The sequence below is a fragment of the Pagrus pagrus genome (genome assembly GCF_965226575.1).
Source record: "Pagrus pagrus genome assembly, chromosome: 1".
NCBI lineage: Eukaryota > Metazoa > Chordata > Actinopteri > Spariformes > Sparidae > Pagrus > Pagrus pagrus.
The window spans coordinates 8,430,336-8,495,456 of NC_140185.1; the positions used below are offsets into that span (position 1 = coordinate 8,430,336).

Here is a 65,121-nt window from a genome sequence, read left to right on the forward strand (position 1 = left end):
TGATAACCTATACCGGAAATGTAGTTTTAATTGTTTTTTAAAATAAACTAAAGTTGGAAGTGTTGAGTTGAACAAACATGTATTAAACACACAGTTGATTAAAACCATAAAATTATGATAATTATGTTTGTTAAACATGTGTTCATGCTATTTTACTACAAAAAATGTGTCAACTAAAACATTTGTATTTTTTCAAATAGCCCCATTAAAAGCCTAATCGTAGATATACTTCTTAAGGACGTGCCTAAATACTTTGATTTCGCCTATTTTATAGTCATTTCTACATTTTCCTGGACTTTTCTTGGGTTTTATTTGTTGCACGCGCTCGCCGACAGAGCTTTTATTGTGAAAGTCCTCTTCTAACAGCGGCTCTGATGTGTCTGCTTTCATATCTGATGCTCGCACGGGGAGGAGGAAGTCCCGTCTGGGGATCAACACATTACGGTCGATGTTCTGAGCTGCTGCTGGCGGATTTTTTTCTATCTCCTATGTTCATTAGCCATGAGGTGAATGAGACACTCGCGTCGGAGGTTTCCAACAGCGGGAAAAGGTAAAAAAATGAACTCACTTTTTCCTTTTCTAGGGAGCAGCAGAGCGTGACGAAGTTTAGCTAAGTTTACCTGTGGGGGTCTGTGAGGTGGGGCTGGTCAGGTGAGCCTCCTTCCTGCCCGGAAACATTTCCCCTGGCGGACAGATGAGAGGTCTGAACAGCTCACGTTTGAACTTCAGGTCAGGCCTACTTACTTTTAACTCCGTGGGAATATCTCATCATACATGTTGTCTACGTGTGTGTGTGGAAGGACGCTGGGTCAACTCCGACCAAAACATTTGGCAATACTTTGTTTGTAATCCACAGATTTACATACTGTGTGCAGCACGATTAAAAAAAAAAGTTCCCATGTCGAGTTAAGCAAACAACCAGAAGTTGTTCCAGTAAAAATGCTGTCGAGTCTTGTTCACCCATCAGTCATCTGCTTATACAGTCTGTGGTCCTGTCGCAAGACACACTCCTGGACACAGAAGTTGCCACTGTTGCCAAAGTTTTGTGTCATGTTTAAACAGTTGTTGTGTGGTGGCCACTGTTTGCTATGTGCCGAATGAAAGGGCAGCCCCCCATCTCCACCCAGTGATGGGTTTGAGAGACAATAATATGATTAAACATTTCATATAAACGAGATGATATTATTTGGCATTATTATTATTATTAGGAGATTGGTGTGACTTTTTCTTAGATAGCAGTCAGTCACTTTTAGGCAATCTCTTTGCAGAGGGTGGAGAGTGCTACTGTTCTGTTTTGTTTTTTATGACTTCATGCATGACTTTGGAGAAGTTGCGTTTATTATATTAAATTATATATTATTATTATTATTATTATTATTATTATTATTATTATTATAGACTGATATTGATAACTTGAGTTAATAGCTTACTTTCACGAACTCTGGATGCCAATTTATACCTCTTGAGCTCATACTTGGAGCCTGAGATGAACATCATATTGTTGGCTTGGGGTTTGTTTATGTGGTCGCAGCATGCAAAAAGCTTGTAACCACTTGAACGGTCTGCTAAAGTTAGAGATCCACTGCCACTGCAGTTTTCGTTCATGCATGATATATTTTAGCTGTTTGTTGTGTGTTTACCATAGTAAGCTTTAGTCTGGCCCCATATCAAACTGTGAAGTAGTTTCAGGAAATAGCCTCATGTCTTGTTCAGACAGGACTGTTAGGCAGTTGCACAACTTGGCCCGACGACTGTGAAAAAGCATAAAAGCTACATCAAGTCACAGTGACTGTTGCCATTTTAATAGCTTATAAAACATACATTAATATTAGAAAATAACTGTGCAGTTGGTATTTAAAAAATGAGCACATGTTGACTTATGATGTACAGTTAATGATTATCTGGTATCTGCTGTCAGAGTAAGAATTACTGCAGACTTAATTTCTGATTTTTTAACAAGTGTGTTTTCATTTCATCTTCATCATTCAGAGCTCTGCAGTTTAGATGCCCCGACCTGCAAAAGGGCTTTTATGTTTAACAACGGATTAACCCAGTATCATTTTAAAACGCTATCATCCCTTATTTGTATTCTATCAGGCATTATGTAAAATCAGTGTCTTTTATTTGGCTCAAACAGTGTTGACCCCATTTTGGACTGACAGTAGAAAAACTGTATATGCATATGCACTTTCCGACAGTCATCAGTACATGCATCAGCCTGCTCCAGTGCCTAGTAAACAAACAAACAGAATTTGCATAATTTATGGTTACAGCAGTTGACTATTAGCATGTTATGTTACTACTGTTACATACTCTGACTGTATTGTGACACAACTTGACCTCACTCATATTGTTACAGCTCCCCTCACACAAAATCTATGGAAAGTGGAGAAATATCATGAGAAGGAAATTTATTATCATTTATTAGCCAGTTAGGAAACAGGTGTACTTTATACACATCCTCCCAGTCATTAAAGCCTACTCATGTGTGTCAACACAATCCTGCATGTGTTTTTTCCTGTTAGTCATCGTAGAGCATTGTATAATAGTAAAATCATGAGATATCAAGGTTCAGTCATTGCCATTTTACAACACAGACTTGAACAATTAATTGTTGGCCTGGGAGATATGGCCTTTAAGTTATATTGCAGTATTCATGGCTATATCGGGATACACAGTATATAACTGAATGTTTTTGAAATCTCCTCAGAAACACTTAATAAACGCTAGGACTGGATGAACCCATATATATATATATATATATATATATATATATATATATATATATATATATATATATAAATTTCATATGTCACTCAAAATGTACATTGTCATAATAAATCTGCAATAGCAAGTTGCAATTCAGAGCATTTTTAGTCTTGGTAATTTTGTGTTTTCCTGGTATTGTTCTTCATCTGTTATTTGACCTCTGCACTTTTGGTTGCTTGTTTTTATCGTGATCTAGAAGGAGACAAATCCTGTTTTTCTTGGCCATCTCACTGAATTTGTCTTTACGTAAGAGAGCCAGATAAATGACTAAAAATGTGATGCAAGTGATAGTTTACTGGACAAGGTTGTCTGCAGTGCCTCCTTGAACTCTGGCTTTGTGCCTTCAGCCTTCATGTGTCCACAGATTGGGCTGGCACCAGGGATGAACTGTAAAAGGGACTTAATTTGCATTTTAAACATGCACAGACACATATATATATTTTTAAAACCAAGCTTTAATGAAAGTGTGTTTCTTCCCATTAAGAAATTGGAACGTGACCATACCTGGCCAGCTGTGCAGTCAGTTCAGTTAAATTACATTTGTTTAGTCCAGGTTAAGTCTGGCTGACCTCACTAGCTCGACTGGCAGTTGAAATTAATGTCATGGCCCACTCAGCTGTGTGGCCACATGGTTGTATATCTCAGTTACATGATTACACCAGTGCCCTGTATATGAGCAATGGACCACTTTTAATTTTTTGGGAGTAATTTACACCTCACTTTTTTTATAGTCAAATCAATGGTGCTGTGTCCTGCCTAGTTACACTTCAGTAGTACTGTGCACATGGTTATTGTGATCATCATTTTGAGCTCCCATGATGCTCTCTGTAAATCCCTTTCACTGGTGTTGTGGATCATAAGTGGACTTTTAAGGTAATTGCGACTATTCAGAGCTAATTATTGAGGTTGAAGGCTGCGAAGTGCAGTAAGAAAAAGCTCAGGTCCATTGAAGCACTGCAGTTTGTTCTCAGTCAGAGGCTGTTTGAGAATAACTCTGTCATGTAGATGTTGGGTAAAACTGACTATGCACAAAATTATTTGGCTAAAACAGCTGTCAAATTCTTCCAAAATATAAAACATTTTTCTCCATGTAGCTTCATTTCAGGACTTTTTTCATGGTCTTTCAGGAGTCATAGACATATATAGTATGTGTTACTACTTATTTCCTTTGATATTTGACCTAATTTCTTTTGGTTTCTATTCCTATAAAGTTGTTCACTCTAGAATTGAAGTTAATTGTAAGATGCTTGGTCATAAGTCTATGCAGTTAAACACCCAACAATGAGCTGCGGTGACGACAAAAGGGATACAGGCTATTAGCCCATGCAGGTGAACTGGTTTGTCTGCCATGACCAGTACCACAGCAATGACAACGACAAAGACATTCCAATTTCCACTTTTCAGACTGATTGAAGCTCACTGCAGTCCTCTTTCTCTGGATAACCAAGTTAAATGTAACACAGTCATGAATTTAGTTTCAATAGAAATGTATTTAAAGGATCTGGAGTAATGAGGTCAGGTGTGTCAAGCTTGATCTTTCTGTAGAGAAACAGTTTGATCTTTAGTTTAGATTGTCTGATCTTGATAGTTTTTTGCCTTTAACGTCAAAATTGAATGATTTCTTTTTACTGTAGTACTATGTACTGTAGTTGCCGGTGGGCAGCTCGTGCACAGTGGGTATTTGGAGCTTTTTTGCTAGCAACAGCTTCCTTTTGCGGCTGAAACAGAAACGATGAGCTGAAAGATGCTTAAACACTCCATAGCTCTGAGAGGAATGGTTTGGATTTGGTGATCACTTTTTGTGGGTTTGTAACGATGAGCAACCGCTTTCACTTAACACTGTCATTCAATCCACTGAGGCCAGTATTTGATTTTAACATTTTGTGACTCCAGTAGTAGTACCAAAAAAGACCCTGGCAGCAAGAATGCACTCGGCTGCAACCCCACCAGCCTTTTATCTATCTCAGGTCCCAGACATTGGTGAGCGTCTGTAGCTTTTAGAATTGTCTGTGTGTACCGCACCCATACCACTCATCAGCCTTTTTCTGCAGCTTTTCGACTGACTAAGCAATGTTGAATTGGCGGCAGTGAGAGAAATCACTGTGATTGGCTGTTTAGCCGAATGAATCAGTGAAAAAAAAGGAATAAGAAAGGAAAAGCCTTATTGAGCCTTTTACTGTAGAATCCATGATTTCAGCAGTTTAATGCAGTTTCTTCTTATTTTCCACCTCCGGCTGTTCCCCAGTGCCATTTGCAACACTTTTATCAGACATATTCTCGTCTCCTGCGTCACTAGTCCTTTGATGTCGGCTGTGTTTGTCTGGCCCTCGGGGGACACTAAAAGATAAATGAGCTGAAAGCAAAACATTGACTTCCCTGATTTTGTTCCACAAACAAAATCACATGTAATCACTGTATTTGAAGGTGCTACAGTCATGACATAGTGGATATAAAGACTAAAGTGAAAGGGAAGTTGAGTGTCTCTAGCTTCTGTAATGAGGCGTGGCCAGGTTTACTTACAAGAAGCATTATAATTAAATCAGTCAGATGTGATTGGAATCACAAAAGCAGGTGTGGTTTAGCAAATACAGTGCAATAGTAGTAGAGAGACACAGAGGTCTGCAGCTGCAGAGGACTGTTGGCCTCCACTGACACCACCCTCACATGTGTTGTTAGTTCAGAAGGAGAAGTATCAAATTAATAAAGTCAGACCTCAAACACATTGTTTGGAAATGTAAAAGTTTTTCCCAGCTGAAATATTAAATACACACAAAATTGTTCTGCTAGCTACCTCCCAGCTCAAGTACATTTTAATACAATGGGTGGAGTTAGCTTTGTTAAACTCAAAATCACATTTGATTTGATGTTTTATGTAACCAGCCCCAAGATGAGTCACCAAAAATAGTTGAATGTTTTGCAGGAAAAGAGACATATTTAGCATTTACAGTACAGTAACCAGTGTACATGACACAAAGACACAGGATTGTGAAATGTGTTTTTCATTTCACTGTGACTTTCACATTTTAGTCATTTTGTAACCATTTCAACACAAATCATGTTGAAACAGGAATGACTGGTAGATCATGATAAAATTGTTTACTTAGAAAAACTATTCCTTTCAGTCAGTCTTCACTTGAATGATAGTCAGACCTGCAGTCAGACCACAGTCAGGCCTTTCAGAGGACATCATCCTTTTCCTCTGCTGTCTCTCTCTCACTTTTTCAGTCATCCACCATCTAATCCTTGTATTTGGGTCAGGCTAGAGAATTATGAATCTGGGCTACAGATATCTTAGTCATTGGTTCACTCATTTTCTCTAAACAAGGTGTAGCGAAAAGAGGTTGTAGACTGACTAATTGCTGGACAAACCACTTCAGCTCACCCATTACTGTTCATACTAATATCCTGTTTGAACATTTGAATTCTTAACATTCTAAAAATATTCTGTTATCAACATGTGAAATTAGGCGTGACTTTTTAAAGTGCCTTGTCTTTAATCTCAAACTGTGTTTTCAATTTCACCCTTTTAACATCTGTTCTGTAAACACCCGCTCTTGTCTCGTTCCGTGGTCTGTCTCCTCCCCCCGACTTCCTCCACTTCCCCTTACCAGCTGATAACAAGGCAGGTCATCAGACATAGTTAATGACAATGCAAGGTCTGAGGCCACTGCTAAGAGGCTTATGGGACTATGAAAATCAGGTTCTACAAATTCAGGTTTTGTCAGAAGCAGCAGCAGCAGCAGCAGCAGCAGCACCTCTGGGCAGGTACTGCTGCTGTTTGAAATGCAGAGATCATTCAGAGAGATGACAGCTTAAAGCATTAGTGACGCATCACAACATGTACCGACTGCTTTGTCTTCTCATGGTTTGTTCATTTCATTTTGAAATTGAGATCTTGTTTTAAATGATAAGAGTGACTGTGCAGTGGATAAGCTAGATTGCATAATAGATGACTCAGCCACAAACACACACACAAACACAGACACACGCACATGCACATACACAGCCTCAGGACAGGCCATTAAGCAGTGGCTGCACTCCATAAATGAGATTAGACCTCAATCACACCATGTATTTACTGATGATTATATTAAGCAAAGCGAGAGGAGGGGAACATAGCTGTACATCATAATGCAGAGGTGCCCAAACTGAAACTTCATCATGGGCCAGAAACAAACACCAATTGTATTGTAGTGGGAAGATGCAAAATGGCACCGGGATAAGAAGTTCTCATAATCTACTGACTTACTGTGCAAAGTATCACTCTACTAGGGATAGACTGATTATCTGCTTGGCCTTTGATAATGATTAATAAAGACGTGATTTTCCTTGACCTTCATTGAAAGAGAGCGGGAGAGAGAGTGAGCGAGGGAAGGAGAGAAAGAAAAACGGAGTAGGGTCGTCACAATACCGGAATTTCTGACTTCAATACAATACCTTGGAAATATCAATATTCGATACCATGTTTGATACCTTGTGGAAAAATGTACACAACATTGAGGGCATAATATTTTAGATTTTTAAAAAAAGATAAATATAACAAGGCTGTCTACTGTGTGTTAAGCACAACAGCACAGAGAGAGCTGCTGTCTGTATCGCTGCTGTGCAAAACGAGTATTGACACAGTTTCAGATATTCAGTTTAAATATTTTTCAACGTGTCTAAACGAGATGGCTGGAAAAATACTTCCCTATTCTGTACATGTCTGTGAAATATTCTACAGATACAGATATTAAAACTGTAGTAAAATGCTGGTATGATGTCCATATGACTGACCATAGATCGTTTTCAGGTCTATTTTAGCTGAGAGCCACGCACATGTTGCTGTATATGCTGTTTACATGGGCGCTGAAATGAAAAGCAAGACATTCCCGCCACGCACACAGAGGAATTGTTTCCCACCCTTAGACAACATTTTTACTGCAAATGTCCACCGGTTCTAAATATCAGTCATCAATCTCCTTGATTACTAATAATGAGTGTTGGTATCGACCCTGAGAAAAACATTGGTTGATCCCTAAAGAGCATTTTTCCCTCACAAAAAAATAATAAAACTGCATGAACAGCAGTTTATATTACAAGTCTTTAAATAATTGTTTCACTGACGAGGCCAAATCGAACCTTCTAGTGGGCCAACTTTGGCCAGCGGGCCCCACTTCGGCCGCCCTTGTATAATGCATAGCAGCTTAATGTCATTTCATACACTGCTTCCTCTGTCCGCACAGGTCAGAGTTGTGGATGGCCAAATAAAGCAACACTGACATTTTAAGTTGAATCTTAAATAGCAGTCTGGCCAGAGTACATACTTTGTATAGATGTAGTATTTTAGCCCTAAATCATATGATACAATGCATAATGAAGAGTAAGTCTCTACTTTTTCCTCCATGTTTTATCATTATACTAGTGTTGCCAGTATAAATTACTATTATGAAGCATAACAAAGGCTTAACTGCATACACAAGTCAGCGTAATGTGCTGCATTAGTGTAAATACCATTTACAACACCTTCAAAGACGATGTGATGTGGTTGAATGATTGCAGGAGCAGGTGGGAGGAGCTTTAAGTTTACATTACTCATCCAAAAGTCATAAAATAACTTCCATACTCTGAGTAATTTCTGAAGAGAAAACGTTGTCATTGTGTCATACACACATTGTCCCATTCATGTTCACCAGGCAGTTTCCACATAACCACAGTACATGTCATAATTTACCCTTTAACCTATAGTACAACACATGCTAAGCTTGGTTCAGGCATTCAGGGTGCCATGACCATCCTCCTTGACATGTAATTTCATTTCCATGTAGTGTGTCTACATATTGACTTATGTTGAATAAGGGTCCAGTACATGGTCTTTTGTTGCTGCTCTCATATTGATTGAATTATCCTCTTTGAGGTAACATACAGTGGGATGAAAAATCAGTTAGCGTCACAGGTGAAAGATGCAGATAATGTTTAGGCATTTGCAGTCTTAGCTAGATCGAAAGATTAGATTGAAAAATGGATTGTGTTTTGTGTTGCTTGTTGAGTATTATATCTGCTGTTTATAGATCCTGCAGCAGATCAACTGAAGAGTCAATTGTGATTAAACAGCTACATCCAAATCATAAATCTGATATAAATAAATACATATTAATAATTATTCGACTTTACTTTTTTATGGTTGATAGAAAGGGACAGTAGTCTACACATATCAATTTATATAACATTTTAAAATGACACAGTAGGTGTACAATAACAGAGTTTCAATACTGTTGTGCATGCTGCCTCACTGTTGCAATTATCTAGACACAATACACAATAATAGTGACACCTGTGCTTTTCCTAGTAAAAATGTCTTCTGAATTCTTATAGATTAGACCTGGTTACATTATCAAAGTTAATACAGTTATTAATTTCAAAATGTTCAGCTGGCTGCCACAGTTTACTGCATTTGCTTTATCACTATAGTTATTCTTTTTTTCTCACAGGTAGTACATAGTGCAGTCGTAACAAGTAAAATAGTTATTTATAATTTTATGTATGCCTTTTAGAACATGAGTTCTTCTTCCCTCTTTTGATTCTATTACAAGAGCTGACAATGTGATATCTGTTTATATGCAATAGTTTCTGACATTACAGCTGACATCACATTTTTAAATATCACACTTTTGAATCATTTGTCATTGAAGCACCTGCTCCTGAGTCGAGAGCAGGTGGAGATATTTTCTGTAAATACACTGAGAGCTGACTCTAGACTAAATGTCACCACTGAGAATGAAGGTGATTGTGGTTGATCACATGTTTTAGGAATGACGTATAAAGCATTAAAGGACAATGATATCGATCTTCTCATCTAACTCTTCACCAAAGTGGCAAGTGTATTTCCCAAAATGTATGACTATTTCTTTGTGGTTTTGTTATGTTAAATCTGAAGCTACAGCTAGCAGAGTGTTAGTTTTCCAACACATCGTCTGAATGGGTCAAAAGTCAGCATCTCCCAAAACAACATGACTGTTGCAGAGTAACAGTGCCACACGTACCGGACCTTCATTGTACAGTCGTAGTTTGGTTAGGTTGAGTCAAGCAAGGTACTTGGTTAGGGGAACAACAACAGAAGAAGGCTGTAGTCTGACTGAGAACTTCCCAACCAGTTGTGAATGTCTGGAATTGTGAGAATGTGACAGTGACATTATTTATTTGCAGCTCACTGTCACTGATAGCTGTGGACAATAACTGAGTCCTCTTTGTGTCTGTTTTTCACTCTAGCTGTCAGTGATGTCCAGATCTTAGACACAGTCTAAACCTCTCCAATCATGGACTCCAAGAAGCCAGGCGTGCTGCGGAATCTCCGCCAGAAGATGCTGCCGCACCTCCTGCGAGGCAAGAAGAGCCCAAGCAAGTCTCCCGTGCATCTCGAACACACCATGGACCATCGAATGAGCTCCTCGGTTCCAGACATAAGGTACATGAGGCAGGAGTATGCTCACGTCTGTGCCAGCCCACCGCTTCAACAGTACAATGCCCCCAGCTACAGCAGCCCCTCTTCACCATTTGTGAAGCCTGCTAGAGGCCTGGGAGGAGGGGGGAGTGGCCTGAAGATGGAAGCTGTAGGTGGAGGATCTGGGAGGAGTGAACACAGACTGAGTGTGCCTGTAGACAGCACAGACTGGGCTTCCTCCCAGGAGTCTTTCAACAGTCTGTATGAGGAGGAGAAGAGCTCCCCGGAGACAATCTACGGTCCTGCTGGGGGCATGGAGCCTGAAGAGCTGGCCCTGCCTGAGATGATCACCGTCTACAGCCCAGAGCCTCCCTCTGGCGGGGTCTCCCAGGACAGCTCACAGGTAACAACACTACATTTGACATGTTGAATCAGCCTGAATAAAGGACACATCAGTCTTCCAAACATAAGCAAAGGGCTTTGTATAACGTAATCAAGGTTGAACTTCTTTATTTTCTGATTATTGGCCTCCTACTTTGGATTACTTTATCCATTTCATATAAAATAATATTGTAGATTCATTAACAGTGAGCACACTGTATTTTGTTTGTAACACAGGTAAAGAGAAAGTGTACTTAGAGAATAGAATTGGTGTCAGGTGTCTGGTGTATTTGCACAGGATGGTCAAAGTTTAACTTGGAGGAGTTGGATGAAGCTGTAATTGGAGGAACTTACAAAATCAATAGTCTACAGAAGCACTTGGCAAACTCTCTGTGTGTTTTTATACCGCCAAGGCATATATTTAATGAGTCACGCTGCCACACTGTGACACTTTAAACAGGGACAAGGATGTGGATTTGAATGTGGGTGCCATGATGGAATGGTCACATTCAGACACCTTAGTCTTAGAGAGTAATGGATCATTTACTATTTTTTGTTTTTATATTTTTTATTGTAGGCTTATTTTACGTCCTTTTAAATGTAACTTGTGCACATACAGTGTTTTATGCTTCAAAGGTCAAAGACACAGTTTTGTCCGAACTAAGAAATATATTTCATATTTGCATAAGAAAAGACATGGCAAAGGTGTAAACATGTTGTGTCACATAATATTTCCTATAGCATTATATCTACTAGTATTATGTTTTAATTTATTAGTGCATTTTTTTAAGTTCTCTCGGTCTGGATAGGATATAGTTATTAGGCTGTTTGTGAGTGAGTAGTAATCAATAAAGATTTGCAAACAGCTGAAACAGCATGTCTAAAAATGGTTCCTTGGGTTTGTAACATGACATCTGGCTCAAATTAATGAACAGCATTGGTAAATTATTGCAATTTTGTCTAAAGATCATGCTGAAATGCCTTGTAGTTTTGTGGGGTTGATGTCTAGCAGGTTGTTTTTGCTTCTTGAGAGTTGACAAAGTATTTACTCAGATGTATTTTCTGGATTCTTTTGCAAGTCAAGTTGCTAATGCACTCCTCATAGTCACTGGGTGGACCCAAACTAATGCAGAGGGCAATTACTCCCACACTGAGACGTAAAACCTCGGTACACCTTTATTTGATCAGATAATCTACTTGAGATTAAGATATCTTTAGCAAGAGAGACCTGAGTACAGCAGAAAGGAAACAGGCAGACATTTTATTATAAAAGGAAAAATGCATACAAAGAACATAGTACATACATAACATAAGAAATAGATTCAAAGACATGCATCAATGGCAGGAAGTGTTTGAGGTGAACTTTCACCAAATATTTAATATGTAAAGCATAGTCTGTGAATACTTTTGCAGTAATGTCTTTAAATAAAAATCACAGACCTCTACATTTCCCATATCATTAGACAAAACTGGACAAAAGGATTGAATGGACTGCCAAAGTCAGGGTCTGTAAACCTTTTGTGATGTAATATTGCCTTTGTATACATACAGAACAAAGTCTAGAGACACATGTGGAACCATAGTCCTGTCTTTTGACAGTCATGTTTGCTCACCAGGGTGAATATTTGACATGAAGCTCATAGTTCAGTAAATACCTTCTTCAATGGATAATACTATGAACAAAGAAAATGATACTCCCATGTAATCTCCACCTACATTACATTCCACTCAGTTGCTGTCAGAGCAGTTGCTTTCTCTTCAGATGAAAGGTGCTGCTGCTGAGTTGCAATGTGTCTTCACTGTACATCAGTTTCCAGCTTTCCTTACATTGATAACATGTAAGGAAGAGGTAGAGGTTTCATTTGAAAGTGTGAGAAAACATTTTTTTTATTCTTTTCCTCTGACATTGTTTTTTCTGTAATCCCTCAAACATTTTTTGCCTGGTGTCATTGTGGATGATGATTTGGGAGGTGGCAAGAGGAGGCATTGACACATTGGTTCTTCAGAGATAAAAATGAAGATGTGCTGATAAACAATGACAGCAAATAGTGAATGTTGTCTTACGATGGTGCACCACACCCTCAATGGTTTTACTGTGATGACATGGCATTTGGCATAGTCAGCTCTCAAGTTATGTCAATAAGCTTCTGAAACTATTTTTAACAAAATCAAAGAAAGTGAAAGTTAAACCGTCATCACTTATCCAGTGAAAACATTCTAAAGACTTTTTATCTTGCATCCTTTTATTAGTTCAGATTTGTTTTTTTTGTCTGTTTTTTCCTTTTGGATACTTTGATTTATGATCAATCTCCTGTTAAAACTGCTGACAATGTCATCAGGTTCAGCTCTAATGTTAACATGCTAACACAATAAGTTAAGATGATGAACACAGTAAACAATCTACCTGCTTAACATCAGCATGTTTGCATTGCCATCATGAGCATATTAGCATGCTGAGGTTATCATGTTCTACCACGGTGGCTCACAGAGCTGCTAGCAAGGCTGTATACTCAATACTTTTATTATAAATATTATATTAGTTAATACTGTGCTTAAATGGTCTATATTCCTAATTAACAGCTTACTACAACCAGTGCTTTTGCACCATAGCAATACTGTAGGCTAGTCAGGTCAAATAAAATTGACCTCACAGTACAGTACACAATGGTCAGTGTATAGTACACATTGTGGAAACCAGGGGGGTTAACAGGGGCACAGCAGTTCCTTTTCTCCCTGTGGCTGCAGAGCAGGTTAATCCGGTCACAGTCGCTTAAACTCTGTGCCTTTTTGAGAATTTAAAAAAACATACGGCACACAACAAACCAGAAAATCGCCCTTGTTGACTTCATTTGTGAAACAGTGTCTTTTGTAAATCCACATTTTATGGCCAAAAAACAGATGCACTTTCTCCCTGTCATGTGACCAGTCCACATTGTACATTAGGATCCAAAAGAAGAAGATTAAGTTGTGTAAAATATTATGGAAAATGCTCAGTCCCTCATGGTTTAAAGTCCACAAGGAGGTTAATGCTAAGAATTGTGGATACTTTGATGTGAACAAAAGGGCAGAAAGAGGGCAGATTTCTCTTTTCCAGAACCAGTGTATGTCCTGTGGTTTAATGCTGTTCAGTCCCCAGGATGCAGGAATTTTTAATAAATGCTCAGAGGATTTGTGCTGGTGGTGGAAATACCAAAGAGAGATCAGTTCCTGAACCTTTAACTGATCAGCAGGCTGAAACGTCCCTCTTTTCATTATGGGACTTTTCTCTTTCTCTTCAGATATTACATGATAGATTTTTAAATGAATTTATGTTTGCCTCCGCAGTATGATAATCATGATTTCAACGGTCACGTGTTAAAAGACGGGGACAACCAAAATGTAAGTGCTGCTATCCAGTTTGGGCAATTAATAATTGGTATGGGGATTCAGTGTTGTGGAACTGATGTCATTTTAATATCATTTTCCATGCTACCATGATGAAAAGGTGGGTGCAGGTGGTGTTGTTGTCTGTGGTTAAAAAGACTGTTTCTGTCAAGTGGCTGTGATCGTGTTTTGTGTTTAAGTGTCATGCAGAAAGCAGCATTGTGTTTTGGCTGACACACACTTGTGTCAAAGTTTAAGTCCAGATTATTGTGTTGTGTTCAGGTCATGATGGGACAGTAGGCAATGTGTGTGGTTCAGCAATCACTGTCTTTTATCCTGGCTTTTTAGGCCAGTCATGGTTGGGGATGCTGAGCGGGGTGATTCCAGGCTGCTGGGGTTTATTTTCTCAAAGATGCTTGTTTTGGAGTAGAGGCTTCATAGTGATTAAGTAATCCATTGCATGGACAGGAAGCATAGACGTCATATAAAGGCAGAAAGCCATTCATAGACTGTGCTTTTTGTATTCAATCAAAAACATCATCGTTGTCAAATGCACCAACGCAACAAAAAAAATGCAACATTAGGAGTAAGGGACATAATAAGTACATTCCAGTATGTGAAGAGCATGGGACTTTACAGTCATATGTCACGATGAAGAGAAAAGCCCCTGACGACTTTCTTTTTTGGGGACTAGATTGTGTTGTGATTGGGACAATGTGGACACAACAAGATGTTGACCAAAATGTGCCTGTGGTGCTGACTCTATAAAGGTCTTCTAATCTTATTTTTTGATCAAAACATTTCAGAACAAAATCTAAATTCTTACAAAAGTTTTAGATTTTTCAATTTATTTTTTTCAGTAAAAATTAGTTTTGTAGAAAAACATGTGTAGGTGGAGGCATAATGTGGTATCTAAAAAAAAAAGTATGCGGAACAATAATAACTTATTAATAAGTGGTAGCTTTATAGTTAAATATGTTTTAGTTAATAGCTATTTTATTATTAACAAACAATTAAATGCTTTATTAAACATTTATTATTAGATAATTATTTCTTTTAAATGTGCAACTGGTATTTATAATACTTTATAAATGGCTAATAATTACTGTGTAGTTTATCTGTAAACATTATTTGTATGGCTATTATAAGTCGCAACGGATGTTTATAAACCTTTACATGGCTTAATTAATGGTTATAAAGCATTTCATTGTCTGTTAACAGTGACACAACTATGAACTGAAGTTTAACTAACTATAAATTTACCGTTTATTAGTGATGGTTATTATAAAGTTTTTCCGATGCAGCTGTAGACTTGCTCACAAAGTCTAGATGTAATCAGATGTGCTATAGCAGTAATACATTAAACAATGATGATGTATTGATGTGTGTGTCCAGAGTGAGATGGGCAACGAGACTCCCGCTGTGGCAGAGAACTCCAGCTTTTCTCTGAGGTCTTTCCTGCTCACCATCAACCTGAAGGAAGGACGCAACCTGGTCATCAGGGACCGCTGTGGTAAGAACCTCATCTTACACTGCTACTACACACACACATGCTGCGTGATACTACAGGACAACAAGGAAGTGTAAAAAGGGATGCATGTCATTTTACATATGAACAGTAGACCATAAAATAATAGTGTGTGCAGTAGATCTCTCTATGTGTATTCATGTACTGTTGTTTTGCATGCAGAACGTGGCAGCTGTACAAAATGGTTAACCGTGAGGTCAAATGATTCCTAAATGGTCAGAACAAGGAAGCTGGGTAGATTCAAGAGCAAATTTGTCCAATGAAGTTTCTAATCACTTTACTTTCCTGTCCTAAAAATCTAAAAATCAGTGTGTGGTGAGAATTTTTAGTTCTTCCCTGCTAGTCACTCAACTTTTTCTGTCCATATGATTTCTCTGCCTGAATGTTTAATGAGCTCTACGGCTAATAATGCATATAGTATATCCAAAGCTGCATTCATGCCATGCTATTTAGATCTGACGGTATGTCCTCTGTAGTATATACTGTGTGCTGGTATATTCCTGTTACTTCTGACACATCGTTTAACAGTTTGTCACCTATGTCATCATTTAACGTGTGCGTGTGCATTTCTGTCCCAGTGAGTAAGTGCTACTATTGCTACTTATTTATTCTTCCACTTGTGTTCGCACCCTCATTTTCATTTGTAATCTTTAATGTGTTGTATGACTTCACACAGAGGTTCCTGGGGTAGTGTCAGATCTTATCTTTTCTTATCTGTTTTTAGTTTTCTGAACTCACCTCAAATTAGCATTTGTGCCCAGACGAGTATGCTCGTGTGTGTTTTAACTTGGACTGTCCTCGGTTTGTGTGTTTAGCCTTGGTTCGACGGCTAGGAGCGTATGTTTGGTTTACACACTGTGTTACTGGTTCCATGGACACCACAGACAGCCAGAGCAGGATTCCTCACAGCATATTAGAACCTGTCTGAGCCACACCCAGCATTCATGACACCAGGCCTTTCATTCTGGGCATGTGCTTGGATTACATACTCTCTCTCATGTGGCTTCATATTTACACAACCAGGCAGTGGGTACAGATAATGCAGGGAAAGAAAGCGGAGGAACAAGAGGCGGGAGGATTTGGTTTCACTGCATTATTGTTGAGGCCATACATCTTTTAAAAAGCAGTGCATAAACAATGCTTAATTTCGTCTGTTGGTTCAGACTATAAACACTGCAGGCGTAGCATATGTTGACAGCTGTTTTATGATTGACAGCAGTGGTTTGTTGTGTAAAAAGGGTTGGAATGTAATGCCTCTATTGTTACAGCAAAAAACAGGACATGGATGCAGAGAAGCTGATGGTCTACAAACTGCGTTGGGTAGCCTGCTGCCCTCAGCTGGTCAACTGACACAATAGATAGAATTCACAAGCTGCACCTCTTTTACCATCGAGTGAAAATGATTTCACATAGCAGCAACAAATATGAGATATTAAAGGGTAAAAACACTTAAACAAGTTAATAGTATTAAAGGAATTCAGTAGTCTTTACAGTCGCCTTCACCTGTTCTATCCACATGTGATAAAGTGGTCATATAACACAACTAAACACACAGAAAGAAATACGTCAGCTGCCGTCACTTTCCACGCTCAAAGCCGAAATGTGATTGGCCTTTAATTCAGGAAGCTGTGGTCTCATCGGCTGCGGAGGAAAAAAAAACCACTTCCTCTGTTCACACACATGAGAGATGACACTATGAACAGACTGGTCCTCACTCTTGCTGGAAACCAGTGAGTTTCCCTAGAAATTAAGAAACAAAGGGTGCATGGCTATTTAGAAACCTAGTTTGGAAATGAGAAGCGCAGTTATTTCATTATTATTCATTACAGTCAGTCACAATGAGTCAACTCTACTTTTGAAAGATGGAGTCAAATGTCAAATGTATATCAAATGTCCTGCCACCGCTTAAAGAGGAATGTTTTTGTGGCTTAAAACAAATTCAAACCTTTTCAAAATATTTTGTCTATCACTTAATTCAAGTCAAATCCTCTCACCTTATTCTCAGGCAAAATTAACACCTGTGTTATGGTTTTATGTTGAATCTGAGTAGCAGAAAGTATCTCTATCAACAGCTGTGTGTACTGGAACCCCCCAGCAGTCTGATCCCTGTGAGGAACATCTGCAAGATGAGTCAGTTACTGATCTAAACTACAATGTTTCATGTTGTATATCATTTTCAGGTACCAGCGACCCTTATGTGAAATTCAAATTGGATGGGAAAACTTTCTACAAAAGCAAAGTGGTTTATAAAGACCTCAACCCCACATGGAATGAGACCTTCTCCTTACCTGTGAAGGATCTGAACCAGAAACTGTACATCAAGGTAACTCACCTGCAAGTTCAATGCGTTATTTGCTGGAAAGTTGATTGTAATTTTATATTTTATATGTCATTATTTTATCTTGGGACAGTATCACTGTTGGGTTAATCATACATAGGAGGAGCACTGCGGTGAAGGCTTTAATGTGTTAGATTTGTAATGTGGTGTGTTTTGGTGATTGCACCTCAGGTGATGCAGCCCCAGAGCCATGCAGGTTGGCAGTGTAATTACAAGTCCAGGCATGAATTAAATGTTTTATTCAACAACTCTCGTACTGTTAATTTGCTACCACAGCACTTCACCTCAACTCAGCTGTTGTTTCAGCCACTTACCCCTCAAGCTGAACATTCATCAGTGAATTAAGTCAACTTTGAAACTTTGTATTGTAATGATTTTATGGAAACCCACAGCTGATCAGTTCCTGCACACCATTCACAGAAACAAATAACTGATAATGGTGGATGAGCTCCACAGACAGTGGACAGTGTGTCCATGATGCCCTCTGTGTCAACTGTGTGTTGGTGTTTGACATGAGACAGGTATACGACCGTGATCTGACGACTGATGACTTCATGGGCTCCACCAGTGTCACCCTGAGTGATCTGGAGATTGACAAGTGAGTGCAGTATGTGTTGGAGGCAGCTTGAATATGCATATATGTAACTTGTATATTTGATTTTTGGGACCAGATATTTGATAGTTCTGAAGCTGGTGGCAATAAATTGTATTGTATCCTCCAAAAGTCTCTTCTTCTTCTTCTTCTTCTTCTTCTTCTTCTTCTTCTTCTTCTTCTTCTTCTTCTTCTTCTTCTTCTTCTTCTTCTTCTTCTTCTTCTTCTTCTTCTTCTTCTTCTTCTTCTTCTTCTTCTTCTTCTTCTTCTTCTTCTTCTTCTTCTTCTTCTTCTTCTTCTTTTAAAGAATTGAGAGCATTATATGTACTGAGTTGGATGGTTTGTGGTTGGAAATTAAACTCGTCAGTGCTCTCTGGTGGACAAACTGTGTAATGGGGACACACTTCATTATTACATCAGACATGTCTGGTATTTCTCTACAGACATTTCTTGTTACTTATTGGCTGATTATCAAGCTCACAGTTTATCACTCATGTACAGCTGTTCAAAATGAGGAGTCGCTAAGAGGAAAGTTTTCTCCATTACATTTACTAAGTTATTTTATGTCATATGCACAGCAACTACAGTAAATCAGTTGCTGAGAATTAAACTAGTCATAATAACAATTAATTTCAGTTTGTTCTAAACCAGTTGTTCCCAGCCCTCTTGGTGTGTTCACTCTTAAAATTAAACTTTATCTTCTTGTGACCCCTTGACATTGTTTGGTGAGCACTTCAATCAAAGATTCAAATTATTTTATTTTCGTCTAAAGGTAAAAAATTATTCAGAATCCCACAAGCAAAAGTCAAAGGTAACCAAAAAAGAACAAAGAAATAATAATTTTGAGAAGCGGATATGTTATTCTGCTTTCCTGTCCTGGTATTCATCTCTCAAACCCTCAGGATACAAACGTCAAATGACAAATCTCTGACCTCAACCTGTTTAATCTTTTAGATTGAAGCTGATATTTGCTTTTCTTTTTTTTTCCAGAGTCAACGAGCTGTCTTTGCCTTTGGACGACCCAAATAGCCTGGAGGATGACATGGGGGTCGTGCTGGTGGACATGAGTTTGTCACGCAGAGACGGAGACAGCAAAAAAGGCCCTGTATGGCAAGCTCCCATATGTGTATATGTACTGCATGTTATTTAAAAGTAGGGATTCTTGTGATGCATGTACAGTATTTATTACACATTTATGTTTTCACCCATTGTTTCTGTCTATGTCCTACTAACCACAGTGTCATTTTGTTTTGCACCTAACATGCATGCTCCTGCTGGCAGCGGTGGCCCCAAAAACGAAAACGAAGTGTTAGGGTAAGGCATGATGGAGGGAACACACTGAATAGACACAAAGTAACATTTACTTTGGTCAGATATCTAGAAGATGTAAACAAGAGAATTCATCAAATCCAGGCTAAAATAACATAGTGAAATATAGAGTCTCCGTTAACATCTAAATGAATGAATCCTTGTTAACATCCCATCATGCTCAGGGAACGACCTCCTTCACCACAGTTCAGAGTAATCAAACAGCTGCAGTGTCTGCTTATAGACCAACATTGTATTAAGATCATTACTTCTACCTGTACTTAGGTTGATCTGAGTCATTTTTGTTTCATTGCACAAGAGGGCAGCACATCACCACATTCTTTTAAAAATAAATTGTGTGTCTTAATTAGGAAAAAACGGCAGCAAGTTTTTGAGGTATACATTTAACAAAGTCCTTCACTGCCGACTCAATACACAACATGATTTGAGTATCTGTGGCCTTATGTTACCTCATAGGATAAGTCTGCTGATAAAGTATATTCCCAATATTGTCAGCAAATCTCATGAAAAGACCAAAACCAACAATGAATTGATTCTACTAATGAGTATTGTTGGTGTATTAAAATATGCTAACGTCCCTGAAATATGCTGATGAAGGTTCTCAGTCATCCAGGTCATGGTAATGTTGTGCTATATCGTAGGAACAAGCTTGAAATACCTAGTTCCTCTGTGCCATAGAGCTCAATTATTATCTTAAAGCTGTAAACTCAATAGACATGGGCACTGTAGTCTATTCTGAACTGGTCCCACATACATGGTCCTGTTGATGCAAATAATTTTGTTGAATATTGTTTTGCCTTTTAAAGTGGGACTTTAAAGTATTTAATGCTAAAAAGGTTTCATTTATGGGATAACAGGAAGCTAAAACATAGTATAAGAATACTCCCCAACAAATATAATATCGGTATTGGCATATATGTTCTCTGCTCCGATATGAAAAATCTCTTCTTCTCACTTTTTAGAGATTATAATGGAAAAAGTTTCTAGGGATAATTTATAATTGTTAAATTCCCAGTGCACTTATCTTGTTCAGTGCACTGCTGTACTGTTTAGATGATAACGTTTAAACTGTAAAGTATCCTGCCTTCCTTATTTATCTTTGTCATGACTGTTTAATAACCACATTTGAGGAACCGTTGCAAAACGTCGGTATATTGGCTGAAATTGATATCAGAATCTTTTACTTCCTAATATTAATATCAGGATCAGCCCCAAGTATACAGTCTTGGTCAGGTGTTAATAGTAATATCTATCTAAAGTATTCTAGCAGTAGCCAGAATAAGCTACTGGTCATACCAGCCCTTTAAGGTTGCAGTAGCAAAACCCTCGAGTACAAGGCTGTGTTTCATTGCTACGAATGTATAAGTAGAAGACTGTGTTATTTCTTATTACAAAAGTCATAAAATGGTTCTTTACAATTAAACTATTTGTAATCCCCCTCTTTTTTGTTATTAATGGGAACCAATGGGCCACAGAGTAGGGACTTTGAGAAGTAGAGGGTCAAAATAACTCACTTTTGGATTAATTTGTGGAGGGGTTTATTCAGTCGATTTGTTGGCAATAACAAAAACAAAAAACAAACACTATTCCAGTTTTATCTATTAAATGAGTCTGATCATTGTGTTCTGACCTCACTGAGGAAATATTTTCATACACAGATCAGCTGCTAAATGCATGCTTTTTTTTTTTTGCTTATTATGTCATTTTCTGTACACTCTCTCCTCTGTAGTGCATGAGCATGAGTTGGGCAACTCTTTCTGAGATGCTTGAACCACCACATCTGGCATCTTTGCTCACTCCTATGATTAATCAAAAAAACCCTTTCGTATTCGTCTACATGTTAATGGATGGAGTTCCACACGATTCTGTGGTTGGAGGTTGTTTGCATTACTGAGCGGGTGTACCTTTTATAAAGGGGCTGCTGAGTGCACCTTCCCCTGTTGCTTCAGATACTTACTGTTCTCTGCCCAGTGCTTTCACTGCAGCCTGTTAATTAAAACTGGATTTTGCGCCCATGCATGCAGCAGAACGAAGTCAGACAGGACGTCAGTGACAGCTTCGTCTACATTAATTGAATCTGGGTTAAATGCATCTCCCTACAGCGCTGTGTCTTCATGTAAGCTCAGCTAATTATCTGAGAATATGGCTCCCTATTATATATGAAAGAGAGGCACTGCTCTGCATTGTAGCTACTGCAGGCTTTACCTAATCTCTCAGTGAAATGAAATGAACAATTTCAGTCTCTTTTCACTGAACAAGAGACATAATATGGTCTCATTCAGCCATCTTGCAGTTGTGCTTTTTGTAATATCCACAGCACTGATTTGCTGATCAACTGCTTGTTGATATCTTATTTAAGCTTTATATCAGTTAGTATAGGTGTAAATGTTTAGGTAAAATCCCCCTCTCGTCATGGTACTGTTTTATTTTATTTCTTTTCTGTATCAGCTCGATGCATGTATGTTGGAAAAGAGAGATGAGTGCTAAAAAAGTAAAAATAATTTGACTTAGAAGTATTAAGTATCTTAATATCTCATGCAAGTTTTCTATTTGTATTCCAAAACTCTCTTTTCCGCCTTACCCCTTCACTCCTTTGTTTCGAATCCCTCTCCTGCAGGCGGGAGGCAGTTCTCCGAGCTTTCGTCTGTCAGAGTCACTGAGGAAAAGTCAGCTGTGGACCTCTGTTGTGTCAGTGACTCTGGTCGAGGGTCAGGAGCTGCCGCTGGACTCTCAGGGAGGTCAGCTCTTTGTTCGCTTCAGACTGGGAGAGCAGACATACAAAAGCAAGGTACTGGATGGAGGACTAATGCTTTTCATCTCCTGCACTCCCCTCCTCCTCTTCCTCTTGAATTGTCTTTGTTACTCTGAATTCCTCTTCTCCCCTCCACTCCTTCTTCTACTCTTTTCTTCTCATCACACTCCCCTTCCTCTGCTCCTTTTTTCTTCTTCGCCACAATCTGAACCTTTTATAAAAATATATATAATTTAACCCCTTTCTTTAATCTCTAAACTCATGTTTTTCTTCTCTTTTCTTGTCATTTCACCTCTTCTTTTGCAAACGTTTTTTGCAAAATAATAGAAGTGTTTCTCTAAAACTAGACATTTTTTGTTTCAAGTATTATCATGTACACTGTGTCGACAGTGACTTACAATTAATATAACAGTACTATGATCTATCCGGAAGTGCAGATGTTAGGCCCGAATGTCCTTATGGATGGATAACCAGTATGTGCCATGAAATGGCTGAGCTGTATTCACTGCTCATCCTGGCAGCTGCATGATGTCTGCAGTGATGCTCTCTTTCTTGCGCTGCTGGCTCTGCGGCTACTGTCATTGATGATTATCTCGCTATTCTGCAAACTCATCCATTGCACATCAAAGCTGCAACCTAATGAACAGCGTTTCTTCTTTTCTTTTTCTCTCCCTATATGCAGCTTCAAAGTGACAGTAACCACTTCTTATGCCTTCATGTGTGATGGGAATTTCTGACACTGATTTCTGAAGCTGCTTAAACAACAAACAGTTCACACACTTGTCTGTTGGTTAAATTAAATTCAGCAAATGTTAAAAAAAACCTAGACATATTGCAGCTGGTTAATTTTCTAACCGAGCTGAGAAGTTCCATTGAAATAACCACAAACATGTTATAAAAGTCTATGTTTTCTGACATTCGACTGACAGAAAAGATAATGACCATTGTGACGTGACAGGAAAAATAAATAAGTAAGTGAAGTTTGGAACCTTTCATAGAGTAAGGTCACAAACTGCTTCACAAGAGTAAACATTGGTAAATATAAAAACATTAAAATATACAAACAATTAAAGATAAGTAACAACAGCCTTAAAAAAATGGGAACAATGTTTCACACTTTTGGAGCCACCACCAAAGGCTTGATCACCTTTAGTCTTTAGTCAAATGTGAGGGACAACCTGTGAGTCCTGGTCAGAAACCCAACCAGCTAGTTCCTTCTGGTGATGTGAGGATGGAGCAGGTCACAAATGCAGAGGGGCACCATGGGGAGAGGCAAATGACGCAAATGTTTTGGGGAATATGGCCACTCATGTTGGCACATTTTGCAATGAAACTATAAACCCCAAAAAACCTCCCATAAAGGCACTATACTGTGCACCTCAAAGCACTATATGTGTTGATGATCACTGGCCTCATGATGTCGGTTGTTTACAATGTGACAGCGTTTAAGTTGTTTAGTGATTAATTTAGGTTTGAATTGTTCTGGTTTTAAATGTTTTTATATTAAAAAAAATATACTAATGTGAACATTGAAAATGGAAAACAAGGATTTTGTACATTTTTTGTTGGTGTCAGATTATTTAACAGTTAATAGTGAGGAATGCAGGTCGGAGGGCCCCCTGGGAACTTTTGCCTTGGGCCCAAACAAACAGAAATATATATGAGCCAAGATGTTTAGGGTATAAATGCTTTCTGTCATCTGAATTTGAATTTGCTACTCTCAGTGTCCTTGTACATAAACATGAATTTCTAAGTATTCTCTCCAACTCTACTCTAAGTATTTTTTATGTTAATTTTCTGTCCTCATTCCCGATTCAGAATCACTGCAAAGTGTCCAAACCTCAGTGGAGAGAGAGGTTCACACTGAACCAGTTCTTGGACGGTCATAACATCCTGGAGGTGGAGCTCTGGTCCAAGGAAGGACGAAGGAGCGAGGAGTGTTTGGGGACGTGAGTCTACATTCAGAACCTGTGTGTTTGTATGTGTGTGTGTGTACTTGCCCTTCAAAGCCAGTGTGTGGGACAAGTCTCAAAACGAATGATTCACCTTGCTCCAAAACACCTGAACCCAGTGAACAAAAAACAGACCTCGAGAAAAGCTGCCTGGATTTTTTTCACTTCACAATTTGAAAGCAAAGACCAATGTCAGCCCAGTGAGAGGTGTGTTTGTACAGTCAGGTGAAGAAACGGTTCTTGTAAGTGAACTGTCAGCTGTTAAGTATATGGCCTTCAAATTTTTGCTCCATCTTAAAGATGTCCATGCATGGTGTCTATCTTGTGAATGTGGTTGTGTGTGCACATGTGTATACTTCAGAGCTGCAACGATTCAGCTTTTAAAAAATGTGTCAACTCTTAAATTAATCAACTATTTTGATCATTCTCTGATTCCAGCTTCTTAAATGTGAATATTTTATGGTTTCTTTACTCCTATGACGGTAAATAGTTGTGGAAAATACAAGACATTTAAGGGTGACATCTCAGGCTTTGGGAAACGCTGATGGACATATTTCACCATGTTCTAACATTTTATAAACCGAACAACTGATCTGTTTATCCAAAAAATATTCAAAAGATTATTATACAATGGAAAACATTTGTTAGTAACTGCTCTAGTATACTTGCTCTTATGTCCGTATGTGCGGATGCTATTGTCTGTGTGCGATGTATGTACATTTTATGTTTGCATGACTGCAACTGTGTACCTGCATGTGCTTGCCTGCATTAGCGTACAGTTTGTGAAGGCCTTTGTATGCATGTGTTTGTTTGCACAGGTGTGAAGTTGACCTGTCCTGGGTCCCTGTCAATCAGAGGCAGCTGTTTACAAAGGCCCTGGTCGAGGGGAAAGGACGCTTGGTCTTCCTGCTCACAGTGAACACATGCAGTGGCGTCTCCATCTCTGACCTCTGTGCCGCACCACTTGACGAACCGCATGAAAAACAGAACCAGCTGGAGAACTACGTCAGTACCCGTACTGTTATATTCTATCTGTACTGTATGGCTGCATCATGTCGACTTGACGTGTCAGTATATTTAACACTTTCATCGGTAGTTATCAGTCAACTCTTAAACTTAATTATGAAATGTAAAAGCAGCAGGTGATGAAGAGATGTCAGTCTAAAGTTTGATAATTAAGGCAATTAAAAGCCCATTACTGCAGGCTAAGTATGAACAGAAAAGCATGTATGGCGGTCTCACTGATTATCAAGTGAGCATTCAATCCAAACTTGGTTGTAGTCGGAATATGTCAAAACATGTCTAGATTTAAGTGGCAATTAAGGGTTCAAGATTTGATTTTGTGTGAGTCATCAACAAAGATTTCTGCTTTATCATATTATTTTGACATACTTGATGACGCACAGAGAGGGAGGCTCTAAATATTTAGGACTGTGCTGATTTAAATATTGTTATCGAAAGCTTCACTTTTCATGTTTAGTCCAACTGAAAATCATTAATGTTTTACCATCCACAATTTTCTAAAGCAAAATGTAAGTTTTTCGATCCATCCATCCTGTTCTCACAATGGTGTCATTATCATTTCATACTTATCATGCAGCTCATGCCACAAAACTTGCAGTGGCTTGAAACTTAGAATGAGTAATCTATCATGGTTGGATTAAGCGTCAGAGCTACATTAGTGAATTCGGCGGCAATGCTATTGCAAGCACGGACTTGTTGGCAGTCTGAAGTTCTTTTGTAAAATACAGAAATGAGACGTATGAGTCAGCTGCTGCAGAGACCTTTTTAATGCAGGATGAAAAATGTCACCTCCACCTTGATTAAGAATATTACAAGAGAGAAGATAGCATGCAGTAGTCTTTTCTTGTCTAGTCAATTTTTTTCTCCAACAAGATACTGTAGCTTGTGGAAGCGCTGCCATTTGGTGACTGTCTCTGAAATCTAAGATGTCACAGCTTTTCCACAAATGTTTTCTTGAAACTCGCCTCTTCTGAGTTGGGAAACATCTGAATATACAGATCTGCACAGGTCTGCTGCACATGCCGTGGATTTATTTATTTTCTAAGGTGCAAATAATATGGATGACCTGGTTATTTTATACACATTTATAACATGATGGGAATCTGACATTTAATTAATATGAAATTTTATGGAGAACTGGGTCAATCATAACATGATGCGTTCTTAGAGCAGATGTTTTGATCTGAGTTTTGGATCCAAGTTTTTTTTTTCAGCGTGAGATGGAACATGTTTGGACATTTTAAAAATCTTTTTACACTTTTACCGTAAAAGAGAAAGTCTCTGTACCCCATGATAGTCTCTCACTAAGTGTATCTTGATGTAGATCCACAGCCATCTTAAAAACAGACATGAATGGCTCTCAGTAGGCCGCATACCTCCACCAAGGCTCGAAATTTGAAAATATAGAAAAAAAATCTCATAATGATCAATTTCCTGGATCTGTCCATTTATCTGGATCCATACCAAAAGTTAATGGGGTATATTCTGTTCAGTAGTTTTTGTGTAATCAAGCAAACAGACACCGTTGACTGTTTTCTAATTGAAATCTCTCCATATCCTCATGCTTCCTGTCCTTACTGTCCCAACAGAGTGTGAAAAGGTCCCTGAAAAACCTCCGCGATGTTGGTTTCCTTCAAGTCAAAGTAATCAAGGCTGCAGATCTGCTGGCTGCTGATTTGAACGGTACGGTCACACGTTTGGATTTAAGTTCTTTCTTCATTCTGTCACACTGGAAAGAGCGAGCCCAGTGTGAATTTATTATTGTGTTCTGCAGGCAAGAGTGATCCCTTCTGTGTGTTGGAACTGGGGAACGACAGACTGCAGACCCACACAGTCTACAAGAGCCTCCACCCGGAGTGGAACAAAGTCTTTACACTGTCAGTGTGACTCTTTTTGTCTAATTAATGCTACATTATGTATGTTGAACCACATGTTGTATGCTGTATGACCGTTTTGTGGGCTGATTTGTGAGTATCTAACCTCTGTGTTTGTCTCTGCAGCCCTGTCAAAGACGTTCATGATGTTCTGGTGGTGACTGTCTTTGATGAGGATGGAGACAAGGCGCCAGACTTCCTGGGAAAAGTTGCCATTCCCCTGCTTTCGGTACACACTACCTCACTCAGAGTCTGTCATGCAGACAATAGACTCATCTATTTACACTCTGTGTCTAAATTAAAGTGAAGAAGGCGATAACACTCCAGCGGGGGTTGAAGACTTGCTAAGATGTAATCCAGCATGACTGATGGTCAGGTTCATCGCTGAGTTCAGCACCTGATGCCCTTTCTGTCCTGCAGATCCGCAGGGGACAGCAGATCACCTTCCCGCTCAAGAAGGAAGACTTAGGTGGGCTGTCGAAAGGGAGCATCACTCTGGAGCTGGAGGTTATTTTTAACCCCGTAAGTAAAAGTTAAGCCTGTAAAGAGGACATGAGTGCATGATGGCAATGGAAGGCCTAGTCCAGACGTACACAGGTACAAAAACGATCTTTTAGCATTTTAGCATTCTTTTAGAAATCTCTTTTCATAGTCATTTTATTTGAAAACCAATATTCAAGTGTTAAAATACCATTAATGTACACTGGGCATACACGTGCCGGCACACTCTTGGTTGCAGGAAATACTGTAATAAAATTTCTTACGTTACAATTTTTACATATCTTTACGTTCTTGACTTATTTTTACTATTAGTTTATATTATATATGTTACAGGGAGCAGGGCTGAAGCATTTATTCTTTAAACATGACATAAATAATGAGGCACAGAAACATGACTGCTCTTCACAGAATCCTTCTGAATAATGCTATTTTTTAATACATCGTCAGCAGTCATGTTTGACTTCTTTATCGTCGTTATATTTTCAGTGTCGGGGTTGTGTCTCTCTAATTAAAGACTATGTTACTATGTATCCATTTACAAACTCAAATACCCAATCAGGAAGTGAAAGTAACAAAAATCTCAGTTTATACCCGTCCAGGTGAAAATACTAAAAGTAAAAGAGTTTCCTTATATTTTCACCCTGGAAGTTTTCCAGAAAACTGTTTTCAGTTACCTAAAATGTTGTTTATGTGCACAAAAGGCCGAAATGCACAGAAAAGTTACGTTTTAAGAAATAAGCGTTATGTGTAGACATGGCCTTAAATGTTGGGCTCTGCTTCTAATCTCCTCATGACTTGTTTTTACTCTCAGGTCCGAGCGAGTATAAGAACCTTCCAACCAAGGGAGAGAAGATTCATGGAGGATAACCCCAAATTTTCCAAAAAGGTTTGACACAGTTTGACTCTTTTACTGTATAATCCAGGGTTTGGGAATCATCATTTTGTATTCATTAAAAAACACTTTGTAACACACATTTTACATAAGATTTGAATTGTAGTTGTAGCAGCATCATCTTACATATGAAGGGTGGAATACCTTTCATCTCCATCAGAGCTGAATTAACGAGTACATAAATGATTTAGTTCATAGACAGAAAATTAATCAGCAGATTTGCTGCTGTACTTTGCCTTCTGTGATAGAAGCTGAATGTCTTTGGGTTGGGTAGAGACTGTTGGTAGGATAAAACAGTCTATTTGAAGACTTTAGATTTAGGATATTGTGATAAAAATTTTTTTTCAAATTGTCTATTGCCATTTTAAAAAACAAATAATACCACCCATCCATCCATTTTTTAAAACAGCTTATCCTTTGAGGCTCCTGGGAGGCTGGAACTGATCTTATTATGATAATTGTCTAATCAACAAAATTATTTGCAGATTAAACAATAATGAAATGATAGTTAAACACCATAACATTAAATGCTACAAGCAACCTTCAATAAAGAGGGCAGGGGTCAGAGGTCACCGCACTTTGACAATTTTTCCTCTGATGCATGGATAATTGAAACTTCCAAGAAAAGAAGCTAAGAGAGAGAGGGAGAGAGAGAGAGAGAGAGAGAAGAGAAGTTGCACGAATGTTGCTGTGTTTATCATCAATCAGCTCTTTATGAACTGAACATGAGCAGTTTCAACTTTGCTTTTCTCTCGAAAGCAACAACCTCAAAAGCAAAGACTTTGCTTCGCCTGAATTAGTTGAATCGAGCTTTAATTGACCCCAACTGTGACTGAGTTCTTGTCCACTCTTCTGCTACATTAGTTTGATATACAGTGTGCAAGACAGGGTGCGAGACAGGGTGCCTGACTGTCTGTACTTCCCACAAAGACCCATTGTTGTTAGACAATACAATGCTCTCGTACGCCAAAATTGGCTTACACACTGACGACTGGGATCGTAACGTGCACGGTTTCCTTCTGTTTTAATATTGAAAGTCTCGCTTGACAAAATCAGGTCAGATTACTGACATTTTTTGCCCCCTGACCGCACTGGCTCATTCCAAAACATACCAGCTACTCGCACTAATTCACTGGCTGACTGGTCGTTTCCTGTTTGGTTTGATTGGAAGTCTTTCAAAATTCAAAAATAAGAGCATGTTTGTCCATATTTTAAACACAACTACTCTAATATTAATGTGTTTTCTTATGTTTGTAATGTGTTTGTTTCAGGCTCTGGCCAGGAACGTGCTGCGTGTTCAGACACTGTACAGGGCTATCATGTCGACTCTGCAGTACATCAAAAGCTGCTTCCAGTGGGAGAGCGTTCAGAGGAGCCTGCTAGCCTTCCTGGTGAAGTGCTTTAACTGCTTATCAACACACTATCTGCATTTCCCTCTGTTTTCCCTCCGAGCTGCGGAAGACAACCGCAGTCTGGCCAGCCCCTACTTGAACTCTCCCAGCGAGAATTTTAATCAATGCGCTGTTGGGCTCAGCAGAAACGCAGGCTTGGCCCCGGCTCTGTGTTGGAGTGGACGCATTCAGTGCTGCGTGTCTCGCGAATGCAGAGTTAAGCCTCAGCTGGAGAGAGTAGAGTCCCAGTGGAGTCGAGATAGAGTCTATTTTTGTTCTACTTCCCTGACAACTCATTAACCCTCTGTCCAATCTGTGCTCGGTTTGATTTAGACCCCATTATGCAGACAGAAGTCCAATTAAAAGGCTCTTCAGAGATAAGGCTTGTTCTTCATCCTGCCATTGTTGAATACAAGTGTAAAGCAAGTGTGAAGACAGAAACACAGGAGAAGCCTCTCAGACTCGTCTTTAAACTGCAAAGTGGAGTGGGTGCTGATCTTTTTGACGTTATTCTCTCCCAGATCTCGCTCGATTGAAATGGCACACAGCAAGTTGCGCATTAACTATGCAGGCAAGCAAGGTCATATAAAGTTCCTTTTGTTTTTGCCGCTGGTGTCCTGTAGATGGCACTAAAGTTTTGCTCAGCATCCGAAGAATTTCTCAAGAGACTGGTAAAGAGACACTGTACGCCAGCCAATAGTGCAGTTTGTTCAATTTGCTGTGAAATTGGAGCTGCAGCACAGAGCTGTTATCTGAACAGAAACCACTCTTTAGTTTTGAGTCCTGCGTTTAATCTCGTGATTCAGAACCCAAAGAGTGTGTTGTCCAAGATGTGGTCAGGGGTCAGTGCACTTTAATCAGAAACAGCTTGCAATGAAAATATTTAATAGTAAATGCACAGGTCCTCATGATGGTACACTACGATTGGATTGCAACAGAATCTTAGTAATTTTTTCTGAAGAATACCTCCTTGTGTTAATTATTAGGGATAATATTGCTGTTTTGCCTGACAGTTCAGACGCACACACTTCAGCACACATCATACAAGCATGAACAAGCACACAACACATAGACACACATCCTCCCACTGCATCTCAGTGTTTGAAAGACAGTACCATCTGTACTCATGTTTTCACACTAACGCTCGCCGCCTTTTCAAGCCTCAGTGAGAAGAAATAAATGCCTGCTTAATATGGCCATATGAGAGGAGTGATTCAAAGCTTCACTCTGCAGGACAGGATAGAGTGATCAACTACCGAACTAACGTCTGCCGACTGCCAGACATCCTCCTGCACCTTCTGTAAAAAGTGGTGAAACTTGTTAAACTAATTTATGACTTGCACATTTTTATTTTGATATATAACATGAGTACTGTAAAAACAGCTTATTTTCAAATCCAGCTCCAGTTTTCTATCCCACGCCGCTCCAAGAAACAAGAGGGGTCACCAGTTATACAAGGTGGCTTGCTTAGAAATAAAGCGAAAAAAATAAATAATTAAAGAAGATACCAAAGCATCACTCCCACAAGAAAAAAAATCAATGTCATCAACTCCTTTCATTATAAATGAAATATACAGTATGTGACCCATTTGAGGAAATATTTTTTCCTTTCATACCATATGACAGTTCTTCATAGGCAGCGACGGCTTTGAACTCCTTTACCTTGAAAGGAGGCTTCTGAGAAAAATTCACTGTCCAATCCTTATTGCCTTCAGTGATCATGGCAGCTCATACAACACCTAAAGTTTGGGACGAAATAAAAACTGCACTCGTGTGATGTTGGAAGCATAACAGTGAATCTTCATCCTAAATTAACTGACTATGTTTAAGTTGGTGTTTAGTGTGTTTTAGTTTGTCCACAATCCATCCTCATCAATTTTTCGAGTCACTGATGTGAGGATTATCCTAATTCCCATTTATCTGGATAATAGAAATGTATCACAATCAACTTATAGGGAGTGTTTTTGTTTTTGTTTTTTTATTGCAATCTGCCATATAATCTTTAATTGTCCTATCCCTAGTAACCATGTAGGATTTTAGATTGTACAACCGCTTGGGAAAAAAACCCCACTTTAATTAAATTGTTATGGTCCACAGAAACAGGAGGTCTTGTATTTGACAGGGGTGCCCGGACTGAAAGTTAATAGTACGCCATAAGCCAGAGAATTTAAAAAAAAAATACAGTAACATCAGAATAAAATACAAAAACGCAAAAGAGATAAGATGAGTAAATGCTGACATCAGTGCCTAATAGAATAAAATGGTACTATGATCCTTGACTTCTTGTGCAAAGTGTCCTCTGCCCAGTGTGCTCAGATTATGAAAAATAATTTATTATTAGGGATCATGCTATACATATTTAAATAGCATGTTACCCCACCAAAATAAAACAGCATAAACGCTCATATAACTCTTGATATCATTTTTATTTTTAATTTTTTTTTTTGCTAAAAACATCCAACATCCAAAGGTCCAAATTGAACCTAATGGCCGGGCCAACTTTGGTCCACGGTCCACATTTTGGGAACCCTTGTCATATTAGAATAACAACTCCTCGATCCTCGCACTGCTTAAAAAGTTATGCAGTATCAGTAATCTGCCAGCTAACTTTTAGTCTGAATACAAACATAATGTAAAGAGCTCAATAATTATTCCTGTATCAACCAAAAATATGAATTCAAAAGCAACAAAAGGCATCATTGCTCATTCAACACATTAAGTGGTTTTGTTGCTACAGCCATGCCTTGTCTATGGCCATTAGCATATGGTGGCTAATGTTTGCTAATCTTAGCAAACTTTGTGTGGATATTATGGTCCATGGACTTCATGACTCTTCTCCACTTGTGCCACCGTTAAACTACATTTATGCATTAAGCATTATTCTATAATTGTAACTTGTGACCGCAGTAGCTGCTGTTCAGCAAAGTTACGTAATTACATCACTTTTAAACAATGAGTGGAGTAAATGATGTCAGTGGTTTCTATGCTCTTGGATTACCGCTGTGCCATGTAAACCCTTCCCCGAGCATTTGTGTGGAAATCCTGCTGCATTCTGAAAATGTGCGACCCTCCAGTTCAGTAGCTCTCCTAACATTAGGTAGCCTTTCATTTTTTCTCCCTCTCTGATCTGGATTGTATTTCCAGAGCCCCTTTTTGCTGTCGTAGACTGTGTAATGCCTCTCAAGCTGAAATGGGCTGCAATTATCACAATCTTTATGGCCGAGTATACATTTCCACCAAAGCGTGACTTGGCTTTCTCCCCGTCTCGGCTCTCCCAGTCATTACAAAGTCCTCACTAATAAAACATAACCCTTTCAGTGAGGAATTGGTTTCATCTCCTCTCCCAGGCCCTGTTTTGGCTTGTGATAACACAGACAAGAGCATGCTTGGCTTTTTGCACATTAAAGCTGTTGGGGAGGGGAGGAATGGGGGTTCTGTCATCTTTTATGTCAGTTGGTGCCTCAGAGGAGAGTGATGTCTTTACCAGATGTTCACTTCTATTTTTATTAGCATATAAAAACCTGTAAACCCGTCCCCACGCCTTGTGGCTCGCTGCCATATTGGCCGGCGCTGCCTCTGACAGGATTATTTTATACTTCCGTTTAGCCGGTGCAAGTGAGACATTATAAGCCGTATTTCTTTATCCGCTCATCCTTTTTACCTGGACCACGCACGGGTGGAACGTGCATCTCAAGTGCCATTATGGATGTTAATGACATATTCACACACAGGCTCCCTGTGGCTGCAGTAAATCACACGGCCGGCTTTAATGTACTCAAGATGAGAGAGGCAGAGCAATTAGACTAACGTGGTTAATGTCAATGCATGTGCAGGGGATGGAGGGAGAGTCAGTCCAGCGGAGCGGAGTGGTCGCCCGCATAGCGTATGCAGAATAACTGTACGTAGGAAGCAAGGCTCTGATAATGGCAGGGTAGCCTTGATCAACTTGACCAGTGCTTATATAATCAATACCTTTGTGGCCCTCTGCCTGCAGGTGTTCATGGTGACAGTGTGGTACTGGGAGTTCTACATGCTGCCCTTCTTCCTGGTCCTGCTCATCTCGTGGAACTACCTCCAGATCCGCTCCGGTCGTGTCAGTCAGGACGTGGTGAGTCCAGAGCAGCTTCGTCCGTCTCCTTCTCCTTCAGCCCAGTGACCTGCTGCCTCCTATTCACACTCTACAAAATACAGAACGGCTATCTCAGCCACATTTTGTAAAAGCTGGTTTGTTTCCATAGCAACCAGCTGCACCTAGCTACATAATACATAATAATAAAATAACACATAATAAATAAGCATAGAAAACTCACTGAATAGCCTTAATGCAGCATATGATAATAGCCAAAGCTAATTTGCTGTGCTTGTCCCTCAGTAACACGGCTTGATTTTTTTCAGTCTGCTTCTAGTTATTGTCCTGAATCCTGCCTCTTCGTCACTGTAATTGGTCTGTTGCCCTCTTCTTGTTGTGACTGGTCAAATTAAGGAAAGATTTAAGGCTTCTGCTCTGAAAAGGTCACAATTCACACTGTTTTTTTCCTACTGTGAAAACTGTTTCACTGAAAAAAGTATGTTCTCTGTGCTCAGTGTGGAGTAGCAGCTGTATTTACTGACTGCAGTAATGGTAGTTTAACACAGACTGTAGGTTAGAGCAAATTACATACACAGAGCAGTCTTCGGACGACAATGTACTTAATTATAATGTGAGATCAGCGCTGATTTACAACCATGTAGCAACTAATCATACTGTCAGTTAATCAATTTTTTTTAGACCATACATGTCAGTAAAATGTTTAAAAGAAAACTGCCATTTACTGGTTCTCAGTGCCCGAGGTGACGTCTTCCAACTGTCTAACACACAAAGATATTACATTTACCATGATACAAAACCATGATAAATAACTTGACCATCAGTCAATTATCAAAAAAGTTGGCGGTTACATTTGTCAGTCAATAAAACCATTATTAACTAGTGGTTTTAGCACCACAAGCATGTTAGTGAATATACTTTATAGTGTAATGCACCAGACAATTTAAAATGACGCAACCAGATTCACACTGCTCCGTCATGTGACACTGAAACTTTTTTATATGCCTTGAGAATAAAACTTGATGATTGATGATGAACATGATTAAATATTAAGAACTAAATATGCAATAACCAAAAATGAAATTTGTGGAGAAAAAATGGTAGGTATTATTTATTAAGAGTTAATGTGCTACTCAGTGCAAACCAGAAAATTCAAAAAGTAAAGAAAGGACTGAAATAAAAGGTTTTTAAAGGGCCTTCGATATCGGACGTGTCACAATTTATATTTAAATGTAAAATAACAGATTTTAGGGCATGTGTGGCAGCAGTGAACGTGACATATCATCACTCTTTAAGATGATTTGGCAAACTTCTGGGCTGGGCAATATCGCCTTAAAATAATATTGTGATATCTTTAGACTATATGGTGAAACACAATATATCTCAGTATTTCCAATGTCATGATATTTTGTATTGTAAGGGTAATAACAATAACAATACAATAATAACACAATGAGAGTTTTTTTTTAAAAATCATCAGTAATGTGGATATAACTACTTAGTGGGTAAAGTTAAGTATGAGAACAAGTAGAACAGTCTGGAAAGTTCGGATCTAAGACGATGTTTAGTCTCATATAATTATATAATATTGATATATTACCAGGCCCTGTTCACTCTCCCTTCAGCTGTGTTTTTATTGTCGATCAACTCCTGCAATAACATACCTCTTAGCTACTAAATGATCTACTATGTTCACCAGCTATTTGCCAATTTTTTCTGTTTGGTGCTGAGCATTTAGTGCTAACTGGGTTTTTAGTGTCCTTTTTGCTGAAAATAGCTGCCTGCCACAAGCAAAAGCAACTCTGACAGCAGTGAGAGTGAACCAAAACAGTACATTTTTGCAAATGCTTACTGGAGCTGAGGAGAGATGATTCTCAGTGGGTTTGTCACTTTGAGCAACTCCTTTCGCGTACAAGTAATATTGATTACTGATGCTTTAACGTATTCTGGTATAGATCTTCAGTTGCCTTGGCTTGTTATGAAAAAAGCCAACATGACCTGTCAGTCATCTGTCCTGCAGTGCTGAGTGGTTTTAGAGGCTGACCTCAGGGTCACCGCTGATCCCTGCACTTTGTTAGATGACGACCCAGTGAGCACACTGGAGTTCAGACGCAGTCCCAGTGTCAAAATGAGACAGTTTATAACATACAAACTCACTAAAATCTCACCTTTTTTTACAGGCTAATATGGATCTGGCAGATGAGGATGAGGATGATGAGAAGGTATGTACCTGTGGTGTTTTTTTTTGTTGTTTTTTTTTTAAGTTCATTGTTGACTGAGTATTAGTATTTCTATATGCTGATGAATAGAAAAGAAGTTAGCCTACATGTTGACAAAGTTGATCTATGATTTTCTGTTGTTAAGCTCTTTATTCAGCGCTAAGTCTTCTAATGCATTTTGATTCCTGCCAACCACGACTGTATCTTTTTGTAAACTTGTGGTTACCAAAAGACATTTGGGCTTAATGAAGACCTCACCAGCCCGCTCCCACATGTCACAACACATTCATATGCTAATAGAGGGGTGGGGAAAGAGGTTGTGCTCCATTTGGGAAAGTCCCTGAGCTTAACACACCATATAATACCATCAATATGGAACTAATGACAGCACTTAGACATGCCTCTTTCAAAGCTCATTCTGAAAGTTTGTGTTGAAAGTGTTACAACGCTTTTAGCCGGTGAAATATGTCTTCAGGACGACAGCAGTTTATTGTAGACATTTTGAATGGCCTGCGTCTGCCTGATGTAAAGAAGTGCTCGTACTGGTTCTAGTGGGAACATGACCCTGAAATGGCTGAAGTGGTTTAGTGCATAATGGATATTCGACTGAGGAGAACTTAAATTGTCTTACATGTGGTTTTTGAGACCGGTAGTCACTGTGCATCTGGACTATCAGAGGTTTGATCCCCTCTGCAGCTCTTTTTCCCAGGCTTGTCCCCAACGTCTGGATGGCACTGAGCCAGCAATCGGTCAGCGTTTCCGAGCGTAAGCAAACATTTATCACATAGTGACGAAGACCATGACTTTGGCCAATAAACAGTCCCCCTATAACCACTCCTCTCTTCAGTCTCCCTGTGTTTGATGTGGACATGTGGCCAAGCCTCTGTCTGAAGTCTGGCTCTCCCGTCAGAGAACTTCAGAGAGTCTGGTCTCCTCTGTTTACTTTAAAGCCATCCGTCTCTCCAGGGATCTGGACTAGCCTGAGAATGGTACCTTGTCTCTTTCATAATGTGAAGTCCAGTCCCATTCTGAAGAGCTTTCTCTTCAAAAAGCCATCTAAACTTGCTCTTAAAGTATTTGCCTGTTGTCTTTCTCAGAGACACTTGGATAGTCATTATTATAAAATCTTGTAGTGATCAAACCTGTGGCCTTGAGATGTCGGCGATAAGCCGCCCGGATAAAGCTTAAAAAGATCTGTTAGTGTATAGTTGAGTGGATTCATTTTCAGAGTTCTCTTAAAAAATGTTTTAAGGGTATAAACTAACATTTTTGTATTCAGATTTCATTTACTTCAGAGTAGCTCTGCTTTGATGTAATACATTTCATGTTCTAATTTAAAGCTACTGCAAGGAACATCCAACCTGGTGATGAGCATTAAGAAAAAAATAGCCATATAGATTTAGCCAATTTCTTGCTGATGGTCTTGTTTTCTTGTGGAGATTATGTAGAGACATTAGTATTAAACTGAGACTGTTTCATAACCTGTTAAAAGTTCCTTGTAGGACGTGTAACTTTTCTTTAAAATGTGTAAAATGGCTGACGCAAAGCCACACGAGGACACACACACACACACACACACACACACACACACACACACACACACACACACACACGTAGCACATTAAACAAAGAGCAAACAACATTTATTTGAAGTATGAGGAAAGCACAAATTTGTTTTTGTGATCCTCTAATTGTTTATAGTTGTATTAGAGTCTCATCTTGTTTCCCAATATGTATTTAATCTGTATTATTTATTATGTGACGATAGTACTTTTAAGTGTTGAGAATAATTTAATGAGCTGCATGTCTGACAACCTGTCACTCGCTATAAAAGCAACCATCATTTTCAACCAGTACAAACCACCTTTTATGAGATCATGCAGGCAGTCTTTTACTTTTTTAAATTATTATTTGAAATTCTTCTCCACTTAGCTGCTGAAAATGATTTACTTTCCTCTCAAATAAAATTCCCCACCAACACTTTACTTATTTTTTATTTTGGTAAGTCAACCTGGAGTCTGTTCTTTGTGTTTTCTGCTGCAGGAGTCAGAGAGAAGAGGGCTGATGGAGAAAATCCACATGGTCCAAGATACCATCATTACCCTTCAAAACCTGCTGGATGAGATCGCCTGTTTTGGGGAGAGAATTAAAAAGTAAGAATTAAACATTCATCCATCTGATCCTATTATTAAATGGATTATTAACACATTCTTGAAATGTACTTTGTCCTGAAGATTTAAACAAATAATTTTAATTGTCATGTCTTTTACTGATTTTCATGATCTTGATTTGTCAGCACTTTCAACTGGTCGGTGCCGTTCCTGTCGGGCCTGGCTTTCCTGGTCTTTGCCATTGTAACGATCCTAACATACTACATTCCTGTACGCTACATAGTTTTAATATGGGGTGAGTCTCTAACGCTGTTTATTATGTAAACTGTTTTATGTTTGTGTTTTATGCCTCCATTTTAGCTGAGTTGCTCATCACCCTGTTAAATCCCTGTCCATCAAACTATTCCACTCTTTGTATTTTCTTTCCTAGCGTCTCTCTATTATCCATGAGATTTACAAGGTCACAGGAGTATTGTGCTCCGGTATTTCCCAGCTGCTGCAACTACTTCTACTTTATCTGTTATAATTTAACATGCTTATGTCAGTGATGTAGAAATTGAAGCATGTCCAGTTGTTAAAAGATTATTGTCTGAATGACGTGAGTGTAAAATGTTGCAGCTCTGAAAAGTGGCAGTAAAAACAATAAACTGCACAAAATGTTGTGCTCCAGGCAATATTTCTTGGTCAGCATGCGTCTCCTCTGCAGGTTTTTGTTTGTGTGGAAACAAAGAGCGCAGCCACCAGAGACTACTGCTAATGATATGTTGGTGTGAATTTCTGTTTTAGGTATCAATAAATTCACGAAGAAATTACGGAACCCGTACAGCATTGACAACAATGAGGTGCTTGATTTCCTGACGAGGGTGCCTTCAGATGTGCAGAAGGTAAGCCCCGCTGGATCAGCCGGCCAGGAAGCCCAAAATCCCAGAGCCCGCTAGCTTTGCATTTTACTAAAACAACTCCCAGGCATTCAGCACTCTTGTCTGTATAATTAGCTTCATCTGTATAATTATGTAGCCCCGTATAATTTCTGTTGTGTTTTGGTCATGATACATCCCTGGTGGAGGTCTGCTGCTTAGCAGCTTTGCAGCGCAGGCTGTTCCCAGGCTGAGACAGGAGACGCTGCTGCGGCTGGTGTCTCCTGGATGAACTCACCAGCCTCAGCAGGAGCAAAATATCAGTCAGCACACTGAATCTCACTGCACCAAAACAAGACAAAATAAGTGGTTTTGTAGAGTCATTCACATCATTTACTAATAGTTACAATAACCACGCTATTTCTTTAAAAGCCATCATCAAGGTTGCAGGATTTTGCATTGATGGTGCTAAATGGCAGCCTTGTGTCCATAAACCAGACACATTTTTTGAGTATTAACTTTCAGGACAAATCTATTATTTTCGTCTCCCTCCTCCTTTTCCATATGTGTTCTGTGTGTACCGACTTCTCCTCTTCGTTTACTCCCTCTCTCCTCTCTGTCTTCTCTCTTTTCACTCGACGTCGCCTCTCCTTCTCACCCTCTCTGTCTCTGTCCTTTTCTCTCAAAGCTATTTGACCCCATTTGCCTCCTCCCACTCCCCCTTCCCCTTCGATGCCCTTGGGCCTCTGGATTTAGTGACGATGACTCTCTCTGGTTTCTGCACTGACCACTCTTATTTTCTCCATACGACGACTATGGCCCTTTGCTCAGTAGTGGCTATAATTAATTGCACACATGCCTCCGTGTAAATGTTATTTTATCTCCAATAGTATTTGAATAAAGCAGTACAAGATGAATAAAAGTAATGCATCGGTGGTAAAAAGACTAGTAGCTTCACACTTGGTTCTTGTTTCGTCCGCAGGTTCAGTACAGTGAGATCAGAGGCAGCAGGAAGAAGAAAATCTCATAGAACGTAGGAGGACGGTATGTAAACTGGACCTGATGCTGCTGTTTGTGGGCTTCCTTCCTAAAGACTGTTTCCAGACCATCTGAAGACTCTCACTTTATGTTTAGGGTGAGTGGTAGGTTTGAATTTAAATCTGCCGTGCTGATGCTCAGCTCTTCACCACTCACTTTAACCAGCACCTAAAGACCGTTCAACCAAAGACGTTCACACTGAGCACCCTGCAGAGATGACTTTACCACAGTTTGTAACAGATGTCTACCCGTACACTTCTGGAACAATTTGTCATATTTCCAAAGATTGTTGGTGTTTTATTGTATGTACAGTTTATTCTCATTAATTAGAAGCTGCTTTATTTTATATTCCTGGCCCCAGGTTGTGTCCTCCTGAAACCAGCTGTAATATCATTTTGTATTGTACTGAATGTATTATGTTTGGTATGTTACATGTATATTTTTACAAGATTTACATAAACAGATGTGAAGACTTTAATTCAGAAATGGATTATCCACCATTTGTAAAATGGGTAACTTTAAAAAGAATGAGTCGTCATAGAAGATAATTCTCTTTTTATGTACAAGGTCTTTTTGGTTTTAAATATTAACGATGAATGTCAGGTATCAATTTCTTTTCCAAATACAGCCTTTCATATCTCCTACAGCAGCATATCACAAAAAGAAACACATATTATGCATGAAATTCCTTTGTTTCCTATATTTACCTTTGAAATGGTTGAAGAGCTATGTGCAAACATATTGAATGACTGATTTCACTCAAATGCGACAGTGTGGACTTGTACATGCAATCAGAAGTGCCTACATTTTAGTTTGTATTTTCATTCATCCTACATAGAGGATGTGACTGTACTTGTGAGTGGAATGGGGACAGATCTGTACTCATAAATTTATTTATTGATGGCAATCACAGATGAAGACTTTGTGTCTCATTTCTAACAGTAATAAATGCACAAACAATCACGCACTTATGTTCCGTCTCTGTCTGAGCTCTGTGCTGCATCTCTTTGAATTCCCCTGCACGCCGTGCTCATCCTCTCCGTGCACCCGTGCTGCAGGATTGTGGGCGTCTAACAGCACGGTTTCCGAGCCCCTCTCTTCATTAGGCTTTCATGAAGCGAGGAAAGGCTGTGTGAGACCTCGCCGGCACCCGGGCTCCCTGCTGTGTTGATGGCCCTTGGGCGTCGCCACGAGCAGGAGGACCTCTGCGACCTCCTCTCAGCTGCTGTGACGAGATGCCTGCAGCCAGCATCCTATCAAGCACAGCAGCCAGACAAACCTCCGGTACCGGGTTGCACACTGCTCAGGAGCAGGAGGAGGATTTTAAAACCAGCCACAAGCAACAACAGCCGCACCAATTTAGGGATTGGAGAATCGGAGTAGTTAAGATGTTGGCGTTCAGAGTAATACCCTGGGATTTATGGCTTTTAAGTCAGAGCGCGTGGGCTCTCAGTCAGCAGCTTTTTAAATGAGAAATGAGTAAAATTAGAGGAAAACTGCTCTCATGAAACGCAATAAAAATCCCATCATTTTTGTATGAAATGCAATGAAAGAATTTGAAGATTTAACTGATTAGATACTTAAGATGTCAGTATTTCACATAGAGTCAAATAGATGTGTATTGCAAAAACACCACCTCTGGAGAAATAAACCAAACATCCTCAGTGCAACGCACACATTACATCCTACACAATGATCCACCATATGGAATCATTTGATGATTTGTCTAATCATCTCGAGGACAGAGGATGAGGAGAACGTGGCAGACGATGACCTGTGTATCTCTTCATCTAGTTATAATGTTGACTTTGGTATCAATATTAATAACCCGCTGTCAAGGACACTGGAAGGACATCTCAATCTGACACTTATAGGATAGCATGAATATGTATAGGCGGCAAGACCCTTCAAAATTACCAAGTAAAATCACGGTTCACACGTGGGGACTAATGTGATGTGGCACATGCATTCTGATGAGGCACAAATACAGCGGCTGATCGGTCTCAAAAGACTTGTTATAACTCAATATCAGACCTGAGACTGTTCAGCTGTGTCTCTGTGTGTGTGTGTGTGTGTGTGTGTGTGTGTGTGTGTGTGCAGGCAGAGGTGCTGCCTATAAAGCTCTGCAGAGGGTGTGAATGTCCATTATTAGCCATCAACAGTTTTTATTAAGACATTAATAACTATAGACTGAGTGTGGAGATGGGATGGAGGGTAACATAGTATTTAACTGGTTCACTATATAAAACATTACTAGTGAGCAACGGACGCAGGAAGGGGTTTTCACACTGACAGCAGGCTCACTTTGTGCCTATTTCTATGGCACTTCACCTTCAAACTCCAGCTGCTGGGGGAAACTGTATGGCCACGGAATTCAAAGTATGATTGTACGCTATATTTCATGGACAAAGGGTACAGAACGGGTTAACCTTCACACTGAAAGCTGATTGGTTCCGATCAAAACACTGTCAAGATCACGCTGAGGAGCAGAGTCGGGTTTTCAATTTGCTTGCAGAAGGTTAGGATGGTATCTGTTCACGTCTCTCTGTTTCCAAATATGCCCACTCATCATAAGAGATGTATAATTATCGTCAAATTGTTCAGTTAATGAGAATCATTATCATTACCGTCATTGCTGTTAACCTCTCACTTGCAACTGTGAAACTGCTAATGTGTTTTAATAAAGTAGGGTTTTCAGACTGCTGGGTGGAAGAGTGATCTTCCCCTCTAACTCTCCACAAGAATGAAGCCAAAACTGTCTGACTATTCCTTTAAAAGAGTTTAGTCAACTAAACGTGTCCTGCAGTACCATCTTATCTGTGATCAACCTTTCTGTCCCTAAGTTTTATTTTTGGAAAATGTTGGACCTCTCACAACTGTTTTATCCTCATTCAACAATCATTTCTTTCACTAATGAGCTTGATTCTGGCCATGTGGACAGTTCACATGCCCCTCCACCACTCCCCATAGTGTTAACAATCCTTCAGGGAGTCTGGGTCCAGGTAAATCACAGGCGCAGTGTGTACGAGCTGGGCTGCTGCCCAGAGGCTGTGGGGCGACTGTGTTGTCCCGGAGCAAGCCAACATCAAAGCCCCTGATCCAGAAGAGCCCGAGGCTGCAAACAGCCGACAGCACTGATTGACAGAGGAGATGCAAAGTGATTTTTATTAGAGACCAACACACTGGTATTAAGTGGGGCCTTTGCTTGGTGTTTTGTCTTACTTTCTCTTTGAACCTACAGCACTAGAGTGTCCTAGCTGTAAAAGACCTAAATATATATTTTTTGCTGTTTTATCTTAAAGGATAAGGCTGGTAAAAATATATATTGTGGTTATTATAAACCTACCAAAATTGCCTGTGGCACTGTCTGGGCTCTGTAATGTGTGGTAAACATGACTTAAACTGGAGAAGGCCTAAATACCTATAGGCAATCACATTTAAAAGTATAGAGTATTTTCAGCTCTGGATAAATGCATCTGGTCCTATAGGTGCAGTAATTCTGACCCAAATTTGTACAGCTGAAATTAATGCACAGTGGTTATAAAAATAAAAAAAAACATTTTTTCTGAACTGCTTTGGTTTGGTCACATCAGTATTCGACTACCTCTTAGAGTGGCTGAAGATGTCGACTGAAGACACTGCGACAAGTAGGCTAATCTATCTTTTTGCTAAATCATTTATGCCTTATTTTAACTTTAATTTTATTTAGCCATCCATTAGGCCTACTTTTAATTTTCTATTTCAACTATTTATTTAAGTATTTCTACCATTTATCATTACTTTTAGCGAATTATTCAACCAATTATCTATGACTTTTAGCTAACTATTGCTAGCATTTAGCCTTTCACTACTTTTAGCTAACTACCCTATTCAACCATTTATCAATACTTGTAGCTAACTAGCCAACATTTGTCATTTTTAGCTATTTCAACCATCTATTCAGTACATTACTTTAAACTATCTATCGAGCCATTTAGGCTATCCATTTCTGCTTGCTAACTATTTCAACCATTTCGCTAGTGCTAGCTAACTGTTTTAACTTCTTTGCATGCTAATAGTTTTCACACCCTCTTAACTGCAATGCGTGATGTCCAGGTGTTAAAGCTGACACTGCACTGTATGGGGATATATTTTTTGAAATCCAATTCTTATTTCTATTTTGTCACAATAGAAAGCTGAAGGTAGAGGGTATACCCAATTGGCAAATCACTGACCTAGTATTCACGGCAGTGGGACGGTGTATGTCTATGTGGGACTGACTTAAAATAAACTAGTGTCCATGTTCAAGGAACCTTGTACAACATCACGGCTCACTGATGTGTTTTATTCGTTTTTGAGCAACAATGGAGGTCTATGACGGAAGAGCAAGCTCACGGGGGTATAATGAGAACTACATAAAGCAATTGAGGCAGGGCTCCGTTCATTTCTGTGGGAGTTCTCGGTTGTGCACGAAGCAAAATAAGATCTTCTGCGTTGCTGCACTGTGCACCCAAAGAGCATGAGCACTTGAGACTTTCACTGACCGAGCGGGCTAACTCCTGGTTTTAGCCCCCAGCTAAACTTGAATGGGAATGTTGTACAGCTCTTCTACTTTCCAAATGTTAGTAATATACGCATGAGCAACATATGTTCCATAAGAAGACACAGATAAATAAGCAACAGGAACAAAAGTTTAACGCATGCTTACATTTTATTACATACAGTAACAGTTTTCATCAAGTTTTCACATATTCATTGACTTCATCCAACAGTATGTTTTGCTGTCTGCTTATATTAAAGAATATTGTAACAGAAACTTGTTTTCCTAAATTAAAACTGGATCAGAATGACCATTATCAGCAGCCGTAGAGCAGGTTGATCCTCATGATGTCCCAGTAGGACATGCCCTGCCTCTGGCCGATCTGCGCGTTGGCGTTGGGGATGGGGGTGATGGAGTCCCTGCCGTGCTGGATGGAGAAGGCTGTTCTTCCATAGTGCATGATGGAGGAGTAGTCGTAGGGGGTGTTCAGGTTGTTGGTGTTCTGCTTGTAGAAGTTGTAGGCCATGTTGGGGTCGATGTTCTCCCAGTTGATCCTGACGTAGTAGTCGCGGTCGCTCCTGGTCTGTTCGTGCTGGAAGCCCAGAGCGTGGTTGATCTCGTGCTGGATGATGCCGTGGTAGAGGCAGCCCTGCCTGTTGAGAGAGAGCACCTGTCTGCCTCCCGTTCTGCCCAGAGCGGAGAAACATCCGCCTCTGTTCTCCACGCTGATGTAGTCGTACTCGTTCTGACGGGGGACGAAGCGGATGCAGGTACTGCTGTGGAAGGCCTTCATGCCGTTGTCGATCTTCTGCCTCTCCCAGCCGCTGAACTCAGCGCTCATGGTGAAGGGGATCATCACCATGCCGTTGGAAGCTTTCCTCCACTGGCAGCTCTGGGACCAGCACGTCATGGCGTTTCTGGTTGTGGGAGCCAGCAAGTCTCCTTCCAGCAGGAACTCATCGGTGGCGTTGTTGGAGGTCAGAATCCTGGTGGTGATGTCCATGGTGTCTGGGACTTCTTCTTCTTCTTGGCCTCCTTCCTCCTGGAGAGGATGTGCCTGACAGAGGCCGAGCAGGAGCAGCAGCAGCAGGCTGGCAGAGGGAGTCATCTTCAGGGTCGGTCTGGAGGCTGTGGAGCTTCTGTGGAGAGCTGCTGTGGAGAGACTCTGTGAAGCTTGATGTGTGACTCAGTTCAGTCCAGGCTCTTTATACTCTCCTCTACAGGTGTGTCTGCAGGAGGATTATGGGTTGGGGTCCTCACTGCTAGGCCTAAATAAACCTCTGAGGGGAGGACTCCACAGACAAACCTACTTTTTAAACATATCTAATCCACCAGAAGTCTCTCTGCCCATTTTGTGCTGTTTGTAAGCCACACTGCTCCTTAGATACACAAAACCTGGCTGGTTTTATTTTTCAGTAACCTCTACCAAAAGACTATATGTTGAAATTAAATTTGTGTGACCCAAATACTGCTTCTTCACTCTCTGATGACCTGCGTAATTGAAATCCCCTGAGCGCCTTTTATGACAAGCTGTTAAAGTTGTAGCAAAAGCTGCGTGTCCCTCTGTGAGGATGATAGACGGCCTATTGAAACTCTTGCATATGTAGAGGATGTTAATAGGTTCCTGTGGGACGTGTTGCTGTGGCTGTGCCCGAGACAGCTCTCTAGTCAGAAAAATGAATACTAAATTGTATGAAACAGTCCAATCTATTGTAGAGAACCATCATGTCTGTGTGTCCATCAGGGACACTCAGAAGGTATGCCAGCAACATTAGTTTACTGATGCATGCAGGCACATTTTTTGGGGGGGTTTTCATTGAATTTCTTTTTTTCTTTTTTTTTGCAGTTTGATGAATTTTTCTCCTTCTCTTCTTCTCTTTATGTTTTCTTTGTTTACAACAGAATTGGCAAAGTCAAATAAATGTTTCTTCCTTTCAGCTCGGACTCCTCCAGCCCTTGAAAACAGCTTCGTTCTGTAACGCATTTTAAAACATAATCAACTTTATTGGAATTTAACTACGCTGCGCTGTTGTCTCGTGAAAATATAGACTTTAATTTGTTCAATTTAATTATCACATGTAAACCTACTACACCTCCCTTGAATCCTGGCCTCATATAAAGTGTAAAGATGAATTGTGAAAAGAATGTGTGTTTTCTCTCAAATGCTCCCCCCCTCCCTCCCCCCCAATCTCATCAGCCACCGTGATTAAGGTTTGGCATTGGGGATTGTGCTGTCTTTTTGGAGAGATATTTCAGCTGCATTTCTGACACTCTGAAAGGAGAGGAAGATAAAGGAGGCGTCGGGGAAAAAACTCCTTCCCGTTGTGTGAGTCCTAGAGAGGGCCTTGAACCCTGCCATTCACGCCTTTCTCTCCATCAGCTGAGTCTAATTGCCAGAGAGGACAGGAGACCCCAGGCCCGATCGTTCCTTATCCTCTTTAGCGCTTTCAGGCGAGTGAAAGGCGAGCTTCTGCTTTTGATCTTTTCTCTGATTCGCTTTTTCTTCTCTGTCATCCCTACCATCCTCTCCTCAGGAGTGACACCAGCTCCTTTCAGTGCCTGCCCCCGTCTCCATCTGCCCAAAATAATGACCAAGGCCCAGGCATTATTAAACAGAGGTGGAGAAGGGAGGTCAGCACTGGGAGAGGGAGAGGGAGGTCTGGATGGGGACTCCAAACTCGTCTAAGGAGGGGTGCCCCTATTCCAAATCTACTCCGTAGCCTCTCTGTGTTCTCCCAGATTCATCCCTTACAGTTTTCATGGCCTGAGCCTGGAGAAAGCCCATTCTTTAACAGGCCACGGACGTGAAGGCTCGTCCTTTCCCAGAGACGCTGCTACAATAAGACCCCAGGCTGCTTGAGACAATGGGGCCTGTGTGATCTCTCAGCCAGACTCAGGATGAGACGATGCCTTGCTTGCCAGTCCCATGGGAGGGTAGACCCAGTGGTCATTGTTGACAGCTAATGGACAGCATCTTTCCACTGGCAGGCCCCCCTGCAGACTGTGTCATTTTAGGTTGCTTAATAACAACACTCAGGCTGGACCGGCGGAGGAATTCTATCAAGAACAGCAGTTTGTTTGCAGATGAAAATCATTCCCCTCACAAATCTCAAAAGCTAACACTGGGGGGTGATTGGATGAATGCAGACGGCGAGCAAAGGCAGCATTCAGCGGGGGGAAATTCAATATAACTTATGAAAAGAGAAACTGGTCATATGTCTGAAAAGACCAGAATTAGAATCACTTCATTCAGCCGGAACAATAAAATTACAGGAATTTGTTTTTCTTAAGCCAGAGCTGAGACGTCCTGACAGCGGAGAATAGAGCCATACATGCTGACATACAAGGTGCAGAACAATGCACGACACCAGGGAGAAAAGACTCGGCACATCACTCTCATTGCTCTACGATTACATGTTCAACACATATAGCAGTTGTAAATGCAGACCTTGTGTTTGCCGTGAGTCAGATCGGTGTTAGAGACGGCTGAACAGCTGCTGCTCCAGGCTCCCATAGGGATACGGTACATGCCATCCCACTGAATATATATTATGTAAAGATATATGTATATATGTGTGTGTGACAGACAGACAGACCCAGACAGACACAGATATAAATTCACGTTTGTACATTTCAATATTTTTTAAAATTTATATGCACGTGCACTCTCACAGCACAAGTGCAGTTTTAAAGCTATTGAAGCCACAGCGAGGGACACAACAGTGTAGTGGACTGTGTTGTTGTCCTTGGTGGACCTTTCAGACTGTTCATCATTAACACTGAGGGGTGTGCGCTGAAAAGGACACATAACAAGACTGAAGGGCAGATACGTGGCATCGCTTCTATTTTATGTAGCCAAAATCCCAATAAAACAGAAAATAGCCATACTCGTCAGCATATACTGTACAAGCGGTGCTCGGGCTACATGAATGTTTTCATCGTCTGCATGAAATCACGAGGCACGCTCTTTGATTTTACACCGGGCAGAAAATCTGATCTGTAAACAGCTTTACATCTGTCCCTATATCTATTTCACTGTGCCACACTGGTGGTCTGAGAGTAAGCCATATTGTGAAAATGCGTGCAAAACTCCCAAAAGCAATTCTCACAATTCCTCTTCTGTTTCCGAAGCCGCGTACGGCATCACATTTAAACAGTTGTGCTTTGGCTCGTAAAGGTGCCTGTGAAGTCTTCTTGTATAGAAAGTTTGTTTATATACAGACTCACCACAATCCTCGAGGCCTAACAGATGTGTTGAAAGAATCACTTCCACAAAACATATTTGCAAAACCCTTTTTGTAAAATATCAAATTGCAAAATGTTTTCTTCTTCACTGCCTTGGTGAGTGTACTGTTGTTATTTATTTTATTATTGACTGTATTATTGCTGCAAACTGTCCATCAGTGAAACGGTGTGAAACCAGCAGTAGGAACAGAGCGCTGCAGAGATGACTTATTTTTGTAGGCTAACCTGGAAGACAGCATTGCCCTGGTCCCTCGGCAAAAAGCCTACGGGAGTTAGATTTTGGATTGTTGCTGAAAATAAACTCTGTGGCAAACACAAGCTTATGATACAAGTTTTGTTCAGCAAGGTAATCTTTACAGATGAACACCTTGCACACACTTTGCTGATTTTTAGCGGCCATTGCAGTCGTATGACTTCAGTGTCACCACGCTATATTATATACACTCAACTGTACATGAATCAGTTTACAAGTTGTAAAGTAAGAGTTAGAAAAGTTAAAGACGGATTAGTGTGTAGACGACTCTCTGTATTCGGCATACTTTCCAGTGCGGCAACATTCAACACACCCTCAGTCGTCTCATTTAGCCATTTGTTAACAACTACCTATGTTAAATGCTTTACAGTTCAAATGTGGAGTTTTAACTGAAGTATTTCATGTGGTAGGACAAAATGTGGAAATCTCTTCAGCTTGTGTAAACCACAGACTTTATTATTACATTATTATTCCTGCAGCACTCCATATGTATCACACCACCCCACTGGCTCCCATATAGCCGTATATTAACAAAACAGGGACTAAGAACGCCGCTGATGGTCAGGAACTCAACAGGGTAGCTTTAGCTGTCTGTTTATATCATAATTTAATTTTCTTGAAAGAACATGAGTTTGAAATTCTCCCAGAAACTAAAACAGAGTACTATTCCTGAGGTCGTACTGATTACAATCTTGCATTCTAATGTTTAAGTGTCATTGATAACATTTTTATTTAGACAAATAGAAAATGTAAATACATCCACAGAGCTTGTAGAAAGAATGCAGAATAAAAGTATTTATTTTCCTTAATGACATTGATTTTGTATTAATAATTTTAAAATGTTTGTCGAGTCCAAAATGATTGTTTTGTTTGTCTCTGTGTAAGAATTCTGACAGTTGGTTGCAGCTCCTAACGACGTTTGTCCGCCAGTACTGGTAATTGGCAGTTTGTGGAAAAAGACATAAGAGTGCTGGGCGCATACTGTGCTGCTCTAATGATGGCTACTAAGCGTTAGTAATGTTAACATTGGTTAGCTAGCTTTAGCAACATTAGCTAACGTTTGCTTGGTAACGTTAGCAATGTTAGCCAGTGCACAAACGGCACTAGATGAAAAGTCGAATACCAATAGTGTTATTGCTATTGCTCCTGACTAGGGCCTGAACATGTCATCCAAATTTCATGACAACCCATCGAAAAAGTTGTTGAGATATTTCACACTTGTCAGTTTCATGATTGTGTTACACTACACCTCATGGTTTCTTAGATTTTTGTGCCATGCACATAAAGTGCCTAACCCTCGTGGGTTTACAAGATCAACATTTAATTTCTACAAAATCACAGATTATTTTGCAGCTCGGTCTTCAAAAAGATGTCTTGCCTTCTCTTAATTAAAGTTTTTCATAATCATCCAGTCAAAAGAAAGCAGCATGAATGGAGGACATTTTAGTAAAGTACATTACTGACATCCTTGTGGACGGGGCAGCAAAACAAAGGGGGAAAAAAAATTTAGTTATCGGAAAAATGAGCTGATCACCAAAGTAGGATTCATGTCGCTGGGACCATGAATGTCTTAATAACATTTAATGGCAAACCATCCAATGGATGTGGAGCTATTTCAGATTGAGTGACAGGCCAATATTGCCATACTTAGAGCAGGGCCCCGAGCTAAAAAGAAAACACATTCTGTTCACAAGTGACAATCAAATAAGAGATGAATTGATGATAATTTAGTTCTTTAATAATCCCTCTTTTGGAAATTCATTTTTTTAATGAGCATAATATGAGTTAAATGTCCCCGTCTGGATTTAAACACATCATAACTACATAGTAGATAATATGTTAGCTGACTAAAGCACTGGGATGCCCTGGAAATACCTCCTGGAAATGTCTCTGTAAGCTGAGAAGGAGAGACTTAGAGCAGGCTTATCTAAATTACTGTCAAGTGCTGGAGGCAGGAAAGTGTTTATTTTCATGTGCTGTCTGCTGGAGAGGAAAAACTTGTATTTTTTTTGCCGTATTGTCTGTGTTTTTGTTTTCCCCTTTTATTCTTTTTTTTTTTTTTTTTTGTAATGTGTAGCAGTGAGCATCTCAGGCCAGAGTGTGATGGATCCTGGAGTGCAGCAGGAGGAGAGGAGCTGGAGGGAGGGAGGGAGGAAAAGGGCAGAGTGTTAGGTCAGCCTGATAGAGATGTCAGCACTGCTTCAGTAATCTTGTGACGCCTAAGAGAGCGGCAAAAAAAAAAAAAAAAAAAAAGCAAAGAAGGGAGCAGGATGGCTGAAAGACCAGCGGCTTGGTGACAGCAGAAGCAGAGACCACCCCAACAACAGCAGCAGGGGATGCTGGGAGGGGAGGGAGGGCTGGGGAGGGGGGAGGTGGGGGTGCAGAGGGAGGGGAAGGGGAGGTGGGTGTGTGAGGAGCGGAGCCGGAGGGGGAAGCTGATCTTCAGTTACACATTATAGCTGATAGTTAACCCTCCTCCTCACAGCAGCGTGTTAGAAAAGAGGGAGAGTGGTGAGCCAGTTATCAACGCAGTGGAGGATTTAAGCCTTGTCCACCTCATTTAACATCTCCAACAGGCTGCAGTTGTTTCTTGTAGTGCTCAATGCAATGTACCTAATGGGAAACACCAGCGCACACACTGGTAGAGGCTCCGCAGGAGATCCTTAAAAATAAGTGGACAGTAATGAAGCTTTTTCTTTTAGACTGCCTTTCTGATTTTGAGATATTCTTACTATCTCTATATTGAATTTAAACATGTTTCATTGGACAAATGCTTTACTACACCTGCTTAAACACGGCCTTTCTTTCCTAATATACACAAATCACTATGTTGCCCTATGTCATGTGCACTAAACATTAAATCTACCAACAGACACAATGCCATGTTGAGTATCAGGCTGTGAAAGTGGAGCTTTTGGACTCCCCCGTTCTGTTGTAAAGGGTGACCCAGTAATGAAATGTGATTCAGGTGGTAGATGGATATCTGCAGTGAAATATCTCTCCCCGCTCACTGGCTGCAGCCCAGACGTCGCCTTCTGCTCGCTCCTGCTGTAAAGTGTGATTTGCCGTGTTTGGCCTTTTGTCTGGGACAATTATGTTCACCATTAACAAGCTTTCTTCTGTTATTGTTCATATCAATTAGAGGTGGATGGTAATTCGAGCTGATGGTGGAGACGGTGCTGAGAGATTCGGTGGTGATTTTCCGGGGGGGTATGGGGGGCGATTAATGCCACAAAGACTTTGGCCACTGTTGACTCTTTCTCTTAGTATTTTTTTCTTTTATGGCAGCATGTGGAGCGCAGCAACATTCTTCCATTTGTTGTTTCTCTCCACACTGGATCGAATGCACTGCGTCAGTCCAACAGTTCTCAGGCAGCATTGCAGCAATACAGAGGACACAAAAGTAGACCCTGTCTTAACTTTTTTTGCAAAGTGACACAGTGTCAAATAAGCTCTATTCTTGCTGTGTAACCTTGTAATTTAAAGGACAAGTTTGCCCAAAAATGAAAATTCAGTAATTATCTACTCACCCCCATCCCGATTTCAATTCGGATGAAGTCTGGTAACATTTCTGGATTTTAACAGCAAAACAGCGTTGCAGCATTCTCCTGAACAACTAAAGTAGACGGGGACTTGTTTTTTTCCCCTAAATTTAATTGTGTTCATCTAAAAAAATGACACAGTATGATGACAATTTTACTGTGTTCTCTTAAAAACAATTGTAGTATTCGGTAAAAACATAATATGCTACACCATTCACTAATGCTCTTTGACAGAGACCTGATAGTTTATGCTAAATAAAGTGTTTTTAATATTTACAACACAGAGCGTTGTTCTTCACTGCATTCCCTTGGTTGTTCAATTCTAGTGTTTATTTATGTACAGTAAATACAAACATTAACATTTGTAAATACAAACATTTTCCTGAAATTTTGTAACCCAGAAAACATGCAGAGTAGATGGAAGTACTTCTGCATATGGCCACACCAAGAGGATAGGGAAGCCAGAGAGGCGATAGTTAGCAAAACACTCATGAAGCTTAATGCTATGAGGCCACAGTGTAATTGAAAGCCACTCAGATGAGTGTGTCAGCATTTAAGATTTTTTAAGTGCCCTAATCCCAAGTAGTAATTATATGTTTTTATTAAAAACAGTGCTAATTTCAATCTGAACACCCATTTATGACAGCCATAGTACCCCTGCTGCGCCGTGGCATGAACAACATCTCATACATGGGCAGCATTCCAGCACTAAAACCTGCTCCATCCTCTTTGTCTGAGCTGCAGAGAGGGCTGCAGGATGCCCATCAGTGGCATGGCTCAGATAATGGCTTATTGATAGGAGAGGATGCTGGGTGCCCCGTGCATATTAGCATGACGCCAGCTGGTCGCAGTGCCGCTGCTTCACCACCCTGAGCATCGCTAATGCAATTACCTGTACAGGGCCTCATTTCAGATCTCTGTTTGTACATCTTAATCCTACCATGCCGGCATTGATCATTTTTATCACAGCGTGTTTTTGTTTTTTGTGTAACTTTATAGCAGCCCAGGACGGTGTAATTTTGTAATGTAATAATCAGGCACAAATAGATTAATTAGTTCTTAGTGGTGGTTAAATGTTGGTAGTGTCAAGAAAGCTTGACTATGTGGAACAAAGGTGTAACAATTGGGTGTTTTAGTGGAAAAGACAAATAAATGATGATTCAAGTATTTTGTAAATACTCGAGGGAACAAAACAACAAACAGATATTTAGGGAAAACACATCACAGTGTTATACTGTTTTACTTTGTTTATATTTGGCGGACCCTGCCACCTTTCTAGCTTCAAACAGTGTTCTGGGGAACTTATTTTCCTCTGAGAACAGCTTGTTTATTCACTTGTGGAAAAAATACATATTTCTGAGCTGATATTATTAACTCAATAATATTGTTAATATTTACATCTCCAAAACTACATAATGCCCCTTTAATGACACAGATGTGGAATATTGTGTTCCAATATGTTGAGTAACACTTTATAAAATCATCATTATTAAATGGCAAATGTATAGTTAATTAAACTGTGGTTCAAAGTTATTTCACTGTTAACAAATAATGAAGTTTTTTATTTATTAGACAAATGTTAAGGTTTATAAACATCAGTTACAACTTTATAATGACCATCCAAATAATGTTTATAGATGAACTACATAGTATTTATTAAACATTTACAAAGTATTATAAACATCAGCTGCAACATTACAATAAACAATAATTTAATTAATAAATTAATAAATAATTTAATTCATAAATGGTTTATAAAGTGTTTCACTGTTTGTTAACAGTCAAAGAACTATTACCTAAAGTGTAATTAACTATAAATGTAACAAAAGTGTTTGCAGAACATGATAAACGATATGGATCTGGGATATGTTCTTGAAAATGCTGTGATATAGTGATGCAGTTATGGAGTTAGAAAGGGTACAAATAATGAGTGACATGAAGTACAGCAATGTTCTTATAGTGGAGTTATAGTGGATAGCCCACTGCATAAGCAATTCAGCCTCACAGCCTGTGTTCTTTGCACTGACTACAGAAAAGGCTCTGTTTCTTATAGTGAAAGATATAATCTAGTACAATCCAAGTATAATCAAAACAAATGCCTTTTCCTGTCAACAATAAGTCTGGTGTCCATCTGACTTAAGCTCCTATAGGGAAATGAATGTTAAAGAGGAGGACCCGGGGCAGCTTTTGTGAATCAGTCACATTATAATTACAATAAACAATAAAGAACCTAAAATAAACATTGTAGTTCTGCTCATTAACATACCTTTCCCTGTAAGTAGTCAGTTTTTGCCTGTTTCAGAAGCTGATCAGTACTGATACAACTGTTTCCCCCAAACTTCAGTTTTGTTTCTCAGCTCTGCATCCCACATGTCCCCAGTATTTACATAAAAATCTTGTATAATGTAATTAATTTGTCCTTGTCACTTAAATGTCCAGGTACTCTCCTGTCCCCCGGGCAAAATGTCACCTTCTGTTCTGACACATCAGTCAACCTACTTAAAGTGTAAGGCCAAAAAAACCCATCTCATCTTATGTGACGAGAACATATAAAATATATTTTATAAAAGAATACGGTACACACAGTGAATAATAACTCCAAACTCCAACGTGTTATTATGATATTCTGTGTCTTTGTGTGCAGAGGAGACATCATGGGAACGTTTTACAGCCGGTCCCTCAGCAGTGCAGCCAAAATGTACAGACCTGCTCATCTGATGTCTGTAGACTGACAACATGTTGTCATCTGGTCAGTGTGAGAGACTCATTTTATTATAATTGATTTATTATATAAGGATCACAAATCAAAAATATATCATTAAAGTACAGTGATGCATCTGCCACAGATATATAAATACAATCACACTTTTAAATATATTTATTTACATGTATTTGTATGTATACATCTTAAATATATCTTAAAGATACTTTTCTCTTTTCTCTCTCACACAATAACACACAATGAGAAAACTAACAAAAGCAAACAGTGATGCTAAGCAGTGGAGGGTTCCCACATGTTACCCAGTTGACATCCTTGTACACAGAGATGAAAAACATTTCTAACAGGGCCAAAGAAATAATTCTGGCGTATCAAGGGAGCTTGGGAGAGGGGAGGGAGGGGAGATGGTTGCTAGATTCCCAGCGTGTCCACATATGACAGTCCTTCGCCCAGGGCTGGCCGGCGCAGCGACATTGTGCGCCTGTCATAGCTGCCCTTCAACAGCAGATGAAGCTGTCAGCAGGACGATGACTTTATTCTGACAGCCGCTCCACCCTCTCTCTTCAGAGCGTCGCAAATAAATATGTTGGGTTTCAAAGCTGCCAAGGCAGACGTTGGACAGTGGGTCAGGGGGCCAAACGTGGAGCAAAAGCATTCCCTTCCCCTCGTAACCTGTTCTCAATGAGCCTGGTCACCTCGCCAGGGCACCCATTCAGCTTGAGCCATCCAAAGGGCCCCAGGGCCCCAGATCTCACACACTGCCTGCCGGGGGAGTTCTGTGATTCTCTCTCTCCCTCTGACAGCCATCACTCTCTCTCCCTCTCCCTCTTTCTCTGTGCAGCACTGTGTTCGCCACGTTGGAGAGCCAAAAATATCTTCAGCAAGAGAGAAACAGCGAGAACACCAAACAGTTCAAACCGTGTATGACAGAATGTGATTCAATGTGATGAGGAAGAAATGACCTCTCCCCACTGACTCAGTGTGAAAAGAGATATTTATTCATGAAGTTTCTGTGGATGATGAAGTCAAAATTTCATCATCAGAGCAGCATGCAGGTGAAAGAAACAGCACCGGTTTGTATTCTGCTGTTTGAATGGAGCTGACAGACCATCTGCAGTGTGAGAGCTTCTCTTCCTTCTCCTCTCACCTCCTTTTTTTCCCACTGTTGTGTAAGACACAAAATCAGGACTCTCTTCTCACTCACTTCATCTTCATGTTGCTAACTAACAAATCCTAATACAAAAAAGTGTCAGTGTTGATGAACTGTTAAATGATGGGTTTCACATATAATTACAGTAATTCATACAAAGTGATTCCAGTAATGATCTGCAACTTTTCTCGGATAAAAGTGACGATTAGTAGTAACCAACAACAATTTTGGTAATTAATACAATAATTTATTGAGCCATTAATGGAACAATTTTGATGGTATGATATATGTAGGAGGGTCAACTGAATATCAGTTTTGGACATTGGAAATGTAATGAGCATTCATTTTGGACATTTTGAAGACTAAAAGGTTAATCCCAAAAAGTGATGGCAGATTAATCAACAACAGGGATGCCCAAACGTTTCCCTTTGGGGGGCCGAAACTAAAATGTTGATGATCCATTTTTCTGTGATCTAAATCTTTTTTCTCTCCTGTGTTTATATTTTAAGAAATATGTGAAAAAATAATAATTATAATATTTTTTTTTTCATTTGCCACTCAGTAGTACTAAAATCCCATGTTCCCTGAATCGACTGACTTCCAGCACAAAGTGTTACTCAAGTGTCTTTAACTACAAGTGTTAAAGAGCATCTACCTCCCAAAAATAAAACAGCAGATTCATATTACAATTTTCATTTTATTAATTGTTTATTTTTATTTCCACTAGAAACATCTTGCGTGCCAAATCAATACTTATGGCGGCCAACTTTGGCCAGTGGGTCCCATTTTGGGCAACCCTGATCAAAACAATGAAAATGGTCATTAGTTTCAGCCCTGTATGAGAGTAACATTGATGTTGGTTTATTCCTAAAATATGTTAAACTGATAACTTTTATACTAACAGTCTTATCTTTTTTCTTTTCAGGAAACAGCCTCTGTATACAAGAGTTGCAAGACATTCAAAATAGCAGTAGAACTAATTGAAAAATTATTGTAGTGTGATCATCACTGAGGTCCAATAAACAGTAAGGCACTTATCACATTACCTGTCAATAATGCACTGCCTGTTCATGCATTAATTGGACTCCATCCTGCGTCCTGTATGTGTAAGAAGCTGAAAAGGAATGAATGACACTGATGCAAGAAAACAAAAGTGAAAAGTACATTATATTCCTCATGAGGCAAACATTAAATCAGGTTGTCTTACAACATATTTCAGTCTTTTGATCGACTTTTGATCGTTTTTTAAGCCCATTTTCCCCCTCTCATAGAAATTAATTAACGCCTACATTTATTTGTTTTATTTGTGTGCATTTAATGACATATTAGATTATGTATTGAGCCATTTATACATGTCTTTATTTCTGTTTTTGGAAGGTTCAGTCCTCCATACAGCAGAGAAGTAAAGAACGAGGTATGTGAGGGTCTAACACACAGAGCAGTGGGTGAAAAAAATGTATTTCTAAAGACCTGAAGCAAGATTCTTTTTGCCTTTAACAACTTTTTTTCCCCTGACAATTGATTTTATTTTTGCCGCATGTTTACCTTTAATTGAAAGCAACAACATTGTGTGGATTGTGTAAAAACATCTGTGACCCGTGTCTCACCCCGTGTCCTCTGTTGCCCTGGAAGCTGAAACCAGACAGTAGAGGGTTAATTAAGCTTGTGTAAGCAATATTTCATTTTAAGTTTAGTTTTTGGTATCCTACAGATGTTAGAGAGAACAAACAATTCTGGCTGTGAGATAAAGACAAATCCTGGGACCCACCAATTTAAGTACAGTGCATTTCACTTACTCTGTTATTATATAACAGATTACAGCCTCCCATTACATAACACATCCAAATCGAGGGACTCTCTTTGCACGCAACCAAATGCAAAACAGCTAGTTTTTGGATTAAGACTCATTTCCTCCATTTGTTTGACATCACAGACGTTGTCGGGACTTTTTGACAATAGTATTAATATGTTGTATTTACATTATAAGTATGCCTTTGTGTTAGCTAAAGATAGAAACTGAGACATAGCCACTCAGAGACTACTTTAAACACTATCTATTGATACAATGTTTTAATGATGCATTAAAACAGACAATAACCCTGACCTCCATTTGCTTTTACAATTGTTAAATGTAGAAGCATTTTATATGTCGTTTGCTTTATGTTAAATCCATGCTGTTATCAAGATTGGGCCGATAGCAATCTAAATACCAAGATAATGTAATGACTAGCTAATCCCTGAGTTTGCACTCAGACACATCTGGAGATGCAAACTTTGAGTTTTACATTGATTTACTTCCCACATTCCCTCTTGAGGCTGCAATAAACAAGAATTTCCCCTGAAAATCCATGAATAAGATGCTGCAGCAGCAGAGAGGACAGTTCCATCACCAATAAAACCCTGTAGATCCGCTTTAACCCAATAACAGTCTGATATCAGTGTGGTTAGTAGTGGTGAAACCTCTCTACATATCAAGTGATGACTTAAGATTTACTGGAGAAAACCAGTATCATATGGGCAGGTTTGGCTTATTTGCATATTTTAATGTTTGGTGTACAAGTTTGTAATTGTTTATAAAGGCATGAGCACTTTTTTACATTTTGCTTCTTAAATTAAAATGTATGCTGACAAATTTAGGCAGAAATGCGACTATTTACGCGCTGATACCTAGCTGCAGTGAAACTTTAAAATAACCATCATTAATAAACAGTAAATTTAGGCAATAGTTATTTGACTGTTAACAAACGATGAAACAATTGTTTATCGTAAAGTTGCAATTGATGTTTATAAAACTTTGTAAATGTTTAATAAATGCTGTGTAGTTCAACTATAAACAGTGTTCTGATAGTCATTATAAAGCTTCAGCTGATGTTTGTAAACTTTTACAGTTGCTTAAAAAATGCTTTATAAAGCATTTCATTTTTGGTCAACAGTCAAATAACTATTAACTTAAATGTAATTAGCTATAAATTTACCATTTATAAATGTTGGTTATTAGTGTTACCAAAGCTGCTACAAGGAACTGTCATGTTTTAATTGATTCTGGCGGCCTCTGTGGACAAAGTGAAACTTGGTAAAGCACCAGACTACAGAGCTGCTTCGTTCTATAGGCTGTGAGCAGCTCAATTCCTTCTCAGAACTCTGTCATAAAAAATTGTTCAAATTTTATTATTTATTTATTGTAATTTATTATTACTGCAACCTGGAAATTTCAGAATCTAACCCAACGACAGGCATTAAGAATAACTATAACATCTAGAAATGGCGGTAACACTTTAAAATAACCATCACTTATAGTGTTCAGTTAGTTATAATAGTTCAGTTAAACTTTAATTTGTTGTTGATTCTGGCAAAGCAACCTTTGTGTTAGTGCTGTGGCACCAGACTACAGAGCAGCTTCCTCCTCAGCCTGCGAGACTCCTCGCATTAAGAATAACTGTGATAAGTACAAAAAAAATAGCCAGTCTTCTTGCTGATGGTCTTGTTTGCTTACAGGTCATATGGGCATCGAGACTGTTTCTTAACAAGTTAAACGTGCCTTGTAGTACATTAAGTAGAAAGACACAAATGTGACAAATAAGGAAAATACAGGCTCATTTCCTTGGAAACGTGCAATAACTTAATGGCAAACAAAGTTTGTGATTTATGAAATGTTTTGTCTACATTTAACAGACCTTGTTCATCCAACCCGACTCTGAAATCTTCTCCAATGAGACTTTTTAGACACAATGAAGTGATGATAAAATTGATTGAGAAAAAATAATGCATGATTGATGCTCTACAAGAATGGATAGCTGTGAATGACTTGCTGTGAAAGGAGGAATGTGCCATGATATTTTATTTTTGACCATGCTGACTGCTAGTCAGGAAAAATGTAACGCAAGGTCAAAATAGAACAGTGGGAATCCTTTATGATCAACATTCAAAAGAGTGAGTCGGATTCACTGTTGTGTTATGTCTATTGACTTTTTTTATAAAGCCTTTGACTGAGGTTTTGGGACTTGAAAAAGTTGTCTTTTTTTTTTTTTAGAAAATTCAAGCTGTATCTGTTCTCTGCAGTTTTAGGCATATATATGACCTATGGCCTAAAGATCAAGATGTTTTCAGCTTGCTTCTCGGGGCTCCATGCACCCAACCCCCACCCCACATGTCTCCGAGGCATAGTTCAGAAAAAAGAAAGTAAACTAACACAAACTGACATCTTTTACGTAATTCAAGCAGAACTTGAGGAATTTCAATGATTCCCTGATCCGCTGTCACCCAGTATCCTCCATCAGCGAGATAACAAACAAGCGGTAGTCAGGAGATCAGGAGGTCAAAGGTCACAGCACACGGACAATATTCCTGTGACCCGTGAATGATCATTGATGATTAAGAAGTGCTAAGGAGGAAATCAAAGTCTTTCCGTCTTTGTTAGGAACAATGTTGCACAATAGGCAACAACAAACACAGGGGGAACAAGTACACTAGAAATGGGCTGTGCTATCACTGCCCACAGACGTCTACATGTATCATCGTCCCCTGTCAATGAGATGCTCATTTGATAGTTTCAACAATCCCCCCAGATATCTGAGGTTTATTCTTATAACAGCAATTGACTTCTGTCTTCCTCAGAGGTCCTTGAGACCAAAACAGAAAATCACATAAAAGGACATAATTTTACCAGGGTGAAGAAATCTGTGTGAAGACAAGAGGCAGTGTTTGGTCAGAATGGCAACTTACAGCATAAATACAGCTGATGTTATATGATATTATAGGATATTATAAGATGTTATAGGATATTATAAGATATTATAAGATGTTATAAGATATGGGTGTGACAGCTTTAAACAGCCATAGGCATCACATGCAAAGGGTCAACATTTAGGACATTTCTGTCTTGTTTGTGTGATTATTTAATCATTTCAAACATTTAGTTATTCTTAAGTTTTTTACTTTATGAATTTTAACCATGTACTGTTATATTCAGTTTACCACATAACACTGAAGGACTGTATTAGATCCTGTTGTACTAAAGATCATTTCCCCCCGATCCCCTGAACCCTCTCACTCCATCCCAATCACCATTCTCCCTGTGATTGAGGGATTATTGTATCTATATGGATATTATTATAGCTATATTACATTGTTAGATTGTTGATACTGAAGCATTAATCCATATGAAGCATTAAACTGTTGTAGCTGGTCGAGGTGGGGCCAGCTGTAATCACTTTATTGCATGTATACAGTTATGTTAGTCTATAGGTTCCTAACGTGGGTCGAGCCCATTCTGAGAGTCAAGTGATGAGTCTGAGGGGTTGTGAGATGATTAATGGAGCAGGAGAGAAGAAAACACTGAGGCCTAATCTCCAATCTACACTGTGTTTTGGACTTTTTAAAAAATTATTTTTAACATCGCATGTAACATGAGTAGTACTTGAGTAAAAGACTTAATTTTGAGTACATTTATTTCATTTTAAATGTACTCAAGTATCAAAACTATGTGTAAAAGTAAAGTTTAGTATATGTTTATACTGTTTCATTTGGGTCAATCGATCGGATTATCAGACCTGATATTCAGCATTTTTCTGATTATCTGAATCATTGCTTTTTAAATCTTGCCTATAAAATAAATTAATTAAAACATTTCCTACTTTGGTTTTGATGCAGCATGTAATCTGCAGAGTAACTAGCAATGAAATAAATCAAATAAATGTGGTGGAGTAAAAAGTCCAATATTTGTCCTCAAAATGTAGTGGAAGTATAAAGTAGCAGAAAATGGAAATAGTCTTGAGTAAATGTACTTAGTTACATTCCCTCACTGCTCACAGTTAAAAGTGACTGTTCACTAAGAATGAAAAACATGAAAAAGGTCCACACTGTAGCACCTTTAAGTGCAATTTAGTGACATTTCTTCAGACTGGAGGCGACTGCTGCTTGTAAAGAGTCACAAGCAAAAGGAGTAGTATGAAATATTTAAATAAGATACAAGTATCTCAACATTGTACAGAAGTTAAACACATGCACCTGGTTCCTTTCCACCTGAGAAGAAAGTATCAACAACAAACTCTCACAGTGATATTGATATTCCTGGAACTTTTCCGTGTAGAGGTGGTTTAGTTTTCAATCAGTGAGCTATCTGTGATGACAGCTCTGATCACTTTAACACGTTGACAGTCTGACTGTATCTTGGACATTTTGAGTGACTGACATTTGATGTGATACTTTAATATTTACTACACCCACAGAGACTTCACGTGGCCTACTTGTGTCTCTGGTCTGATCTGACTTTGCCATCATGTCTGATTTAAGTGTTGGCATGATTTTCTTCATCCCAGTATGATTTTCCCTTTTGCCCCAGTTGCCTTTTCATAAAAATTAAATAATTAAATAAATGAAATTTGAAAAAAAAACTTTTCAAAAGGATAGATTTGCATCTTAATGGATCATAGCAACAGCGGAGGCCCTCTTACCACTGTGCTTTTCAGAGTCACGTGCACTGCTGCGACAAACAAACAAAAAATACTATTTCACATGTCAGATTAAAAGCCGTTCCAGAAAGCTTGTTTCGATCGTGTTGTAAAAACAGATCACTGATAGCAATGTATTAGAGGGGGATTAACATGACTTTCGCCCTGCTTTCTGTGCACAATAAAGCTTTAATCTAGGCTCTGACTGGGAGGCCGGGCTGCCGGAGCCGCGGCCAATGATGTGCCTCGGCGTCTGTTGCATATCCCCGCCCATGGGTGTCTGCTGTGGTGGTGGCGCGGCCGGGCCTGGCAGCAGAAGGAGTGACAGACGCGCCCCTGGGATTCCACCTGTCAGCCACAAACGCACTAATCGACAGGCCTCGTATAAACTGAACTCTCTGTCACCTCTCTGTCAAATCTTCATCCTCTCATTCCACTGACAGATTCCCTCTGCCCGCCCCCGCCTCCTTCTTATCCATCCCAAACTCCGCCCCTCCGCACGCCTGCTTAAAACGCACCAACGTCAACCCCTCATGTCTGCTTCGAGCGAGCCAGATTCATTCTCTTGTGCAAAAAAAGGAGTAAAAATCGGTTTGTTTTTGCTTTCGGGAATAATCCGAAGTCTTCTGTGCAGCTTCTTACCACTACTAAAACAAACCCCCGCCCCCCCTCCACCTCACTGCCTTTCAGCTTTAATGTGAGAGAGGTGGGCTTTAATGTTCTGTAGTAATTGGGTAGGAGAGGGAGAGACTGTTTGGGAGGAGGAGGAGGAGGAGGAAGGGTCATGGTCAGGTTTCTCATGGAGGTTATTCTGCATCTGTCTCTTAGCAACCGCAGACCGCTCTTTGTACAGTCCTTGAGTTGATTGGTGCGTTTTTTCTCTCTCCCCTCCTTGGTCGCTGAAATGTTTTGCGAGGGGGCTCCTCGGCAGACAGGCTTCCTCCCACATTCACTGCTTTTAAGAATTTGTTTCCATGAGCATCAGATGGGCTCGCTGAGGCGTGGCACTCGCTGTAGCTGAGTCTCCCTTAGTGTTAAATGTGCATTATTCACAAAATGACAGAAAACAAAAAGCCAAGTTTAAAACACTGAAATTGAGTCTTGTCAGGGAGCATTTGAAATGGATGTTCCTTTAAAGACAACTGCACTGTCATTAGCAATCACCTTATCACTCTTAAGTTTCAGTAAATGACATTAAATCAAACGAGTTTGACAGCTTGAGGCTTACAGCTCGTCACCTCTGAGCATCTCACCACCATCATATCCCCCCCGTCTCTTGAGCCAGTGTCAGGGAAAGGGCAGCCCCGGAGGTCAAAGGTCACTGAGAGGAGCCAGAGGAACCTCTTGATTCACACCGTCAGCTTGAAGACATCAGAGCCAGGAGCCAGAGTGGCGTGATGTCAGTCAGACACAACGAACAGGATTAAAAGGGCAATTTGGGGACAAGGAAGGGAGAGAAATACAAGAGGAAGAAAAGAGCTTGTTCTGTTTTCCCAGAGAAAAGAAAATCCTGCCAGATAGATACATAGACAGACAGACAGACAGACAGACAGATAGACAGACAGATAGGTAGATAGATAGATAGATAGATAGATAGATAGATAGATAGATAGATAGATAGATAGATGATCTTGCCTCATTGGCAGATCAGAGTGAAAAACACATAATGGATGAAGTCTGGACAAACACAATCAAATGTATTTCCAATATGGACTCAGTAATTATCAAGTGGAGCCACTGATCACCTGTTCAAGATTAAAGAAGACTTTTCTTTGATCTGATGAAGTTTCCATGTAAAATGTGTCCCAGACTGATTGCTTTTGAACA

General features: G+C 39.6%; 2 protein-coding genes across 5 annotated transcripts; one reads left to right on the forward strand and one right to left on the reverse strand.

Moving 5' to 3' along the window:
- The first annotated feature begins 406 nt into the window (after positions 1-406).
- mctp2b (multiple C2 domains, transmembrane 2b) lies at positions 407-41,388 on the forward strand. 4 transcript variants are annotated; one of them, XM_084358950.1, is made up of 23 exons: positions 407-729; positions 10,018-10,592; positions 13,895-13,948; positions 15,329-15,446; positions 17,642-17,784; positions 18,321-18,397; positions 19,382-19,496; positions 19,673-19,705; positions 22,338-22,508; positions 24,291-24,421; positions 25,243-25,429; positions 27,037-27,130; positions 27,222-27,324; positions 27,448-27,550; positions 27,742-27,843; positions 28,634-28,708; positions 29,986-30,105; positions 34,100-34,213; positions 36,373-36,414; positions 38,455-38,564; positions 38,708-38,817; positions 39,309-39,406; positions 40,362-41,388. In XM_084358950.1, exons 2-23 carry the CDS (start codon positions 10,065-10,067, stop codon positions 40,407-40,409), a joined length of 2,676 nt encoding a protein of 891 aa, XP_084215076.1. In that variant the 5' UTR covers positions 407-729; positions 10,018-10,064; the 3' UTR covers positions 40,410-41,388. The 4 variants fall into 4 exon arrangements, with proteins under 4 accessions (XP_084215076.1, XP_084215075.1, XP_084215077.1 ...); XM_084358949.1 differs by having other exon boundaries at positions 407-550; XM_084358951.1 differs by lacking the exon at positions 19,673-19,705 and having other exon boundaries at positions 407-550.
- A 3,706-nt stretch (positions 41,389-45,094) lies between these two features.
- Positions 45,095-46,098, reverse strand: LOC311254297 (high choriolytic enzyme 1-like). The gene has a single exon (XM_084347999.1). The coding sequence runs from the start codon at positions 46,042-46,044 to the stop codon at positions 45,253-45,255; it is 792 nt and encodes a 263-aa protein (XP_084204125.1). The 5' UTR covers positions 46,045-46,098; the 3' UTR covers positions 45,095-45,252.
- Between the last annotated feature and the right edge of the window lie 19,023 nt (positions 46,099-65,121).

Bases quoted from the DNA above. Each gene is read 5' to 3' on its own strand.
- LOC311254297 (XM_084347999.1), bottom strand. From the start codon at position 46,044: ATGACTCCCTCTGCCAGCCTGCTGCTGCTGCTCCTGCTCGGCCTCTGT.
- mctp2b (XM_084358950.1), top strand. From the start codon at position 10,065: ATGGACTCCAAGAAGCCAGGCGTGCTGCGGAATCTCCGCCAGAAGATG. The intron at 13,949-15,328 runs GTAAGTGCTGCT...GTGTGTGTCCAG, and splicing joins AAGACGGGGACAACCAAAAT to AGTGAGATGGGCAACGAGAC. The intron at 24,422-25,242 runs GTGAGTCTACAT...TTGTTTGCACAG, and splicing joins AGCGAGGAGTGTTTGGGGAC to GTGTGAAGTTGACCTGTCCT.